Consider the following 68,083-nt stretch of genomic DNA (forward strand, 5'->3'; position numbering starts at 1 on the left):
GTTTGGTGTTGAACTCCCATATCCAAACTCTAAGTTTGGTGTTGGAGAGTCTCAACAAAGCTCTGCACATCTGTGAGGCTCCATGAGAGCCCACTGTCAAACTATTGACATTAAAGAAGCGCTTGTTGGGAGGCAACCCAATGTTTATTTATCTAACTATATTTTTCTTAGTTATATGTCTTTATAGGTTCATGATCATGTGGAGTCACAAAATAAATATAAAAATTGAAAATGGAATCAAAAAACAGCAGAAGAAAAATCACACCCTGGAGGAGCATCTGTCTGGCGTTCAGCGCCAGAACAAAGCATGGTGCTGGCGCTGAACGCCCAAAATGGGCAGCTTCTGGGCGCTGAACGCCAGAACAGGCATGGTTCTGGCGTTCAACGCCAGAAATGCCACACAGATGGGCGTTGAACGCCCAAAATGGCCACCAACCTGGCGTTGAACGCCCAGAGTTGGGTACAAAGGCATTTTTACATGCCTAATGGGTGCAGGGATGTAAATCCTTGAACACCTCAGGATCTGTGGACCCCACAGGATCCTCACCTACCTCCACTCACTTCTTCTCACCACTCTCTTTCACACAACCCCATAAACACTCTTCCCCAAAAACCCTTCACCAATCACCTCAAACTCTCTTCCCCATCACCTCTTCACCACTCACATCCATCCACTCTTCCCCATAAACCTACCTCATAAACTCCACCTACCTTCAAAATTCAAAACCAATTTCCCACCCAAACTCACCCATATGGCCGAACCTTAACCCCCCCTCCCTTCCCTATATAAAGACCCACATTCTTCATCAAATTCACACAACACACCCCTCTACACTCTTCTTGGCCGAAACCACATCTCCCTCTCCATATTTCTTCTTCTTCTTCTTCTATTATTTTGTTTATTGCTCGAGGGCGAGCAATATTCTAAGTTTGGTGTGGTAAAAGCATAAGCTTTTTGTTTTTCCATTACCATTGATGGCATCTAAGACCGGAGAATCCTCTAGAAAGGGGAAAGGGAAGACAAAAGCTTCCACATCCGAGTCATGGGAGATGGAAAGGTTCATCTCCAAAGCCCATCAAGACCACTTCTATGATGTTGTGGCCAAGAAGAAGGTGATCCCCGAGGTCCCTTTTAAACTCAAAAGAAATGAGTATCCGGAGATCCGACATGAAATTCAAAGAAGAGGTTGGGAAGTTCTAACAAATCCCATCCAACAAGTCGGCATCCTAATGGTTCAAGAGTTCTATGCCAATGCATGGATCACCAAGAACCATGATCAAAGTAAGAACCCGGATCCAAAGAACTATGTTACAATGGTTCGGGGGAAATACTTAGATTTTAGTCCGGAGAATGTGAGGTTGGCGTTTAACTTGCCCATGATGCAAGGAGATGAACGCCCCTACACTAGAAGGGTCAACTTTAATCAAAGGTTGGACCAAGTCCTTATGGACATATGTGTAGAAGGAGCTCAATGGAAGGTTGACTCCAAAGGCAAGCCGGTTCAACTAAGAAGATTGGACCTCAAGCCTGTAGCTAGAGGATGGTTGGAGTTCATTCAATGCTCAATCATTCCCACTAGCAACCGGTCTGAAGTTACTATAGACCGGGCCATCATGATCCATAGCATCATGATTGGAGAAGAGGTGGAAGTTCATGAGATTATACCTCAAGAACTCTACAAGGTGGCTGACAAGTCCTCCACTATGGCAAGGTTAGCCTTCCCTCACCTCATTTGCCATCTATGCAATTCAGCTGGGATTGACATAGAGGGAGATATCCTCATTAAAGAGGACAAGCCCATCACTAAGAAAAAGATGGAGCAAGCAAAAGAGCCCATTCATGGAGCTCAAGAGGCGTATGAAGCTCATCACCATGAAATCCCGGAGATGCCTCAAATGCACTTTCCTCTACAAAACTATTGGGAGCAAATCAACACCTCCCTAGGAGAATTGAGTTCCAATATGGGATAACTAAGGGTGGAACATCAAGAGCACTCCATCATGCTTCATGAAATCAGAGAAGATCTAAAAGCAATGAGGGAGGAGCAACAAAGACAAGGAAGAGACATAGAAGAGCTCAAGGACATCATTGGTTCCTCAAGAAGGAAACGCCACCATCACTAAGGTGGATTCATTCCTTGTTCTTATTTCTTCTGTTTTTCGTTTTCTATGTTATGTGCTTATCTGTGTTTGTGTCTTCATTACATGATCATTAGTAGTTAGTAACTTTGTCTTAAAGTTATAAATGTCCTATGAATCCATCACCTCTCTTAAATGAAAAATGTTTTAATTCAAAAGAACAAGAAGTACATGAGTTTCGAATTTATCCTTGAACTTAGTTTAATTATATTAATGTGGTGACAATGCTTCTTGTTTTCTGAATGTATGCTTGAACAGTGCATATGTCTTTTGAAGTTGTTGTTTAAGAATGTTAAATATGTTGGCTCTTGAAAGAATGATGACTAGGAGACATGTTATTTGATAATCTGAAAAATCATAAAAATGATTCTTGAAGCAAGAAAAAGCAGCAAAGAACAAAGCTTGCAGAAAAAAAAAGGGCGAAAAAAAATAGAAAGAAAAAAGAAAAAGCAAGCAGAAAAAGCCAATAACCCTTAAAACCAAAAGGCAAGGGCAAATAAAAAGGATCCCAAGGCTTTGAGCATCAGTGGATAGGAGGGCCTAAAGGAATAAAATCCTGGTCTAAGCAGCTAAACCAAGCTGTCCCTAACCATGTGCTTGTGGCGTGTAGGTGTCAAGTGAAAACTTGAGACTGAGCGGTTAAAGTCAAGGTCCAAAGCAAAAAAAAGAGTGTGCTTAAGAACCCTGGACACCTCTAATTGGGGACTTTAGCAAAGCTAAGTCACAATCTGAAAAGGTTCACCCAATTATGTGTCTGTGCCATTTATGTATCCGGTAGTAATACTGGAAAACAAAGTGCTTAGGGCCACGGCCAAGACTCATAAAATAGCTGTGTTCAAGAATCATCATACTGAACTAGGAGAATCAATAACACTATCTGAAATCTGAGTTCCTATAGATGCCAATCATTCTGAACCTCAATGGATAGAGTGAGATGACAAAACTATTCAAGAGGCAAAAAGCTATAAGTCCCGCTCATATGATTGAAGCTGTGTTTCATTGATAGTTTGGAATTTATAGTATATTCTCTTCTTTTTATCCTATTTGATTTTCAGTTGCTTGGGGACAAGCAACAATTTAAGTTTGGTGTTGTGATGAGCGGATAATTTATACGCTTTTTGACATTGCTTTTAGTATGTTTTTAGTAGAATCTAGTTACTTTTAGGGATGTTTTCATTAGTTTTTATGTTAAATTCACATTTCTGGACTCTACTATGAGTTTGTGTGTTTTTCTGTGATTTCAGGTATTTTCTGGCTGAAATTGAGGGACTTGAGCAGAAATCAGATTCAGAGGTTGAAGAAGGACTGCTGATGCTGTTGGATTCTGACCTCCCTGCACTCAAAGTAAATTTTCTGGAGCTACAAAACTCAACATGGCGCGCTTCCAATTGCGTTGGAAAGTAGACATCCAGGGCTTTCCAGCAATATATAATAGTCTATACTTTGGCCAAGAATAGACGACGTAAACTGGCGTTCAACGCCAGCTTTCTACCCAAATCTGGCGTACAGCGCCAGAAAAGGAGCCAAAACCAGAGTTGAACGCCCAAACTGGCACAAAAGCTGGCGTTCAACTCCAAGAAGGACCTCTACACGTGCAACACTCAGGCTCAGCCCAAACACACACCAAGTGGGCCCAGGAAGTGGATTTATACATCAATTATTTACTCATGTAAACCCTAGTAGCTAGTTTATTATAAATAGGACCTTTTACTATTGTATTAGACATCTTTGGATTACCTTATGATCCTTTGATCACGTTTTGGGGGCTGGCCATCTTGGCCATGCCTGGACCTTCACTTATGTATTTTCAACGGTAGAGTTTCTACACTCCATAGATTAAGGTGTGGAGCTCTGCTGTTCCTCAAAGATTAATGCAAGTACTACTGTTTTCTATTCAATTCATCTTATTTTGCTTCTAAGATATCCATTCGCACCCAAGAACGTGATGAAGGTGATGATTATGTGTGACGCTCATCACCATCTCCCCTATGAACACGTGCCTGACAAACACTTCCGTTCTACATGAAATAAGCTAGAATGAATATCTCTTAGATCTCCTAACCGGAATCTTCGTGGTGTAAGCTAGAATGATGGCGGCATTCAAGAGAATCCGGAAAGTCTAAACCTTGTCTGTGGTATTCCGAGTAGGATTCAATGATTGAATGACTGTGACGAGCTTCAAACTCGCGATTGTTGGGCGTTAGTGACAGACGCAAAAGGAGGGTGAATCCTATTCCAGCATGATCGAGAACCGACAGATGAATAGCCGTGCCGTGACAGGGTGCGTGAGCATATTATTCATTGAGAGGAGGGGATGTAGCCACTGACAACGGTGATGCCCTTGCATAAAGCCAGCCATGGAAAGGAGTAAGACTGATTGGATGAAGATAGCAGGAAAGCAGAGGTTCAGAGGAACGAAAGCATCTCCATTCGCTTATCTGAAATTCCTACCAATGAATTACATAAGTATTTCTATCCCTATTTTATTATATTAAATTCGAAAACACCATTATCCATTTATGTCTGCCTAACTGAGATTTGCAAGGTGACCATAGCTTGCTTCATACCAACAATCTCCGTGGGATTCGACCCTTACTCACGTAAGGTATTACTTGGACGACCCAGTGCACTTGCTGGTTAGTTGTATCGAAGTTGTGAACCATGGTATTGGCACCTTATTCTTGGCGCCATTGCCAGGGAAAGAAAGAGCCATGAATTTTACATAATTAAAGTGTAATCACGATTACGCATACCAAGTTGCTCACGTTGCCAGGGATTGTTCGAGCCTGGACATCACAATTTCGTGCACCACAGTTCAACTGTGAATTTGAATGGAATCAGTAAAAGAAATATGAGAGAAGGGTATAAGGTATTTTATAAAAGAAATCAAAGTTGTTGGCTTGTGCTTTCCAGTCACGTATTCACACGAACCCAAGTAGACGCGGGTGTTTGTCAGGCACGTTCGTCTTAATATGATAAACAGAGCTGATTATCTGATCATCCTATTCACCACGATGAAGATCGAGTATACATCTTAGAAACAAATCAAACACGGATCGAAGAAGAAATAGTAATATTTTTATTAATTCATAGGACTCAGCAGGGCTCCTCCCCTCAACCTAGGAGGTTTAGAAACTCATACTGATGTAAAATACAAAGTAAAACTCGAAAATAATGTGTAAATTCTAGATGTTGTTCTAATGATTATGTAAAATACACTTTAAATACTAAAAAGATGACTAGCAAGGGTAAAATAGTCTATTTGGTGCTAAAATCCACTTCTGGGGCCCACTTGGTGAGTGTTTGGGCTGAGCTTTGATGAGATCCACGTGCTATGAGGTCTTTGGGCATGGAACGCCAGCTAGGGGGTCCTCTCTGGGCGTTTGGACGCTGGACTCTGCTCTTTGGGTGCTGGACGCCTGGAAGGGGGTAGAAAGTTGGCGTTGGACGCCAGTTTTGGGCCTTCTCATCTGAAGCAAAGTATGGACTATTATATATTGTTGGAAATATCTGGAAGTCAGCTTTTCATAGCCGTTGAGAACGCTTCATTTGGACTTCTGTAGCTCCAAAAAAGCTCTTTCGAATGCAAGGAGGCCAGATCCGGACAACATCTGTAGTGCTTTCTCTATCTCTGAATCAGACTTCTGCTGCAACTCCTCAATTTCAGCCAGAAAATATCTGAAATTGTACAAAAATACAAAAACTCATAGTATAATCTAAAAATGTGATTTTAACACTAAAACCTATAAAAACTTAATAAAAACTAAGTAAAACATACTAAAAACTATATGAAAATGATGCCAAAAACGTATAAAATATCCGCTTATCATCCACGCTGGGCGGCTCCACCTCTAAGGATAGCCTTTTCCTCTTGTGTGTCCATACAGAATAATAGAGCCAACATGTGGCCTACATGTTAGGTTAGAAATGTCCCTACTAGCTGAAGTCTTAGTCAAATACGTCTAAGTTAACGTCATGACCGCTATTAACTATGATTTTCTAATACGAGCCTTCCAAACTAATTCAAAACAGATAATTTCAAATATAACAAATCTTTGATCTTTAAATATATATGACATCAAATCAAATCAAATAATACTTTCTCATCAGAAATCATCTTCTATGATATCATTTCAATCATAAAAAATGTCAAATATATTTTACAATTTCAGGGTATATAAGTGAGTATCAATAATACTTCAATGTTTCAAAAACACATGTTCAAATAAAATCAAATATTCTAAAATAATGCAAAACTCCATCAAACATGTATAAAGTCTCACGTGCATATTAATAATCTGAATTTCACAAGAATAAATATTTAGTTCTAATCAATCCATTATTAAGATCAAATTCAAATTCTTTGCTAGTAACTTTGTATGTATAGTCATAAATTCAAGCAGCATATATCAAAATAATTATAAATGCAAAGCCAAACAATTATAAATGTAAAGCTTACTCACAACTTCGTCCCAAGAGACCGAAGAAACCAAACCACTCAGAGACAAGAATTAAGGGAGTGTGGGGCTGAGCAAGACCAAAACAGCGACTGAGACAGTTCGTCAACAGCGACGCCGGTGATGCTCCCCCGATGGCAAGCTCTGTTGATGGCAACAGCAGCCGCGACGATGGTGAATGTATCCTCCATCGCGACTCTCTCTCTTCCTCCTTTCTCTGGCCAACTCAAACTCTCCCTATTCATTCAGCAACGACGGTGGCCCCCAACAAAGATGGCAGTAACCTCAACGGCGATGGAAGTAGCAGTGGCAGAGGAACAGTTCTTTCCCTGTCACGTTTCTCTCTCTGCGACCTCCTTCTCTCTCATTCGGCTCCTTAATCACGGTGGCAGCAACGGCGACAGAGGCTTCCGTCATTGTCTCTTTCCCTCTCCTCTGTTCATCGTGCCTCTCTCTTATGTAAATTCTCTTCTTTATTCTGTTTGGCGATGATGGTGGTCCTAGCAGGGATGGCAACAGTCAAAGCTTCAGCGGCGACCAAGGTTGCGAGAATCGGACCGGTCAATGAACCGGTAGAGTTACTGGTTTAATGGTTCAAAGGTTCAACTGGGGTTCAACCGGGGTTCAACCGGTTTAACTAAATATAAAATAAAATTATTAAAAATTTAATATATATTTTTAAAAATTTAAATTTAATACTTTTTAAATTGATAAAATTCAAAATTTTATAATTTTATATAATAATTTATCCATTAAAAATTCAGAAATAATTTTAAAAATCAACATTTATAACTAACAAAAATCAAAATGCATATAATCCCACAACAGTTGTTCTAATTTCATAAAATTAATAATAAAAATATAACAACAGCATAAACAATGCATTGAAACATTGCACCAAAACACCATCAACTTAAAATCAGAAAAATCAATAACCCAGAATCAACAATTCAAAAAAAAAAATCAATCTTACAATTTCAAAAAATCACTAAAAAAGATTAAATAAACAAAGACCAAATTGCTAAGCAATCAAAAGATTCAAAATTCAAAAGGGGCTAAGAAATCCAATTAACCAACTTGAAACAACAAAAACCTGAGAAAAGAATGTGAAATTCCAATATCCATAAAATTAATTCAGAATCCAATGTCCATTCAATCAACTCAATCCATATAATTAACTCAGAAATCATAATATATACAACAATCTAAAAAATTAACAAGAAAAAAAAACGCAAATCAAGGAGGAGTATATGAGTGCTTATCAGAGGTAATGGCCGAGCAGTGTAGAACGGAGGTGACTTGCGAAGAGAAGACAACTAAGTAGACACGCTCGCAACGGCGAGGAGAACAGGGCTGACAGCAGAGACAGGACGAGGAGAACAGGGCGACGCAATGGCGAACAATAACCTCAGCAACAAAATCATTAATAGAATAATAAATAAATTAATAACCTCAGCAAGCAATTACTAAACCAGCAGCAAAAAAATCATGAACAGAAAATTAGAAATAACAAATAAATCTGAAATAGTAGAAAATCAGCAAGCAGACGCCAACAGACGCAGAGGAGATGGCTGTGAAGTGCCAAACTACGAACAGAGTATTACTTATCGGCGGCGAGGAGAAAAGCGAGAAACGGCGGCAAGGAGGAAGGCGAGCAACAGCGAACACAAAGAAGGCGAGCTGCGGTGGGGGCTACAGTGGTCAAAATCGTCGTTGTGGTGGCTGTGGGATGCGGTGGCGGCAGGCTGCGGTGGCTGCGCGATTGGTGGCTGCGGTGGATTCTATGATTCAGTTTAAGAGAAGAGAGGAGAGGACATGAGTTTGTCACGAAGACGAACTGGGTTACAGGGATAGGGGAATAGGGGATTGATTTAGGGTTCAGTTAATCAGCTTTGCGCCTTTGCCTTTTGTCCTTTTTTTTTCCAGGACAAAACGACGCCGTTTTCAATTATTTAGGCAATTAGGCGTTTTCTTTTTTTTTTTTTTTAAAGAGCCAAAACGACGCCGTTTAACATTTCAACTTTCAAACCAAAAACCGCAAAAAAACCGGACGGTTCTCCCGGTTTACCGGTTAACTGCCGGTTCGACCGATTTTTTTCCTAGTTTTTTGCCAGGCGGTTTCTGACCTGATCCGGATCGGTTAGGTGACCGGTTCTCATTTTTTTCGGTTGAACCGGTCAGTTCGGTTCGATTTTCAGAACCATGGCGACGACGAAGCATGACGATGAAAAGACCTCCCTCCTCCCTCTCCTCTGTTCATCGCGTATTTCTCTCTCTCTCTCTCTCTCTCTCTCTCTCTCTCTCTCTCTTTCTCTCTCTCTAGCTCGACGGCGGTGATAGCTTGGCGGTCTTCCCTCCACTGGTTTGTCTTCCCCTCTCCTCCTCTTCTTCTCTCCTCTACTCCCTTCTCGATCCTCTATCTCTTTTGTCCTGTGTGGGTGTGTGTGAGAAAGAGTGTGGGTGGGTTAATTTGGGTATTAGGGTTAGGGTTTGATAAAAGGAAAAAGAGTAGTATAGAAAGTTTGATAAAGTTAAAGAGTAGAATAATAAATAAAAACCAAATATATTCTAATATAATTATTTTAAGAATATTATTTATTAACTTACTAAATAGTTTTAAATAACTACTCTAATTTCAGTTTAGAGATAATTCAATTAATTTTTCTTTTAATTCATAAAAATTAAACTAAAATTTTAAATTATTCAAATTAAATTATCAAATTTTTATTATTTTTCAACTCTTAAAATTTTAAATTTTTAAATAAAAAAATATCCAATTATTATAAAAATTATATATAAAAGTACTGATTAAATTTTTATTTTACTTGTTCTTACTGAAATATTTTTTAAAAATTCGAGACATTACAGACTACATTTGGAATTCTCCCTCCATACAGTGCCTGATGGTGTTCAAGGGAGTTGTTCTCCTTGTTCTCTTCTGGTGGGTTTTAAGCATGTGGTTGTTCTGAGGCCATCAGGCTCCTTGAAGCCTTTTTAGGCGATGCCCACATGATTTTTTTTGGTTTTTGGGCTCTAATGTATGAATGATAGAAGTGATCTGTAACGACACTCCAATAATCAAGTTAGGAGGTATCTAAAAAAATCACATAATTTCTATTATTATTATTATTATTATCATATTTTATTTTAATTTTCACTATATTATTATTATTATTATTATTATTATTATTATTATTATTATTATTATTATTATTATTATTATTATTATTATTATTATTATTATTATTATTATTATTATTATTATTATTATTATTATTGTTCCTGTCCGAGACTTGGCTCTGAGGTATAGGTTGGCGTCAGCTGAAAAAGTGCTGATGACGTCCTTCTCCGATATGCTGCACTAAAAACTCCTTCCTCGTCCAAGCAATGTGGAATACCTGCAAAAAGTACTCCGATGCTTAAGTCAGTTCCAAACTAAGAATCAACAATACTGTGACTTTTGTAGCTGTGTTTGTGTGTGTATTCCTTGTGTTTAGGCCTTCTGTACAGCACTATTTAAATCCGGGAGGTGTGGCCGTTCTCAGTCCAAGATCCCTGGTAAAATATCCGAGCTAAATATCGGATATTTCTCCTAGGGCCGTGTGATTTTATTTTGACCTAGTAGTAGGCGTGTCGTTTGTTAGTCGTGGTCTATCTGAGGTATGACGTCGGACCGGTTTTATAGGTACGGATCACAATCCCAAGCTCGACTTGCTACTGGTTGGAAGCAAGTTGAGGTTTTTCTTGTGCTATTCGATGTCATACCTTTTTGACCTATGTCCGAGCCCCCAAGCTCAACGTGGTGTCGACCTTACTATTAAGGAATTATTTTTTAGAAATGTAAATAATTATTAAAAGAAAACTTAGAGTTGTTTAAAAATAAAAGAGAAACAAAAAGTTGCATTTATTAGCACTTGAGTCCTGAAGGGATGTTTGGGGATGACTGTTAGTGGGTCCTTGAATCGAGGTAATCATGGATATTGATATGTTAGTCATGTGAACAGTTTTTCAATCTGACGGTTGGGGGTTAACTGTGAATCTGATTGTGTGATAGTGTTTATTGCATTGGGAACCTCTGTAGTATTTAGGAAGGTTTTTTCATTGTACTTCTTTAGAGAAAAATGGCGTCAAAAGGTTAGTGTGTTTTTCACTTTTATTCTTCTTTCCTTCTTAGTTCTAATGATGAAGAAACCAGAGGAAAAAGTAGTTGAGGTCAAAGATGACCTTTATGCATGGGTTCACGCAGACGTTAAGTGTCACGTGTCCCTTTTTCAGAACCCAAAAATGTTAGCTTCGCTTAATGCCGCTAACTAGGTTCCCAATGGTTCTGGTTGTGGTGTTGAACTGATGGCTTGTAATAAGGGAAAAGAGGGTTTGCGAAAAAATGGGTGATTAGGCATACTTTTATGTTTACACCTGTTTGTTTTCTAAGCTGAATATGAAACTTCCATTCACAAAATTTGAATGCATGGTTCTAACATAGTTGAACTGTTCTCCTTCTCAACTTTATCCAAATTCTTGGGCATTTCTTCTTGGTTTTGAAACTCTGATGACATTTCTGAATCATACGCCTTCTTTGAATTTGTTTTTCTCACTTTTTCAATCGAAAGGGGTCTGTAAGGGCCTCTGGATAAACTTGAGTAGTTATCCGGGGCGTTCTTTGTTTTCCTTGTTTAAATCTTCTTTCAAAAGCTTTAAAGAAATGTTTGTGAAAATTCAATCTTGTGAGACGGAATATCCCTTTTTTCTTGATGAAGAGTTGGGTGAGAAGTTTCCTCTCTATTGGTGTCCTAAACCCATGCAGGTTCTTGACACCCTGGAGAGGTCTGAGGAGGATGATTTCATTTTGGAGTACCTTATTGAGTGTTTTTCTTCTGGTAAATTGTTGTCTATTGCTGAGCTTCTGAAGCTCGAAAGTGACTTTGATGGGTTGAGTAATTATATTGGTGAGTGCTTTTATAGAATTCGCTGTGTCTTGTTTGTCTGCTTTTTGTACTGAGGAAGTTTCTGTGTTTCTTTTTTGTTCTAGGTGGAAGAGTTCTGAGCTTTTCTTTGGCTAAGATGAAATCATTCTTGGAGAATAAAAGGGAGGAAAAAGATGTTTCGACAAGTAAAGTTGTGAAGGAAACTAATGCTGATGTCGCCCAGTCAAGTGCGCATCCCCATGGGGAGAAGCGAAAAAGCCATGAGCCTGAGGGTTCGGTTGAGGTGCTTTTTGGTGTTGACTTGGTTTTCACCCCCGGGGTTAGGAGTAGGGTGAGAAAGCAGATGTGCCTGCACGAGTTTGCTTCTGGTGGCAACTTAGAATCTGTCTGGAGTGATTGTTTTCCTTTTGGTGCTTTGGCGGATAGGGTTGCATAGAATTCTCAGGATATTCAGCTGTTGAAAGATGTTGGCAAAGAGACCCTTGGTCAATACCTGTAGGTGAGTTCGGTCCTTGTTTGCTATTTATTTGCTGTATTGGTTTAGTAATTGTAGTCGTTGTTCTTTCCAGGTGATGGCTACTAGGTTGTTGTGCATTGGTCGTAGTACCGAGATGTTAGGAATTGAGGAAACAAGGGATGTGGATAAAGTGAGTAAGCTTGAGAAGTCGCTTGCAAAGAGGGACGGAGTTATTGTTGATTTGACCAAGAGGATGAAGGATATGGAGACTGAGGCTAGCACTTTGCAGGATCAGATTCGGTCACTTCAAGAGCAGCTGAGGGAATCTGATGTAGAGAAAGGGAAACTGATGAGTCGGGTTCAAGAGCTGGAGGATGAGGGATTGGAATTGTTTGCAGCGGGGTTCAACTGAGCTATGAGTCAGGTCTCTATTTTTGCTCCTGGTTTTGAGGTTAACCAGTTCGATGTCACAAAGATAGTTGTGGAGGGAAATTTAGTTGATGATGAACCTGGAGTAGAAGTCCAGGATGAGACTGCTATTGCAGCTGCCAAAGATAGTTAATGTTTTGTTTGTATAAGTTTGTTTTAATCGATTTTGGACTTTAGTTATGTGTATTAGAAAACTCTATGAATGGTATGTATGAATTTGTGTGCAACTCGTTTGTGTGCTTATTTTGAATGCATATTTGTTTTTGCTAATGAACGTGCACTTGAGTAGAATATATTGCTTTAATAAGCTTGAATGATATTTGATACTTTAATGAAATCTGATGTGCTTGAAGTGGTCGGCCTCGTTAAAACCTCCCCGAGTAAAACCCTATTTGGGATAAAACCTCGGTGGTAGGAAAAAGAGTACCTTCCGAGCTTCAAGCATTTACAAACAACTAAGTGTGATACAATCGGAGTAAGGAGATGTTCCAAGTATTTGGTAAATCAACTCCCTCCAGAGTTTGTAGAGAGTATGCACCTCGGCTGTGCATCTTTATAACTCGGAAAGGGCTTTCCTAGTTGGCTGCGAGCTTGCCTTGCCCCGGTGGTTCTCGGATGTCTTTGAGGCATCTGAGAACGAGGTCTCTTTGTTGTAGCAGCCGAGGTTTGACCTTCCTATTATACTTGCATTGAATCATGAGCTGCATTGCTTCGTTTCTTATCCTTGCCTCCTCTCGCACATCCTTCAGTGTGTCCAGTTCCGCGTTTCTTGTTTGGTCATTTGTGTCCTCGTCGAAATGGTTTGTTCTGATTGATCCTTGAGATATTTCCACTGGAATCATGGCGTCGGATCCGAACATTAGTTTGAAAGGTGTTTTCTTGGTTGAGCTTTGTGGGGTGGTATTGTATCCTCAAAGTATCTCGAGTATTAGTTCGGAACATTGTCCTTTTGCGAATGTTATTTTTTTCTTTAAAGGCTTCAAAAATGACCTTGTTAGCTACTTCGGCGAGCCCATTGGTTTGTAGGTACTCGACCGATGAAAAATGGTGTTTTATATTTAGATTTTGTAAAAAAGAAGCTATTTTCCTATCAATGAACTGCTTACCGTTATCAGTTACAATATTCATAGGTAATCCATATCAGCATATAATAAATTTCCAAATGAAACTTTTTACCTTGTCCAATATTATTTTTGCTAGTGGTTGGGCTTCTATCCACTTTGTAAAGTAGTCGATTGCCACTAGTAGGAATTTTACCTGACCCTTTGAAATTGGAAAATGATCGAGTATATCAAGCCCCCACCTGTGGAATGCCCATCCGATCTCTGAGGTATGTAACTTCTGGGCTGGGTTATGGATGATTGACGCGCATTTTTGGCAATTATCACATCTTTGGACCTTATCCAAGCAGTCTTTCTTTAGTGATGGCCAGTAGCATCCTGCTCTCAGTATCTTTGCTGCGAGACTTTGGCCTCCTATGTGTGTGCTACAAATTCCTTCATGTGCCTCCGCCATTGCTAGGATGGCGTCTTCGTCTCCCAGGCATTTGAGTAAGGGTCGGGAGAATCCTCTTCTGTAAATATCATCACTAATAATGGTGAAGAAACTTGCTCTCCTTTAGGGTTTCTTTCTGTCTGTGGTATTGTTCCATGTTTCAAAAAGTTAACATAATGGGTTCTCCAATCTTTCACCTGTGACAAACTCATAACAAGGTTGTTGCATGTACTGGGTTGTTCCAATGTTATTTGTGACAAATTAGATTGTATCCCTGCTTTTCTTGATGTAGCTAACCTAGTTAATACATCAGCTCTATGATTCTCACTTCTATTGATATGTGTTATTTGGAAGTTTTTGAATTTCTTAACTAAATGTTTCACCTGTGTATAGTATTATTCTAATGAAGCTTCGCGTAGCTGGAATACGTGATTTACATGTTGAAGTACTAGCAGGGAATCGCAATAAACCTTGATGTGTTGTATTCCACACTCTTTAGCTAGGCGTAGGCCAGCTAAGAGTGCTTTGTATTCGTATTGGTTGTCAAGTTTTATTCCACACTCTTTAGTGATTTGATCTTGCTGCCATCGTTGTTGATGCCTGTTTCATTTTTAGTCCTGCATTGTAACATTGCGTTGCTTCTTTCCTATTCAAATGTACTGTTGTTATGGCCCCCTCCTATGAATAAAACTTGACACACAAGTGAATAGTGGAGACTATGGCTCCAAAAGCATTTAGGGATGGTCTTCCTAAGATAATGTTATAAGGGCTAAAATAGTCGACAATTAAGTATTGTATGTCTAAGGTTTTTGAGTGAGGATACTCCCATAAGGTCATCCACACCCAAACATAACCTGTTACGGGACTCTTTCCCAAAGAATCTGACTAATTCGCCAGAAGATGGTTGTAGCACTTTTTCATTCAGTTGAATCTTTTTTAAGGTAGATAGGAACATCACGTCGGCACTGCTTCCTAGGTCTAAGAGGACCTTTCGGACTAGGAGGTCTCCTGTTGCTACCGAAATAACCACAGGATCGTCAAGGTTAGGAGTTTTGGACTCAAAATCCCTACTTGTGAACGTGATATCAGGAGCTCGAGATCTGGGTACTTCAGATGGTGTCTCCTCTTGTAGTGTTAACATAGTTCGGTAGCTCCTTTTTCTGGCCGAGCTCGTCTCTTCGCCGCATGCAAACTCGCCTGAGATATAATTGATGATTTTCTTGGGTGGTTGATTGTTCTGCCATTGGTTCTTTTCAATGCTCGCCTTTTGATGTTCTGCCTCTTCTGGGGGTGATGGGTCTTTTTGTGATCGACTGCCGACGTACTTATCCAACAGTCCTTGTCGTGCCAGTCTTTCTAGCAAATCGTTAGCCACCACACACTCATCCGTGGTGTGTCCGAACTTCTGATGAAACATGCAGTGCTTTGTTTTGTCCACATACCTTTGGTCTTGGTATGTCCCTACTTTGCTTGGTGGCTTTATGAGTTTATTGTGAAGGATCTCCTTAATTATGTCCTCTCTTTTGGTATTGAACTTGGTATAAGAGTTGAACTTGGGAGCGAGTTTGAAGGGCTTCTTAGGCTCCTTATTGGTGTGTGACCTGGGTCGTTCTCTTCATCTCGGAGGAATTGTGGTTTCTCCATCCGCCGAGCTTCGCAGAACTCTTCGATCTCCATCTGGCTTGCCACCTTTTCTCAAAATTCTTCCAACGTTTTCGGCTTGGTTACAGCAATGGTCTCTTGAAACTTTCCTGGGCAGAGCCGCTCTTTAATGCGTGTAGATGCACCTTGGGATCGAGGTCTGGGATCTCCATGGTTGCTTTGGTGAACCTTGTCATATAGTCCTTCAGGCTCTCCTGTGGACCTTGTTTGATAGTGCTAAGGTAATCGGATCCGTGCACGTATATTCTCGAGGCCGCGAAATAGTCTATGAAGGATCTTGCTAGCTCTTCAAAGCAAGAGATAGAACCTGCAGGGATTTTGGAAAACCAAAGTAAAGCAGTACCATTTAAATAAGTTGGAAAAGAATGACAGAGTATAGTGTCAGAGGCACCGTTAAAAAAATCATAGATTGAAATTTCTTAATGTGTACTCGAGAGTCTCCAAACCCTTCATATGCCTTCAGCGCTGTAGGCAAAACGAAATTCTTTGGCATCTGAAAGTTGACGATCTTCTCTGAGAAGGGGTTATCTATCGTCAGTCTTTCTTTAGATGGAGTGACCTCCTGGGAGCCCAAATCCAGAGGTCGCGCCCCATTTGAGGTTGCGTTCTTTGGGTCCTCTGCGTTGGACTTCCCGTTGTGAGATGCTTCTAGGAGGTCGGCCATCTTTCTAACCTCTGCCAAGAGGGTAGCATTCATAGCCACTAACTCCTCGTTAGTGGGAGGAGGAGTTGCAGGTATGACTTCTTCGGCCATAGTCCTGCAAAGAAAGATAAAGCGAGATATATGGGGGGTTGGCCCCAAGGTGGGCGCCAAATGTTCCTGTCCGGGACTTGGCTCCAAGGTATAGGTCAGCATCAGCTGGAAAAGTGCTGATGACGTCCTTCTCCGATATGCTGCACCGAAAACTCCTTCCTCGTCTGAGCAATGTGGAATACCTGCAAAAAAGGATTCCGATACTTAAGTCAGTTCTAAACTAAGAATCAACAATACTGTGACTTTTGTAGCTGTGTTTGTGTGTGTATTCGTTGTTTTTAGGCTTTCTGTACAGCGCTATTTAAATCCGAGAGGTGTGGTCGTTCTCAGTCCGAGATCCCTGATAAAATGTCCGAGCTAAATCTCAAATATTTCTTCTAGGGCCGTGTGATTTTATTTTGACCTAATAGTAGATGTGCCGTTTGTTAGTCGTGGTCTATCCGAAGTATGACGTCGGACCGGTTTTATAGGTACAGATCAATTATTATTATTACGTCAATAATTTAGTATATTTATTGCCAAATATCTATAAAAAAAAATTATCCAATAAAATACTTCAAATAACTAACCCATCCTTAAAGAAAAAAATTTATTTCTATTACAAATTCACCACTTGATCCGTTAAGTCTATTGGCCAAAAAATAGTTTAAAAACAAACACCCCTTCATTGAACATAATTGATTAGCAATGTAATTATCCTTACATGAAAAGCACTGCTTCTGATCACCTTCTGCGGTTCTGCTTGCATGAACTGAACTAATCACAGTATCTTTTCCTCCACGCGTCGCACAGTAGGACAAACACCTAATATCCATATGTGTGGATGTCTCAACCGAACCACACCATAGAATTTTCCGAGTATATTTCCTTTGTATTCCACATTCCACAATGTACTCAGACAGACTAGAGAAAAAAAAAAAAAAAAAAAAAAAAAAAAAAAAAAAAAAAAGAGAAATGAGTGGCCATCTTTTGTGATAGATAATTGTGACGAATAACTAACAAACGAGACTGCAGCAAACAGAGTGTCATCTACTACTTTCAGTAGTAACCATAACCATGTCCATAAGCATCCACAATCTTCCTCGCTCTTCTGGTACTCCTATCCTTCTTCTTTTTCATCCAATTGTTTAATTAATGTTCCACTTCCATCAACTTGCTAATTCAATCAATATTCTCATTTATGTATCTAATTCTGGTTTTCAAGCTGAAAACTAGTCATATATGCCTCTGATTTAGGTATTCTGAGAATCAGAGTTTCTGGAAATAGATTATTCCGCAAGAATGGAAATAAGTGTTCGGGAGCGGGATCTATATCGTGTTCGGCTGGCGCTAGGAATGATGATTTTCTTCCTTCCATTAATCAATTAAGCGATGCACGCCTCATTTATTCCGTTGCTTCATCCATGGGCCATAACCAGGTCCATTCTCCTTTTACTTTGAGTTACCACTTGGCACTTGCCACACTATCTTTGACTCTCCACATGTAATTGAAAATTCCCATTATTATTATACCACTTCTAATAACATACAGGAGTCTCATCCAGAATCACATTTTAGAGTTCCTGCAATTGTCGATGCCCTACAAGAAATGCACCTCACTTCAAAGGTACTCTACTCAAGACTATGTATATTTACTATTTATTCTGATAACGAATCTCACTTCGAAATTTGGTCAAAAGGACAAGGTTTTTGCCTAACTGAGAATTTGCAATGTTTTCCATTTGATTGAAGGACAAATCAACTTCTGATCCCCAGGCCATTGCATATTTTTGTGGCTATACATTTGTGAACATCAGTCATCAATATAGAGATGGTTTAAGGATAATATTGACTTGAATGGATGATATCATAGGACCGTATTATGATTAGCCATACTTGTGTAGTCTAATCAAATTATAAAGAATTTTAATTTCCACATTTATTTTATGTTATGATTGATTCAGTTTCGTGGCTCTGAGGTAATTGAACTTCAAAATTTCGAGCCAGCTTCAGTAGATGACATTGCAAGTGTGCATGCAAGAGCTTATGTTTCTGGCCTTGAAAAGGTAACCCCTTGTGTTGAAAGTTTTCCAGTGCTTCGATTATTCCATTGATGGATATTTACGTCTAATAGATGTCTCACTTGTGTCTTCTGACTACTCCATTCTCTCCTATTCTTGGTTATTACTTCAAAATTTCACCATGACTATACATCTATACCTTGGCCCTGATTCTCTGAACATTAAGCATTTCATACAGCAACAGTCTTTTCCCATTAGTCAGGGCATAGATTTTTTCTGTGATCCATAAGCAGTTCATATTTTGTTTTTAATCCAAATTTTCATGGCACAGAAAATTTCAGTTCTGAAGGTTGGCATTATTTTAAATTTACTTTCACAGGCTATGGATCAAGCATCCGAGAAGGGTCTAATTTTCATTGATAGTTCTGGACCAACCTATGCTACTGCTACTGTAAGATCTTCCTTTAATTCATTCGTACTTAATGGTGCTTGCTGAAAATCATTCTATGCTCGGTACTTGACATTTATACGGCAGAAAATCACGATGGTTGTCCTTTTAGTTAATTAATTTTTTGCTTTCTTATGATGATAATAATGATGCAGACCTACCGGGAGTCAATTGTTGCTGCTGGTGCTGGATTAGCCTTAGTTGACTCAGTGGTGATCTCTCAACTTGGCATGTCAATCTCTTGGTGATAATCTGTTTATGTTTTTTGGGGAGGGGTAAGTGGGTGGATATGGATACATGCATATCTGTTTCTTCTTTTGATGTACATAATCGAAATGACTTCATTCTTTGTTGGAAATTTCGGTTATGCTTTAGTAGAGCTAGATATTGACTGACAATTGCATGCATGTACCTTTATGATTTCCTTCAGTTTTTGCATGGGTGGGGAGTCACAAATATAACGAGTTTGGGAACTTAGTTCTTGGTGTTCCTGATTGTTTCTTTTTTCCTTCCAGGGTTCAGTACATTCTGAGTTGTAGGAGATATAAAATACACTCTTGGCTTCTGCCTAATATAGCTGATCTTTATAGAAAATGTTTCAAGAATTGTAGGGAGCTAGCTATTGTATGTATTATGATGGATGTGAATTTCTATTATTCACTTTATATTCAGGTTGCAGCTTCAAAGATAAGTAGAGATCCACCTACTGGTTTTGCTTTGATAAGACCACCGGGACACCATGCTGTTCCACAAGGACCAATGGGCTTCTGTGTTTTTGGAAATGTGGCCATTGCAGCTCGTTATGCCCAGCGTGTTCATGGACTAAAGCGCGTCTTCATAATTGACTTTGATGTTCACCATGGAAATGGAACAAATGATGCTTTCTATGATGATCCAGATATATTTTTCCTTTCAATTCATCAAGTAAGCTCAGTCTGGTCTATGGCTCTGATTATATTTTATTTTTCTCTCCATTAATTCTACAATGCCATTGGTTATCTGTGGACTCTCTTAGTCTCTTCTCTTGCTACAATGTTAGTTTATTGTGAGTCCCACGTTAGTGGGAATCATATTTGGTTTGAATTTGTTAAGATTCTTGAAATTTTGTGCAATATATCAAATTAACAATCCTAGTTATTGCAGTTGTATTTCTCTATATATAAGCTAAGATTAAATTTCTGTATTTCTGCAACTCCCCACTTCTTTTGTTACTCAAATCTCCGTTAGATTTCATGGATTTTCTCAAACCAAGATTTCATGGCAATTTCAATAGCTTTTGTGCCTTAGAATTTCAATATGTACTTAATTAAAATCTTATTGCTATAGTTCATAACATTCTGTGGCTCAGGATGGAAGCTACCCAGGTACTGGTAAATTTGACGAAGTTGGCAGCGGAGCTGGTGAAGGAACCACTCTAAATTTGCCTCTTCCTGGAGGATCAGGTGATACTACTATGAGAACAGTGTTTGATGAAGTCATTGTACCTTGTGCTCAAAGATTTAAGCCAGATATAATCCTTGTTTCTGCTGGGTGAGTCTTTCTTACCAATCATTCTACCAAATTAAAGCAGAGATTGAGACAGGACAAACACTTGACGAAATTCTCTAATAAGTTGCAATTTGCAATCTAGCATGGCTAGTGAACTATTCAGTTTTTGGCTGCTTTCTAAATCTCAATGCGATGGAAAAAGCAAGGTTGTGAAAGTCGGACAAGTCATTTAACAGACAAAACTAGATGTTCAAAGGTCTAAAAATTTAATCAAGATCCTCAAAGTTAAATTGGATATAATAAAATAATATATTTTTATATTATATTATATATAATGATTTCATTAAATTAATTTTTTTTACCGATTTTTTCAATAAAAACCCAAACTAATTTATCGGTTTGATGGTTTTTAGTTAATCCAGTTGAATTGACCAATTTGATGAACCATGGGAGAAAGGTTCCTTCACCAACTTGTTGCAATTCTTGTTTTCACACTTAAAATTTTACGTGATTTTCATTTGTCAGATATGACGGGCACGTATTGGATCCACTAGCCAACCTTCAATACACAACTGGAACATATTACACGCTTGCTTCCAACATTAAACAACTATCAAAAGAGTTATGTGGAGGCAGATGCGTGTTCTTCTTAGAAGGAGGATACAACTTAAAGTCTCTTTCATACTCAGTGGCAGACACATTCCGTGCTCTTCTCGGTGACCCAAGCTTGGCATCGGAGTTTGATGACCCCAATATTTTATATGAAGAGCCATCAACAAAGGTTAAGCAAGCTATTCAGAGGATTAAATCCATTCATTCCCTGTGACCGTGAATGAATGATGTTGAAAATTTGGAACCTGACATGACATCTTGTTTGTATTTAATTCTTCATTTTCTGTGGGCTCCATACATAAAAACTTTATGTCTAAACAACATTATACTTATCACATTACGTGGAGCTAAGCCACTGTATCAGATTATTGCCCCTTTTGGTGAAACAACGGCATTGGTTTATGAGCTGCTATGCATCCCTTTTAATATAACAGTTCTAACTAGGTATCCTTTTAAAGTATTCCTTTACTCAGCTATTTCAACAAAAATCATATTTACTGCTACTAAGAAAGACTTACTACGATATTTTCGCATTCTGCTTTTTATTCGCACTGTACTAAGGTCCCAGACTCCCAGTCTTTGCTATGAGCTGGCGCTCCTTTCTGACGCCAAACGATAAAATGTTCCATCGGTGCTAAATTCTACCAAATAATACGCATTCTCATGTTAATTTGTTAAGACAAGAATGAATTGAAGGAAACAAAAGCTTGCAAGAAATGTGTTGTCTGCCTGCCTCGTCATGAAATTAGGAATCACTATCCCCTTAAATTTTTTTTTTTTTGTGTTGTCCACAATATCCTTCAGTTCGAGTTCGACAGATCAAAGACTAATATATTGCAGGTTGGAGCTCCATTTAAATATTTGTCATTGCTAATGGGTTGCTACATGTATAAGGCAAGTTTTTAACTTTTGATATTTATTTAAGTGGATTAGTGAACTAACCACTAGATCAACACAAGTTGTTTCCTTATAAATATAGTTAGAATCGGATGTTCTATAACTTTGTGATATGAATTTACAGTAGTCTTACTTATCACATGTTGTAACTTTTCGTAGTTGGTTAACACATGTTACCCTGTAATCCGAAGCTATGACCTAAGCTTGACCTATACCTTACATATGCATGGGTCTGGCAATACCTAACGCTTTAATAAAGTTTGGGTTTCTAAAATGAGTTATGTTATATGATTGTCGATATGATATGTGTATGAATCTGTTAGATGCGTTGGAGACACACGTACAGACAGAAGGAAAAAAGGCGAGATCAAGAGGGGGGAATAAACTAAACTAAAAAGAAAAACAAGAGATTATGAGTGGTACAGATGATATCTTTTCGATATATTTACACTATCCACGGTCAAAAATCACCTTAACAAAACAAATAGCATTACGATAAAATACATTAAAAACAATTGACCAATATGGAAAACTACAATATCGTAACCAATGAGAAAATCTAATGATTAATAGCGATGAATTTTTAATCTCAAGATTTTTAACTAAATAATAATCAAACACACTGTAGACGTAGTCAGATTCCCAAATGACAGGGTTGTGGGATGATTAAAAGGGAAGGGGTTGGTGATAACAAACTCAGAAAAGAATGTGAGCTTGAAATCTTTCTTTGGAATAAAGTTTGGTTACGTTGTGCTATTTCAATACCTCGAAGGTCCAAATTATTAGTAGTAATTTTTATTACGACTATAGAAAATTAATTTCTAATTAATTAATATTAGATATTTTTATTTATTTTAAAATTATTTTTTAATTTAAGATTTACGATTTAAAAATTAAAATTTAAGATAAAAAATAATTTTAAAATAATTAATTGATATTAATTGAAAAAAGTTATCTCTTTATATTTGTCTTTTTTATTTTTCATAATGTTCTCCAATTCAATAAATTAATGACTAATTTTTTATAAATTTAAATTTTATTTAAAAATTTATTATTGATTAATAAATTGCTGTATTCTTTTATTATTTGTATTTTTTAAGTTTTATCTTTTTTTTGGCTAATCACTTGAAAAATTTCGATAACTGAGATTGAAAAACAAAGAGTAAAAGACAAAAATTAAATTAAATTACTGTATTTAATGTAAAGTGTACACGAATTATGTTTTATTATCTTGATTGGTTTAAGATAAAAATAGAAATTAAAATAAATAAAATTACAAAAATATCTTTACTAACACAGTACTGAGTTCGATAGTCTTTCAATTTTAATTTTAGTACCTCGAAACAAAGCTACTTTAAAAAACTTTCATCTTTCTTTTACTTTTTAAAACATGACACCATTTTAAAACTACATTATATATTATTTATACAAATTATCAAATTAAAATGGTCTGGTCGGTGTGAACAATTTTATTATAGTCGTAGAAATATCAAATATGGTTTCTCCTTTAAAAAGTAATAGAGCTCTTTCATGTTAGAAAACGACACGGTGGAAGAAGATTATTAATGATAGCTACATATCCATTTTCACATTGATGAAGAGGTATTTTGAAAAGAAATAAGAATATTATTTGAATATAATTTTTAAACACTTTTAAGCTAAGTTTGCATACATTTTATTCATTTGTTATTAGAAAAAGTATAGTTTTGTAAAAAAGGAATTTAACAAATAAATATTTAGATATTTAAAAAAATGAAGTATGGAAAATTAATTTTAATTAGTTAATGTAAAATTAATTTTTAATCCTAACTTTTTGGAGAGTTTAAAATTTATGGTAGTCAAGATTTAGAATTTAGAATTTTTAAGTTTAGAATTTCGGATAAAAAAGTAATTTAAAAAAAAACTTGACTGATATTGTATTAATTAAAAGGAATGAAGTTGGTTTTCTTAGTTGAACTCATTTTTAAAAAAATAGGTTTAAAATAATATAAATATGAAGCAACAAAGTTACTGTTTGGCCATGATTCATGTTTGTCCTTTGGTGGACTTTGAAGTTAAAGGGACCATGGCTAGGAGGGAGATAAGGTTTTCAAAGGTGCCATAATGATAAAAAGCACACATAAGCTATAACACTTGTCCATGGATTAACTTGTGTTGCATAAAGGGGTGACCTACCAACAACTACATGAAGAAGAAGCACATACATAAAGCTCTTTTATCCCTTAGTGAAGCGTAATCATTGCTTATGAAACAGGTATACTAAGTCATGACATAAAGTCATGCCCACTATAATTGGTTAATTGTTTTACGTAATGCAAAGCCATATAGTCCTCGGATCCCACTTCGGATGCTATCTTGTGTTTTCTCTATTTGGCCGATTCGGACTAGGAATAACGTTAATTCCAAAATATCATCACTTCTATAAATAGACGAATTAAGATAATAGGCATGAAGTTGGTGGAAGAATAGGACTCATAATTTAATTGGTGTGCATAGCTAGCTGGCACATTCTTATATACCAGAAGTGCTTCTTTAATCTTCAAGTAATTATTAAGAAGCTGAAAATAAGAGGGGATATTATTATTATTATTACACCTTCTTAATTTAAAATATATTTAAGAGACAATACATATTAGTCTCAGATAATTCAATTTTTTATTTTTTAATTATTATAAATATTAAATTAAATAAGATAATTTTGTGTTGAGATTTCCTAACATTACTCCTTAATTTGAAGTGTGTTAGTTTTTCCAACCCTAGAAGAGAGATTCCACGTGAGCCCTGGCCTATTTGTTGATGTGAGAAAGCACATATATACATTTCTTTAATTTGATTTTGGAAATAATAAATAAATTTTAATGTTAATTTGTTTGGAAAAAAAAGTCAGGCTAATTTAGGGGCACTATCAACATTCAACACCCTCGTAGGTTGTACACCTTGCCGATAAGGTGCGGTTAAAATGATTAATGGATGGAAACATATGGCGAAGACAAACAGGAACACTTGTAAATCATTTTATTCCAAAAGGTGAAAGATCAAACCTTTTGTCATGCTTGAGGCCCATCATTAAGATTCATCCAGAAACTTGCACATTTTTTTAAAAGAATTTTTTTTTTGGGACCAACTCACAGCAGGCAGATTATAACAAATCAAACAATGGTCAATTCATGTTGGTGATACATCCAAATAGTAAAATGAACAATAAAAAGAATGCTCAAACAATAATTAAGATCTTGTATATACAGCAAGGAACAATATCCTCTTTTGCGGGGTGTAGATAATAATTTTGGAAGAATGTTATATGTCCGTATATTTTTTATTCTTAGTATTAAAAATAATTAATAAAAAGTAAGATAAAATTAAAAAAATTGTCTTTTATATATATATATATATATATCATAAAAAAATACACAAAATTATAAACAAAAAATAATATAAATATAATTTTCCATCGTGTTAACTGTTAAAATTTAAGAATTATGCTTTTCACTGCATGGCGTAATTGTTTTTTACCCCTAAATGTGATAACGAAATAGATATATTTCACATTACTATTAATGTTAAGTTCGGAATTCATACATATTGAATATATGTAAACAAAATGTGAAATTAAAGGTTGTGATAGAGTCATAGAGATCTCATTAATTCGTCATCAGGCCTTTAATTTATATATAATTAATTTCCATATTATAATAAGTATTATTTTCCTAAATTTAATTACTATGTTTCAAAAAGTTGTTTTATCAGTTTAATCTCTAACTTTTTTCATTATATTTTATTTTATAAAAAATATATTGGTGGAAATTATATAAGAAACAAACATAAACGACGTTTCCATGCAGATGAGATTATCAATTTGGATATGATGCATTAATTCATGCCAGGCAGAGTAAATAAGAATTAAGAACTTAAAAAGGTATGAAAGCAAGACATGAGTATATACATATATATAGTATAACCTTATCCTAATAAATTAAACGTTATCCAAGGCATGAAGGTAGTTATAGCCAGGTTACTTAAACAGTAGTGAAGCAACGCACAATAATTTGACCTTAGCTTAAATGATCAATTACATTACATATATAGCAGCTAACTTGTATTGTTAGCTTCAATGGCCGTCTATCTTTGTTGTTTGGCCCTACTTAGTTCCTTATGATGGAATTCCACGTACAGCCGTCTTTCTTCAAACAGCTCAACGCTTTTTTTGAATCCTAATCAATCCAACCATAAATCTCTCTCTCTCTGTATGTGTATATATATATATATATATATAGCATGACAAACTTGACCCAAATTAATAAAGTGCCAAAGTCCAAAAAGGAAGAAAGAAGAAATTAATACAATGACGAACCTTCCTCCTGGGTTTTGCTTCTCTCCAACAGATGAAGAACTCATCCTTCACTTTCTTTATTCCAGAATTTCTCTACCATTCCATCCCAGCATCATACCGGACCTTGATCCCTCTCAACTTCATCCATGTCAATTAAATGGTACATACATACATAATAATCTATGCATGCATGCATCCAATTCCACATACACATATATTTGAAATTTAATTAAATATATTTTTTATATAGTTTCTTACATATATGTACTTATATATATATATATACACACAAACACAGGTAAGGCGTTTTCAAGTGGGAATCAACACTATTTCTTCACCAATAAAGTGAAGGAAAACAGAAGCACAGAAAATGGGTATTGGAAGGAAATAGGTTTGAGCGAACCTATAATCTCAGCTGATGCAAACAAGAAATTGGGAATCAAGAAGTATTTTGTCTTCAATCTTAACGAAGGCACAGAAACCAATTGGGTCATGCAGGAATACCATATTTCCTCATCTATGTTCCACAACCCTATTTCGTGTTATGCAAATGGAACTGCTCATCGAAGATTATTAAAACCTGTAAGCTGTTGGTTTTAATTTCCCTACCATATAGCCCTAGATATTATTTCAATAATAACCTCTCTATTAATTTGTTTGTTATTGTGTAATTGTGCAATTTATTAATGATTATAATATTACAGGATCAAAATCAGAACAATAAATGGGTTTTGTGCAGAGTGTATGAGAAGAACAAGTCACAATCACAACAAGGTGCAACTGCAAACTCCTACTATAGCGACGAGGATGATTGTGGATCAGAACTTTCATATCTAGATGAGGTTTATCTGTCACTTGATGATGATCTTGAAGTCATAAGCCCCCCTAATTAATTAGAGTGATGCAATTTAATAATAGTGTATATTATTATAAGATATATATAAGATAATGTTACATGATCTAGCGTGCTAGAATTCCTGATAATGTTACACATGTATCTTGAGTATAGCAGATCTATTAGCTAGGGACATAACACTACTATATTAGTTACATATACACATGCAGGACCCCAAAGTTGAGTAATTAATTAGGTTCAAAGTTTTATTGTCCTTATACATACACCATATACATATATATATATATAGAGAGAGAGAGAGAGAATATGTATATTTTTGCTTCCATAGATTATATATATATATATATTGATGCAGCTCATGTATGTAGACAGTGGTTGTGTCTTTTCCTAGTGAAATTAAAGTTTGTTCACCACTTTAATTCGTCTCTACTTTTTGATATAAAATAGAATGCTTTCTTGTCAGTGAGTTGCACCAAAATTAAATTCCTTGAAGTTATGGTGATAATCTAGCTATATCTATGCATATATTTAAAAAAGCTCCAATGGAATCCGTTGCTTTGAGCCAACGGAGAGAAGATCTGACAGAGAGTGGGTCTCACCACTACCACTCCCTATTGTTCTTCTATCTTCCAATTTTCAAGGAGAAAAAAAAAAAAGTGTCATATCACGGGTGCATGTTCCATTGTTCCATTGTCATATCACCTACCGTTAGATTTTCCTTGCATGTCATGAGGTAAAATGTTAATCCATTGAAATATATAGAATACATATATAAGAATTTTGATGGATATACAAAGAGAAGGTGGAATTTCATTTATGAAACTTTATTAATGGAGAATGAGGGCTATGATTAATTTGCCATCACCTAGACATACATTATACAGGTGTCTTGAATCCTTGGCTTAACTTATTAGATTCAGCATATATAGGCTATATCAGGGAGTGCCGGAGTGCCATTGGAACCTTTTTCTTTTATAAATCTGCAACCAGCTGTCTATTTCCGATGATCAAATTAATTAATGGGAATATATGAAGGCACATGTCAACGCATAATTATGCATATCTATCTATATATGAACTATAGGGTTGACTATCTCATCTTAGGTTTAGGTTAGGGCTAATCCTTCATATTATAGTAGTGGTGCAGGTTTAGGTTTTGAATTAATCCTCACACTTTATCACTTCACATATACAGTTCGCAGTGCTTCTAATTAAAACATGAACTTAATTAATTAGCATTCTAAAATAAAAACATCACACATATTACAAAGTACTTCATAAAGCTAATCCTCAGCTCAAAGTTGGAGTTTCAGAGTTTGATCTCCATTTCCTGACACGTACTGATGAGGTCCCCCTACAAAAATATAGGAGACAGAATCAGCCATCTTAATACAACACGTTATCTGCATCTTTTTCATTTTCTGCCACTACATTTTATAGATAGCTTTAGTACCACACTACCATTTTTTACAAGGACAAAACTTGAAAAATAATAAAAATGAAAACGTGCGACTGAAACTCGTTGACTAAATTTTTAATATTAGTATTGTTATTTGGCTGCGTTACTATAAAGTTTTATTATTACCATGATATCATCCTCTTTACATATGAAAAATATTCAACTCAATTTGAGTAAATAATTTAATTAAATTTTTTTTAAAAAAAATAGTTTAATAGACATATTTATATTAAAAATAATTTATAAATAAATTATTTTATATTTAAATTTTTATTTTTAAAAATATTTATTTTAAAAAAACTGTGATATTTATTTTTTATTATAAGAAAAGTCATTTTTTTAATTTTTCTATAAACTCTTAAATAACTTCTTAAAAAATTATAATTTAATTTTAAAAATTACACCAAATATTAATATTACTACTTTTCATAAGTCAAAAAGCTCAAAAAAATTACTTTTAAAATTTTTGAAACGGACCCTCATACTAAAATATTTCTCTGTAATAAATAGCTATATATAAAATTTAGTTTTGCTAGCCAATAATTAGTACATGGTGGAAAGTTCATATTATATATATAGGAAAATTAAATTTTAAGTTTTCTCATTAGAAGTTTTAATGACCAATTAGGGGTGGTAACGGGGCGGGTAGGGGGCGAGTTTTTGCTCTACCCGACCCCACCCTCCGCACAACAATTCGCATAAAATCCGTCCCGTTTCTACCCGTGGATAGTAAAACATTGAACCTTAACCCGCCTCTTCGGGTATATTCAATAAATAAAATAAAATTTCAAAATTTATATAACCATCATCACATACATAACATAAATTAAAATAAAAATTTAAATATGATACAATATTATTAATTATTTACTAATTATTTTACATATATTATACATATTATATATTAAAATTATATATATTATATATATATAGCGGGGTGAGTAGGAGCGGATATTACCTAAATCCGACCATGTTGCGCCCCGCTAAAAATCCGCCCCGGTGCGAGAGCGGAATGGGTATCCACGAGTTCAGGTGGTATTACTATCCCTATAACCAATGTCCAAAAAACCAAAATTCTAAATTCATTGCAAATTTGCCTACTCCATTTTAAAAAATAAAACATAAAACATAACCGACAATGAGAGAGTAGGTGGTTCGGACCACATGTGGGAAAGAGATGCACTTCATGTGTGAGCCCCCCACCAGGGTTCGTAGCATTTAATCATTAATCATTGTTCCTAAAATAGAGAGCCCCCTGTGCACAACATAGGCCATTAAATTGACTAGTACTCCCCACTTAGAGTGGACAACCGCACAACAAAACAAAAACAAAAACGTCACTTCTTTAGCTCTTCAATTCCCCGTCATCATATTTCTAACATTAGCTTTCTTTCCTTTCCTTTTCATCTATCTATCTATATCTTCTCCGTTATTCACTTTGAATTCTCATACATTATTCTCTTCCGGATTCAATTTTCGCTCATATATTGATGATGTTGCAAGCATGCATGCTAAACACATACATAATATAAAAGCATGGTAATGCATAGGGCTAAAATTTTTATATATGGATAATTTTAATGTGAAATACAAAAATATTTGATGATTTTGGTGTTCTACAGGGTTGTGGTAGTAGCACAAAACGTTACTAACGTTTTGTAATAAAAAATTTTTTTTAATCATCAAAGAACAAAACGTCACTGACGTTTTGTAATAAAAAAAATATTATTTTAATTATTAAAACACAAAACGTCGCTGACGTTTTGTTAGAAAAATATTATTTTAATTGAAGAAACACAAAACGTCATTGACGTTTTGTAAATGGCCATAGTTGTGTTCAACACACAATTTGGTTCATGATAAAGGATTTCACCTCTAGTAATACAATATTAAAAAGAAAAAGTTCTAATGCATAGATATATATATATTGACACATGAATGATGAAAAAGGCCTCCACACACATGAATTAAAGAGAGGAGGATTATTAATATTTTAATAAAGGTCAATGGAGGATCCATTAAAGAAAAGGGAAGACATAGTGTGCTATGCACCACAGATGATAACAACAAATGGGATATGGCAAGGAGATAACCCATTGAACTATGCGTTGCCTCTCTTCATATTGCAAGTTATGTTAGTTGTCATTGCCACCCGCATCTTTGTCTTCATCCTCAAGCCCATTCGCCAGCCTCGCGTTATTGCTGAAATCTTGGTTAGTTTATTATTAATTTCCCTACCACCACAACAATGTGGTTAATAATTAAAAATATCTAAGAATGAAATTAAAAGTTAAAAGTAATTTGTGCTAACTGTGTAATATGTTATATTACATGTAAAGGGAGGTGTAATATTGGGTCCTTCGGTGCTTGGACAAAGCAAAACATTTGCAGAGGCAGTTTTTCCTCTGAGAAGTGTTATGGTGATTGAAACAATGGCAAACCTTGGTCTGCTGTACTTCCTGTTCTTGGTTGGAGTGGGAATGGATGTTTCATCGCTGAGGCGCATTGGTAGAAAAGCAGTTTTCATAGCAGCTGGAGGGATGGTGTTGCCCTTTGTCATTGGAGCAATCTTCTCCTTTGTTATCACCAGTGGTGACAGGCCGGTTAACAAAGGTGCTTACATCTTGTTGCTCGGCGTTGTTCTCTCTGTAACTGCATTCCCTGTTCTTGCTAGAATCCTTGCTGAGCTCAAACTCATCAACACTGAGATGGGAAGGGTTGCACTCTCCTCTGCACTCATCAATGATGCCTTTTCTTGGATACTTTTGGCCGTGGCCATCACTATGGCACAGAGTGAAAGGCTTGTATTGTCTTCCTTCATGATTCTGATTTCTAGTGTGGCCTTTGTGCTCTTTTATGTCTTCGCAGTGCGGCCGATCATCGGGTGGATTATAAGGAAGACGCCGGAAGGTGAATCGTTCAGCGATTTCTATGTTTGTCTAATACTAGCCGGTGTCATGGTTTCAGGTTTCATAACTGATGCTATGGGGACACATTCTGTTTTTGGAGCATTTGTTTTTGGATTGACAATCCCAACTGGACCACTTAGTTTAACTCTTGTGGAGAAAATTGAGGACTTCGTCTCAGGGCTTTTGCTTCCCTTATTCTTTGCAATTAGTGGGTTGAAGACTAATTTGGGTCTCATCAAAGGTGTATTCCCATGGTTAACTATAGTCACCCTTGTTTTGCTATCTTGCATTGGCAAAATTGCTGGAACCATATTTGTTGCAGTTTCTTATCAAATGACACTTGATGAAGGAGCAGCTCTAGGCTTGCTCATGAACTCAAAAGGCCTTGTTGAGATGATTGTGCTTAATGTTGGCAGGGATCAAAAGGTACTTATTTATTGGCCAATTTTGTTTATTTGATAGTCATTATTGACTAGTGCTACTACTATAATGGTTGATCACAATTGGTTGCAGGTTTTGGATGAGAGATCATTTGCAATAATGGTCACCATAACTGTGCTAATGACTGGAATAATTGTACCTGGATTATCAGCTATCTACAACCCAACAAAGAGGGTGATATCATACAAAAGAAGAACAATTCAGATGTCAAGAAAAGATGAAGAGCTGAAGGTCCTAGTTTGTATCCATACACCTCGGAACGTGCCATCCATAATAAACCTTCTTGATGCCTCAAATCCAACAAAGAAGTCACCAATATGCATCTATGTGCTCCATTTGGTAGAACTCACGGGCCGTACATCTGCATTGCTCATTGTCCACAACTCTAGAAAATCGGATCAGCCTGCACTTAACGCAACTCAAGCTCAATCTGATCACATAATCAATGCCTTTGCCAACTACGAGCAACAGGCTTCTTGTGTCACTGTACAGCCCTTGACAGCAATGTCCCCTTACTCCACAATGCATGAAGACGTATGCAATTTGGCCGAGGACAAGCGCGTCGCCTTAATAATCCTCCCATTCCACAAACTACATACAATTGATGGTGGAATGGAACCAATAAACGCGCCATTTCGCACTGTAAACCGGAATGTGCTTGCAAATGCGCCTTGTTCGGTTGGAATTTTAGTAGACAGAGGCTTGAATTGCTCGAACCACTTGGTTGATGATGTAGTAGTGTCTCATTACGTGGCAGTCTTGTTCTTTGGAGGTCCAGATGACAGAGAAGGATTGAGCTACGGATGGAGGATGTCGGAACATGAAGGTGTATGCCTTACTCTAATGCGCTTCGTTCCTGGAACACAAGTTGGAAGCACAACGGACACAAAGCAGCCTCCCAGCCACAACAACAATACAAACAATATCCAAGAGGAACCTAGGATACTAACGGTAGATACTGAGAAGGACACAGAAAAACAATTGGATGAGAGGCTTATACAATTGTTCAGGATGAACCGTGTGAACAATGAATCCATTGTGTACATTGAAAAAGTGGTGAACAATGGCGAAGAGACCGTGGCCGCTATAAGATCAATGGAGGACATCCATGATCTTATCATAGTTGGGAGAGGACAAGGAATGATATCGCCACTCACAGCAGGACTCACTGACTGGAGTGAGTGCCCCGAGTTAGGAGCTATTGGGGATTTGTTAGCATCACCAGATTTTGCAACATCTGCTTCAGTCTTGGTAGTTCAACAATATATTGGCCAAGGTTCAGAGGTAGATAATTCGTTGGTAACAACAGATAATGTAGTTAACACAAATGAAGAATATATTAATCAGAGAACACATCATTCAGTAGCACCACCAACTGGACATACCGTTCATATGTTCAATGACACAGAACGACAACTGAGATGATAACTAGTATTATAGTATTATCCATATCTGTATTATGTTTACTGATCTAGTTTTTTTTTCCTTTAATTTTAATTTGTACATACAGAAAAGCACAATTTTGTATATTTTTCATACAAGCAAAATTTTACATCTTTCAACATGAGAGAGAATTTGACAGGGTCTGTTTCATTTATATTTTCATTTTTTATTTTTTATTTTAAAAAATTTGTGAAAAAGAGCCAATAGCATTCCATTTCAGTATATAAGTGAAATCGATCTACCAACAAACACTAATATAAAAGTTTTTTCTTTAATTTTAAAGCATTGATGATTAATTGTTAGGATTTTAAATTTTGTAAAAAAGGAAATTGAGGAGAAGAAGTGTTATAAGAAGGTTTTGATTATGTTCTTCTAACCCATGAAAAAAGATATGATTTAACTAGTAAGTGAGGAGGATGCTCCCATAAATACGCGTAAAACGTTTTTCTATAAAGACACTTATGTATCGGACTATTTGTACAATGTGTACAATGGGATATTGAGTTACAAAATGAACATCCTCATACTATCTAGAATAACCATCCAAGTACTAGGGATAACGACCTTTTGGATCTAGAGTTCTAATACAATGTTATGATACCATTCATCCCAAAAACTTTAGCTGATGGGAAAAGGTAACACTAATGGTTATATCTCTCATACTCCCTAAACCTCCATTGTACACATTGTACAAATATTCCATTGGCTCCTCATACTTTTCCTTTTTGAATTTCTTAACAAACTAGAATAAAACCGATTTTTTTATAGCAATAACAATAAACCCAATTGTTATCAGATTCGGTCCAATCGGCAATTTACGTAACACACTAGATCATGTTTTTTTTTTTTTATAAAAAAATCAGGGATATATTTGTCTTTCTATCAAAAAATTTAAACATGATTCGATTTAGATTGTGTAAATCGATCGGATCAAATCGGGTCTAATAATTATAATGCGAATAATTGGGTTTATTATTGTTGCTATAATAAACCGATTTTGTTCTAATTTATTAAAAAATAAATTATTAACCGATTTAATAAAAATGTCCAATAATATCATAACACATGTAAACATCTTAAAGAAAAAAATATATATTTAGTGTTTTTATCGAAGTGATCTCCAGTGAATTATTAACTTCCACGTTACTCGTTTCATTAATTATTATCTAAGAAGCACGGACACACCAAATTACTGCCGTGTCCACGTGTCGGACACGCGGTGAACACGGACACGCGGTGGACACGTGTCCGACACACCTGAGCACGTGTCGCAAAAAAAAAATTTTTTTTTTTACTCGGACACGCCATGACACGGCACTGGACACACGAGGACACGGCACTGGACACACGAGGACCCGGCATTGGACACGCCAGGACACGATTGGCATGTAAAAATTGCAGAAATTTTTTAAAAAAAAAATTACCTTTAACCCAAAAAAATCTTGGACCCCATAAGCACAAGGAGTCTCTCACACATTTTAAATAACTCATAAAAAAACAACCCTCATTTTTTACACGACCCTTCACCTTCAGAGCATAGCAAAAGTCACCCTCCTCCACGCACCGTCCTCTGCACGCAAGTCCTCTGCGCGCCGGTCCTCTGCACGCAAGTCCTCTGCAGGCCGGTCCTCTGTGCATTGCTCCTCCGGCGATGCTCCTCTGCGAGTCGCTCCACTGCACGCCGCTCCTTCTACGTCTGTGCGCTCATCTCCCTATGTTCTCATCTTCTTTGCTTCGTGCTTTTCTCCTCTCTGCTTTGCTCCTCTTCACCGGTGGCACTCTTTTGCCACAATAGTTGTTGCAAATCGTTGCTTGCAGCAACTTAGCAACTTAGGGGTTGAGGTAATTTCTTTTGAACTTTTATTTTATCGTTAGAATGTTAGCTCACTAAGTCTATACTCCATAGTTACTAGTTACTACAAATAGTTACTTGTTATCTGCATTATTGATTTTTTTTATTAAATTATTTAGGAATGATGAGTTCTCTTGGGGTTACTGGAACTGAAAAAAATGAGGACTCTGCGGATAAGCCTTTATGGAAATTTGTTGTGAAAAAAAATAAGGTTGAAGGGGGAGGTAATTTTGAGTTTGAATGCAAGTATTGTGAAGTTGTATTTAGAGGCTCTTACACTAGGGTGAGAGCACATCTCTTGAAAATTCCAGGAAAGGGAATAAGGGTCTGTCAAAAAATTTAATATATATATGCCGTGTCCGTGTCCGGTAAAATTTTAATTTTGGTGTGTCTCCGTGTCCGTGTCCGTGTCGTGTCCCGTGTCCGTGTCCGTGTCTGTGCTTCTTAGATTATTATGGTCAAATTTAACTGTAGGACCACATTGAACCTATTTAAATTTTTTGGGATAAGAATAAGGAACGTTAGAAACTAAATTAAAATTTAGTCCAAATGTTGATGACCAAAATAATTCTTTATCCTACAATATTTTTTCAAAAATATTAGCAACTATAATGTCAAATCTTCTGTTCCTTAATACCATTTCTATAGATTCAATATTCTTACTTAAGATTGATACCGGTGAAGTGACAAGTTTTATCTAGAAATCAAATTAAACTATATGCAAAGATATATATGAGAAAATTTTGGAACACTTACTCACATCTTCAAGTTCCTTGATATATGCTTCAGCCTTTCCAATATTGCTGTTATCTTACATGAACATGAGCATAGAATCAGTTTCTTCCATTTGATTCACCTTTAATCACTAATGAACTTTTAAGTCCAGAGGCTCGGCGATGGGAGATTAAATTGTTGGGCTTACTCTGGTACCTGATATTCATGGAACTGATGGAAGTACATTTGAGTTATATGATAAACAAATTAATACCAGTAACTGGTATTGACAATTACTTAGGTATTATCATTCATCCTCAAATATATTTCGAAACAAACTGTACAAAATAATCCCCAAAATGTACCTGCTCAATAACCTCTGAATATTCCTTGAAGCCAAGCGCGTTTTGCAACGGCCATGTGGGAGCCCCGTTTGCGCTCGGAAGGTGGGAATCGTACAGGGGAAACGCGCTAGGGCTCCTTTTCAGAGGCTGCTGCGCTCCGGCTGTCGGCAGTTTCCACAGCGACCTTGGTGGTAACAGTGTGGGTTGCCGTACATTGGCGGGAAATTAACGACGAAATCATAAGAAAAGTTCACAAGAATGGAAGAAAAAAAAAGGGGATTTTTTTTGTATCTCAGGTACAGTGTCAAAAATTACATTAAAAATACATCTTGGATACTGAATACCCGAATTGAAATAAAAAAATTTAAACAACATCCCAGTTGTACCTGAGATAAAAACAAAAACAAGAAATGGGTACTGAGTATTCGAAAAAAAAAATTAAATAAAATAAATATTTTATTTACTAAAATACATAATTTGTAGCATTTTTACTAAAATATACCATATTTCTTATCTCATTTACATTATAAGATTATACGTATGGTAAATGAGATAAGGCAAGAAACGAGAGACGTGTATATTTCGTTTATACTATAAACAAAATACGTAACGACAAATTTTCAACAGTTATAAAAGGATGTGCAACTCTTTGTATTCTTCACAAATATTTCACTTCTTATCTACCCTTGATGGTAATCAGTGGCTAAGAGAACGAGGGGTTGAATCTTAGCCCTTTTTTGCTGAATATTAATTTCTGTTTTTTTTCAAAGAAACTTCAGGAGATATTTCTGTTTTTGTCTCATAACAAGTCAAGAGACATTTTCTTTTTGTCTCGTAACAGGTTAGGAGGTATTTTCATTTTTGTCTCCAACGCAACAGAAACAGAATAGGAGTAGAAGAGAAAGAGAGAATCACACCCAGATGTATCCTGGTTCAGCTGCTAAGTGCAATGCAGCCGACATCCAGTCTCCATCACAACAGTGACAGAATTTCACTATAATCATCAGATTACAAACACCAATTCTTTCCTAGGATTTACCCAATCCTATCTGGAACAAATCCAGATTCTATCCCCAAATCTGAACTTGACTTGGACTCCTACCAAGCTTTTAACCACAAAGTGCTAACCCAACTTGCAAGGGAATCCCCACAAGATTATGAACCACAACATACAGATGTACAAAGAAATTCTGAGACATCTATGACTTTTTCTCTAATATTGATCACTGCCTTTTTCCTCTCACTGGCTTTTTCTTACAAACCTCACCATGTTTGCCTTTTACAATGAGACCCAGACAGACAATACTAAGAAAAAGAAAACAAAATGAACAACATTGAAGGAAAAGAACTCAGGAAGCTTGGGTAGCTATGAGAACTCTGTACTTTACACTTTCTCTCCTTGATATCAACCCTTGGCCGTTCACCCTTAATATAGAAGGGGAAGCTTCCAAGGTTGAAACCGGTTCAACCAAGCAACTTCTTCTCCAACCAAAAAATAGCTTCGGTTCGGACAGAGAGAAGAGAGAGGAAAAACCGAAAATCAACATGCATGTACCTCTCTCAACCATTTTCATTAAGTTCCTTCACTCTGAGCCTTTGATCTTGACTTTGGCTCCAAGAAAGGATTCGGACCCTTGATGACAAACATTATTAACCTTGAAAGGATTTGGATTAGAACACTCCATTTGATGATTTGACCGAATCCTTCCCCTTTCAATTGATCAAACTGCTCCCCCTTAATGTGTGCATATTTCCAATAGAAGCAGTACCTGTGTGCATGTTCTAAAAGTTCCAAACAGATACAAATTTTAAAACATGGAACTTTAAAAGAAAAACAGAGCCATATTTTGTAAACAATGCTTGTTCTTGAACAAACACTTTTATCACAAATGATCAAGGCTCAAGTTTATAAATCCACATAACAAGCTACTCAAAATAGTGGATTTAAAACAAGAAAAGTAGAACAGTGCAACCAGCCACCATAACAGAGCACAAACTAATGCATCCAACAGCCTAAATAGAGCATAAAATCAGATTTCAAACACAGAGCACAAGAATTAGAGCAACTGCAGCCCCTAATTTCATATTCAATTCAGCCCTATCTTTTCCTCCCCCTTTTGTCATCAAGGAGAGATCCTGCAAACAAAACAGTGAGAAACAATGCAGTCCATGATATTAAAACATAAACAAAGTATCAAAGTGATTAAGTAAATCATCCCAAAATGAAACAGTTCAAATGAAACTAAGTCCAAGAGTAACAAAATAAATTTTGTCCAGGGGCATAAGCAACAGAGATCAAATTTCTAGGCATCAGAGAGATTGACATCAGAATCAAGAGGATCTTTTTCTCCTTCAGATTGAGTTGTGTCTTTGTTAGTAGTCTCCAAACTCTTAATAATCAAATTTACCCTTTCTCGGCATTTGGTCCAGGCTTTTTCATTCTCATAGACTTGCTTTCAAGCCTCTTTATAGGACCTGACCATCATGCTTGACATATTGGAGAACTCTGTGAGGACATCTTTTATAGTTTCTGAGAACCGAGACTTGTCAGAAGAATCAAGAGGAAGACTTTCATCTTCACTTTTAGAGAATACTGATGCCTTTGAGCTCTTAGCCTTTTTCCCTTTTGTAGATTCGGGAACTCCTCCACCTTCGATTGTAGAGACCTTATTCTCAACTGGCTCATTACTGAGATCCACATTAAAATGCTCAAAAATGCATGTCTGGAACATACCATAGGGCAAATTGGATTTCTTGTCACTGCGGACACAGTCCCACATGTGTCTAATCATAAGATAGGCAAAGAAAATAGAAGCAGAGTTTAAAATTGTAAACAGCACAAAAGTATCACAAACAGTAACCCTCTGGTAAGAACCACTTTGTGGCATCAAAACATGAGTGATGATTTAGTGCAACAAGGCTCGCACAGGACCAAGAGCCTTGTGGGTTAAATTTGTACTATCAAGAGAGGAAAAATTTTCACAAACCCGAGCCTGAGCCTCTTGAAGAGAAATACCAACATGTGCATCCCATTTTCCAGACATATAAGCCATGGCCCCTTCATCTTTATATCCCAGAGCAGTGCTTATGGTTTCATGATTCAAAGTCAGATGAACCTTTTTAACATAGGAGTGTAGTTCACCGTCATGAAGGATCAAGTTGGCATAAAATTCACGTACCAAGTTTGAGTAAACTGGTTTTTGGATTTTGAAAATAGGAGTCCATTTCAGATCATGAAAATATGTTGTGAAATCAATGCCTTTTTCAGAAAGATTTTTCAGATTAACCACATAAGAGACACAGAGATGACGGTTTACCAACACTTGGGAGTGAAACTCATAAGCCGCACAAGATATAAAGCGGTAAGGGTCAAGGTGAGAGTGGCTTTTACCGTATTTGTTCTTGAAATCCAATGAGTCAAGATTGGGCAGCTCTCGGGTGTCATGAAGGTTCGGCTTCTTTGGACGTTAAGTGCGGGCCGAGCGACCCGAAGGATGAGGGGTAGAATGCCGTGGTGGTGGAGACGGACGTGGAGATGGAGGTGGTGAGTCTTCTTCTTCTTCGGGTACAGGCTCCTTTCCCTTTGAACTTTTCTTTGATGATCCTACTTCCTGCCTTGTTGGAGCCCTTGGATGGATGACCTTCCTTTCCATGGAATCAGTGGAGTGAGAAGAGGGTGAAGAGGACGAATGGGAATGAATGTGTATGTGAGTATGAGATTGTGGACCTTTGGTGATGGAGGATTTTTGGGTATAGGGGTTCGAGCGCTTCTTCAGGTAGGAAGTTTCTTCCTCATGATGAAGAGAGTGAAATGGAGAGGGAGAAGTTAAAGAGAGTGCCAAAGAGAGTGGAAGGTGGAAAGAGGTTACACCATCATAAATGCTTAGTGGAGGATATCTCATTTAAAGCAATCAGCATTAATGAAAATGATTTTTGATAAGGAATTTAAAAATAAAAAAGAATAACCGAAAAGACTTTTCCTTGAAAAGTGGGAGAAGATATAGGAAAAAAATTTGATTAGACAAAAACTCCCTTTTAAAAGATATGATGTGAAAACCTTCCTTTTTAAAAAAATTTATTTAAAAAAAATTATGATACCAAAAATAATGAACCAATATCATAGAATGGGCCCCAAGGTGGTTGCACAGGCTTGAGTTCAAGGTACCAAAGTTCAGTCTCCCCCTATTTAATAACTTGTTCATCATGTTCCCAGATTTGTCTCCCTGTTGCCTACAAGACAAAAACACACAGAGACATGAAATTCACATTTTTTCAACAGAACTTAAAAACATCATCCCTAAACTGTTCCTTAATGAACAAAATATGTCTTCACACACAGGTTTAGTGAAAATGTCAGCAAGTTGCTCTTCAGATTTTACAAATTGGATATCAATAGTACCCTTTTGCACATGTTCCCTAATAAAGTGATATCGAACCTCAATGTGCTTAGTTCTAGAGTGCAGTACAGGATTTTTTGAAATATTTATCGCACTCATATTATCACAAAATAAAGGTATACTATTGATTTTCAATTTGTAATCTTTCAATTGAGTTTTAAGCCGTAAAAGTTGAGAGCAACATGCAGCCGTGGATATGTATTCAGCTTCAGCCGTGGATAAAGCAACAGTGGCTTGCTTTTTGCTTGACCACATATTTAGTAAGCTTCCAAGGAAGCAACACATTCCGGACGTGCTTCTTCCATCCACTCAGTCTGCCGCGTAATCTGCATCACAAAACCCTACTGCACAAAACTCATTAGACTTAGGATACCATAAGCCAAGATCACATGTGCCCTTAATGTATCTAATGATTCTTTTGACGGCCGAAAGATGAGATTCTTTTGGGTGAGATTGAAATCTAGAACACACACCCACACTTTGAACAATATCCGGCCTAGAGGATATAAGATACATAAGTGACCCTATCATTCCTCTATACTTTGTTTCATCCACATCTTTGCCTTTTTTATCTATGTCAAGTTTAGTGTTTGGATGCATAGGAGTTCCCATTGGTTTGGAGTTTTCTAGACTAAATTTCATGATTAACTCTTTGGCATATGTTTCTTGGTGAATAAAGATACCATTAGGAGTTTTTTGGTTTGAAGACCAAGAAAGAAAGTTAATTCTCCCATCAAACTCATTTCAAACTCACTAGTCAATTAATTTTCCAAACTCTTCACACAAGGATTCATTTGCCGATCCAAACACAATGTCATCCACATAAACTTGAACAAGCAAGATATCATCATTAGACTCTTTTATAAACAAAGTAGTATCGACGGTACCTTTTGAAAATTGGTTTCTAATAAGAAGGCACTAAGCCTTTCATACCAAGTTCTTGGAGCTTGCCTAAGGCCATAAAGACCCTTAGAGAGTTTAAAAATATGATTTGGAAGCTCTTTGCTTTTAAAACCGAGGGATTGAGCCACAAATACTTTCCTATCTATAAAACCATTAAGAAAAGCATATTTGACATCCATTTGAAATATTTTAAAACCCCTGTGGGCAGCATAGGCAAGAAGCAACCAAATTGTTTCCATTCTTGCTACCGGGGAAAATGACTCATCAAAATCTATACCTTCCTCTTGATTGTAACCTTGGGCCACTAGTCTAGCCTTGTTACGAACAACACTACCATCCTCATCCAATTTATTTTTGAAAATTCATTTTGTACTGGTTACCTTTTTACCATTTGAATTTGGTACAAGAGTCCAAACCTCATTCTTTTCAAATTGTGCTAGCTCTTCCTCCATGGCATTAACCCATGAGGGGTCTTCAAGAGCTCGCTTCACATTGAGAGGTTCAAATTGGGACAAGGAAGCAACATTACTTGGTTCTATTTGCTTCTTGCTTGAGGATCTAGTGGTTATGCCTTGTGAAGGATCACCAATGATGAATTCATGAGAGTAACCCTTCAAAAATTTCCATTCACGTGGCCTTTGAGGAAACTTTCTGCCTTGACGAGTTTCAGTAGATAGCTCTGTTTTGGATTCTCTGGCTTGTTCAAGAGACAAAACAGAAATGTCTCCTTCATTCTAACAAGACGTTTCTAGACAGACATATTCAACAGCTGGGACAGATTTGGGATTTTCTTGACTGGCTTGTTGGTTCACATCAGTTTCACTACCTGCATTATCATCTAACATAGTACTTGGAATAGAGTTAGAATCAAAAAAAGACACATGTATGGATTTCTCAATTGTTCTATGTTCTTTGAGGTAAACTCTAAATGTTTTGCTAGTGGTGGAGTATCCAACAAACTTTCCTTCATAAGATTTTGGATCAAACTTTCTAATATTTTCTTTGTTGTTAAGTACAAAACATTTGCATCCAAAAATATAAAAATACTTAAGATTAGGTGGGGCTCCTTTCCAAAGCTCATATAGAGTTTTCTTTAAACCTTTTCTAATGATGGTTCAATTTAAAATATAACAAGCTGTATTTACAGCTTCAGCCCACAAAAACTTTGAAATATCATTTTCACAAAGCATAACCCTAGTCATTTCTTGAAGGCTTCTATTCCTTCTTTCAACAACCCCATTTTGTTGAGGTGTTCTTGGGCATGACAAGTTATGTACTATTCCAAATCCATCACAAAAATTTTCAAAATATTGATTTCCAAACTCCTTTCCATTATCACTTCTTAAGTGCACAATTTTTAAATCTTTTTCATTTTGGATCTTTTTGCAAAGAGAAGAAAAAGCATAGAATGCATCATTTTTGTGAGCCAAGAAAAGAACCCAACCAAATATAGAGTAATCATCCACCACTACCAAACCATAATATTTTCCTCCCAAACTTTGTGTTCTAGTATGACTAAAAATATCAATATGTAACATTTTCAAAGGCCTTTTAGTGGAAATTCCATCTTTGGGTTTAAAAGATGATCTTACTTGTTTGCCTAGTTGACAAGCATCACAAGTAATATCTTTATCAAATTTAATATTTGGAATTCCTCTAGCTAAATTTTTTTTAACAAGCTTAGAAATTTGGTACATGCTTGCATGTCCTAATTTCTTATGCCAAAGCCATTTTTTCAGATTCAAGAGAGGTAAAACATGTTACTTTTTTATCTTTTAAATTCTCTAGAGTTAATCCATACACATTATTGCATCTTTTTTCTTCAAACAAAATATCGCTGGATTTTTCACAAATAACCAAGCAATCCAATTTTCTAAAAATAACCAAATATCCAAGATCACATAATTGGCTAACGCTTAGTAGATTGTGCTTTAATCGTCAACAAGCAAAACATCATTAATGAATGAAGAGAAGTTCTTATCCACTTTACCTATGGCCACTATCTTTCCCTTTCCATTGTCACTGAAAGTAACAAAACCTCCATCATACTCATCAAGCTTGATGAAGAATGTTGACTTCCCGGTCATATGCCTAGAGCACCCACTATCCATATACCACATGTTGTCCTTTCTTTCGGATGCTAGGAAAACCTACAAAAACACTTAAGTGACCTTAGGTATCCAAATCTTTTTAGATCCTTTAATGTCAAACCATCTTCTTTGAACTAAACAATTATAATCACAAACAATCTTGTAAACTTTATCTCCAATCATCCTTTCACTCATGAAACATTGAATAGGAAAATGTCTATTATGATTGCACAATCTACAAAATTTTTGAGTTGCTATTTTTCTAAAGCTTGTTGGGTTTTGAAACCTTATGTCATCCGAAGAGGATGCCATGTTGGTAAAAGAAGATTTTTCAATAAATTTTTCATATTTGTGAAAACCCAAACTAGCTTTATCATAAAGAGGTTTTTGACTAGCCAATAGTTGATTTAAATTTTCAGAACTTTGAACAAAGCTGGCTAAGTCCTCTTTAAGTCTTTTTACCTCTTTATGCAGCCACTCATTTTTCTCAAAATAGTTTAAATTTGCAGTCACAGAATGATGATGTTCACATCTCTTAAGTTCATCTTTTAACCGCTTGTTTTTCTTCAACAAGATCAACAGCAGTTTCGGCTTCCCTTAATTTAACTTTTAGAAAACCATTTTCAGCTTTTAGTATTTCTATTTGAGACTCAAAATATTGGTTTTTACTTAAGAAGCATTTAATCTTTTCAGAAAGATGATCAATCATAAGATGAAGGTCTTCAGTAGAAGGATCAAGAAATACTACCTGCTCTATGTGATCGACCATGAGACAATTTTGGGATTTGGTTTCTGATTCTTCATCTTCATCAGTGTCATTTTCCAAGTCTTCCCATGAAGCCATGAGTCTTTTCCTCTTTTTTCTTTTCGGTTTGTCCTCCTTTAGTTCTGGACAATAAAACTTAAAGTGTCCAGTTTTCTTACAGTTGTAGCAAATCACCTTGCTTAGGTCCCTCTTTGGTTTCCTTGAACTACCTCTTTTGTTCTGTTATTTCAGCTTTATCATTTTCCTAAATTTCTTAGCAAACAAAACAAAATCATAATCAAATAAATTATCTCTGGATTTATCATCCAGAGATTCAGTAACTGATTTGAGAGCAACTCCTTTCTTTTTTGTATCTCTCTTTAAATAAGTGTTTTCAAAAGCAAGTAAGTTTTCTCTCAGATCATCATAGGTCATTTCATCAATACCACTACTCTCAGCTATTATTATAGCCTTGGTTTCCCACTCTTTAGTGAAACATCTCAATATTCTCCTCACAAGCACAGATTCTAGATGTCTGATTCCCATAGCATCCAAGCCAGTGATGATAATGTTGAATCTTTCAAACATTTCATCAGTTGTTTCTCCTTCCTTCATTGAGAACATTTTGTAGTCTCTATTCAGCATGTCTATTCTAGATCTTTTGACTTGGGTTGTGCCTTCATGAGTAACTTAAAGCTTGTCCCAGAGTTCCTTTGCTGTTGTGCATCTTGATACCCGTCGGTATTCCTCGAAGCTGACAGCACAGTTGAGCAAGTTGATAGCTTTAGCGTTGAGCTCTATTTTCTTTCTGTCATCTTCATTCTAGTCGGCCTCCGCCTTGGGAACAACCACTCCATCAGCTCCAGTGGTGGTTAGAAATTGTGGACCTTCCAAGATTATCATCCAAAGCCTGTAATCTGCAGACTGAACAAAGATCTTCATTCTTTCTTTTTAGTAGCTGTAGCTCTTTCCATTGAAGAATGGGAGGTCTGTTGCTTGACTGTCCTTCTGTCAGAGTATAGGCCACCAGATTTGAGCCACTGTTAACTGCCATCAGGATCTTTTCTCCAAGCTACAAAGCTTGATCTCTTTGAGACCAAGCTCTGATACCAATTGATGGTAATCAGTGGCTAAGAGAAAGGGGTTGAATCTTAGCCCTTTTTTGCTGAATATTAATTTCTGTTTATTTTCAAAAAAATTTCAGGAGATATTTCGGCTTTTGTCTCATAACAAGTCAAGAGACATTTTCTTTTTATCTCATAATAGGTTAGGAGATATTTTTTATCTTTGTCTCCAACACAATAGAAACAGAATAGCAGTAGAAGAGAAAGAGAGAATCACACCTAGATGTATCCTGGTTTAGCTACTAAGTACAATGCAGCCTACATCCAGTCTCCCTCACAATAGTGACAGAATTTCACTATAATCATCAGATTACAAACACCAATTCTTCCCTAGTATCTACCCAATCCTATATGGGACAAATCCAGATTCTATCCCCAAATCTTAACTTGACATGGACTCCTACTAAGCTTTCAATCGCAAAGTGCTAACCCAACTTGTAAGGGAATCCCCACAGGATCATGAACCACAACATACAGATGTACAAAGAAATTCTGAGGCATCTATGTGTATGTAATGCAAAAGTGGGAATTTTGGGTAGCTAAGCATGAATTTAGAAGTATATAGAGTGTGTGTATAGGTGAGAGCTTAGGTTAGTCAAAGATTCATATTATAGCTCACTTGGCCATACATATATCCTCACCCTTACCTTAGCCCCATTACAACTTTGAAAAGACCTCATGATGTTTGCATCGGTACACTAAATTTTTGTTGATTGGGTAGATGAAGAACAAAGTTTAGAAAGCATGACTAGAGAAGAGTAGAGTGATTAACCCTAGACACTTGAGAGATTAGAGTGATATACACTACCAGTGAGGGTTCAATGCTTGATTCTATATTCCCTGCTTTCATGAGCTATCTTCTTACAAGTTTACTTGTCTTTTATTGTATAATTTGAATTAGTGAAATCTGATTTATGTTTGTCTTGAAGAGCTTATTTACTTTTAACCAAGTAGATAGAAACATCTTAGCATGTAGTTGCATTCATATAGATAGGTTGCATTTCATATATTCTAACATTCCTCTTCACTCCCTTATAGCTTCTCTTGAGCTTAGCATGAGGACATGCTATTGTTTAAGTGTGGGGAGGTTGATAAACCACTATTTTATGGTTTATCTTGTGCTCAATTGAGTGGATTTTATCAATCTTTCATACACTTGTTCATAGAAATCGCATGTTTTACATTTTCCTTCCTGATTTTGTGCTATGATTGAAAACATGTTTCTTTGACCTTAATTTTATTAATTTTAATCCTCCCTTTATACCATTCGATACCGTGATATGTGTGTTAAGTGATTTCAGAGATTACAGGGCAGGAATGACTTGGAGGATGGAAAGAAAGCATGCAAAAGTGGAAGGAATACAAGAAATTGAAGGAACTGCAAAGCTGTCAGCCTGACCCTCTTGCACTAAATCGATCATAACTTGAGCTACAGAGGTCCAAATCTTGCGGTTCCAGTTGCGTTGGAAAGCTAACGTCCGAGGATTCGATTTGATATATAATTTGCCATAGTGTCCGTACATATAGGCGACGCGAACGCGTGATCCACGCGGACGCGTCGCAGTGACGAAAATCAGCGTGGCAGATTTCGCTCCCAGCGATTTCTGGGCTGTTTCTGGCTCATTTTTTGGCCCAAAAAACACAGATTAGAGGCTATAAAGTGGGGAAATCCATTCATTCATCATCATACTTTAAAATACATAATTTTAGGATTTAGATGTAGTTTTAGAGAGAGAGAGAGGCTCTCTCATCTCTCTTAGGATTTAGGATTTAGATTTTTTAGAATTAGGATTCCTTTCAGTTTATGGTTATTTCTTTAATCACAGGTTCAATGTTCCTTAATTTATGTTTCTCTTCTACTTTCAGATACTCTAATGCTTTTACTTGTTAATTACTTATGTTGCCAAATTGGCTTATGAACTTTTCCATGTTAAGATTTGAATGTTCTATTTAATATAATTTGAGGTATTTCAGAATTAAGGTTGCTTTGATTTATTTATATTATAGATATTTTCAATTTAATTTAAGATTTATTTCCCTTTTGCTTTGGTTAATTAATTGGAGACACTTGAATTATCAAACTCCTTGTTGATTGAAAATTGGAATTCTTTGCTGATTGATTTGAATTCCAATAACTCTAGTCTTTTTTTAGGAATTGACTAGGACCTGAGGAATCAAATTGATTCATCCACTTAACTTACATTCATAGTTAGAGGTTAACTAAAGTGGGAGCAGAATCCAATTCTCTTCACACCTGATAAGGATAACTAGGATAGGACTTTAATTTCTTATACCTTGCAAGAGATTTTTATTATTATTAATTTATTTTTTTGTCATTTAAATTACTTGTTCCTTATTTAAAAAACCCAAAAACATATCTTTTTACATAACCAATAATAAATCATACCTCCCTGCAATTCCTTGAGAGACGACCCCAGGTTTCAATACTTCGGTTATCAATTTATTGGGTTTGCTTAAGTGACAAACAAAACTTTTGTAAGAAACGAATTCTTGTCGGTCTAGAAGCTATACTTACAACGTGAATTTATTTGTGAAAATTCTAGATCGCACGAGAGTTTCATTCTTCAATCTTCTGACCCAGGACAGGTCCTTGCTTTCCATTTTTTATTCTTCCTACATGTAGCTCGGCGGCTACCTTCTTTCTTTGATGAACAAAAATGGAAGTGAGCTTTTGCAACTGAGATCTTCTTCTCTGACAGAGGTGGATTTCTTCTATTTTTGGCTTCGAAAATCTTGAAGCCCTTCTTCAAATCTTGTCTTCAATGGCAAAAATCTTGTCATGCCTTTCTTCAGATCTTCCTTCATCATAGCCATTCTTCCATAGGCTTCTCTATTACTTTATTTTTTCTTTTGATAACTTCTTCTTTCTTCCATCTTCTTTTTTGACTGAAGTAACCGAATGGAAAGAGAGAGAGGAGAGAGAAGAGACAAAGCTTTCAATGCACAATTAAATGATATTGAATTGTGAGTTTTGATTACCTATGTGTGCATTCAATTTAATTGAAATTTGAATTCCACTATCAAAAGAAAGTGGATAACCGTGGCTTGCTTGGAGTCCTTCTCTTTTCTTCCAATTTGACCAAGGATTTGTTGGTCTAAGAAGAAAATTATTTTGGGCTGTGCCCATGTTTCTTGGCCCTATTAGCTTTTCTATCCCTTTAAGTAATTCAGCCATAAAGTATGAAGTAATTTAGCACAAATGCTGAAACAAAATTGGGCTTATGTGATTTTGACCCAATACAAAATTTATTTTATTTTCCTGCACACTAACACACACATTAGTCAAACCATTGGAAGCAAATAACATAATAATTTTCTAAATTAATGTTTTAATAATATTTGATCATCATAATTATTAAAGTTTTCCAAACTCAACAACCCTTTTTCTTCCGAAAAGTCAGCCAAAATATCTAGTAGTAGTGGATATTTAGTTGTAAGTGTGTATCCCAATTGCCATATGATAAATAGTGATACTGGGGTGATATTTGAGTGTCAGGCTCCCTTTCTGTCGTGTATCCGGCGAGTAAGTTCTTTGTCAGAGCTGAAGAGTCTGATATTGAGTAGCGTCGGTAGTAGCGGGAGAAAAGAGATAAAAAGGGTGGGGTATAAGTTACTAACACAGATGAAAAACTGAGTTTTCAGTTTCGTCTGATTAAGCTCCATGGCGACGAGCATGTGCGCCTGATGTTTGACATCCATAAAAGAATCATAGCAGAACAAATGATGGAGCTTTCGAAGGTTGATGATGTCAGTGGCGGTGGATCTAGTCAGTCGGAATTTGTGCAGGATAACCCACCTCTCACACCACCGCCATTACACATTGCTAGTCTAGTGGAAGACATGATGTTGACGGTGAAGACTCCAACGAAGAGTATGTTGCGGATAGCAACAAGAGCGGTTCTTCTAAAGATGATGAGGAGGATGAGTTTGTACCAGAGACTCTGGTCGAGCCATCACGTCAGTATCTTCTGCCTGCCCCACACCCAATTCTGATGTTGTCATCTATACCAGTCCCTATCATACATTGGATCTGGACACCATGCAAGAGAAAAATCTATTTTTCAACACGGTTGAAGACGATTACAACTTAGATGGTGGTGTGAAGTTTCGGGTTGGCCACAAATTCAAAAGCAGAGATACAGTAATGCAGGGTTTGAAGAATTATAATATTCACAGAAGTGCTTAGTACCAAGTCATGGAGTCGGATCGATTAAAGTACCATGTGCATTGCCGACAATATGAAGCAGGCTGCCCTTGAAGTCTCCATGTTGCTCTCTGACAGAATCTCATATATTGATAAGTTCAAGTTTAACTATGTTCTATATTCTCATTTATCATTGTTATGCTTGCTGTACATATCAACCACGGTTGTTCTATTTCGTTAGGGAGGTGTGTAGGGTGGGAGGAGTGCACACGTGTTTAGCACCGATCATGTCTCAAGACCACTGACAGTTGGACAGCAATCTCATCTGCCGTGTCATCCTACCGTTGATACAATCTAGCCCATCTATCAGCATCTCTGTCCTACAAGGTGCAGTTAGGAAAAGTTATCACTTCAAACCCTCATATAGAAAGGTCTGGATGGTGAAGTAAAAGACAATTGCCCAGATATATGGTGATTAGGAGGAGTCATACAATAAGATGCCGAAGTTGCTGGAAGCGCTGCAGAGTTGTTGTCCCAGAATGATATATGAGATTAGTGTTGTACCATACTATGATGAGTACCTTATGGTGCGTGATCGTAGTATGTTGGATAAGGTATTTTGGGCCTTCCCTGCCTATATGGAGGCTTTCAAGCATTGCAAGTCGTTCGTCTCCATTAATGGCACACATCTTTATGGCAGTTATGGTGGTGTTTTGCTTATTGCAATGACACAAGATGGTAACAGCAATATCATTCCTGTAGTCTTTGTAATTGTTGAGTCTGAGACTACGAAGTCTTGTTCTTTCTTCCTTACCAATCTGAGGCGATACGTGACCCTACAGGAAGGCCTGTTGATTATTTCTGATAGATCCCAAGCGATCAAGGTTGCACTGAGAGCTGATGATAGTGGTTGGCAGACTTCTAGAGCGTTTCATGCTTATTGTGTCTGATACATGGTGGCGAACTTTATGTCTCGTTTCAAGTATGCAAAGGAAAAGCGATATCTCATAAATGCTGCTTACAATCTAAGCCAGGCTAGGTACGAGTGGTACATGGGCATTGAGGGGTTTGTCGCTGGAGATGGCATACTGGGATGGTAGGTTCAACAAAGAGATTTAGCTACACCACTGGGACGTCAGTCGCTACTTTGGGCACATGCCGACGAACCTCTCCAAGTGCATGAATATTGTGCTTAAGGGTACACGCTATTTACCGAGTAGTTGCTCCACCAACGCTCAAGTTTCGTTCTCGTACCATGTATGAAAATTACGGAAGCACCCACCCACTGGCTCTCCATTAGCGCTTAGCCCAGGTGGTACGCGATGTCCTGTAGGGTGATGGTACACACCCCACGGCAAGTAGAAAGTGTGGGTCTCAGGATGCCAGCGCTCTACAAATGCCGTGATTAGAGAGTTGTTGAACACGAAATTCCTGAGTGGCACCGCGTCGCCGAAGCCAGCCTCCCTCAGGTAGGGAACAATGGCATCTGGTGGTGGGAATGTGTGACTCACTCTCTTGGAAAGAAGTAGACGAGGCCTCTGATAAACAATAAACTACCCAAATCAAGAATGTGTAAACCTATAAAACTATAAAAAATTTCACAGTAAAAAAATCTCCCAAAAACACGTTTACATAACAAATTAATTTGAAATATAAATAAACTATTTTAACAAATAACTACAATTACCTTATAAATTAATTTAAATAAAAACATTTATATAAATAATTAATAACTAAATTAATAAACATCTATATAATTTAATTTAAATAAAAATTTAGTTGAATAATTAATAACAACATTCATTTTTTATCTCCTTCGTAACTTACATCAAGTAAAAACATTTACTTAAATAACTAATAACAAGTAAACCATTAACTTAATAGCTTACTATAAGTAATAACAAAATAAAAAAATATTTACTTAAATATTTAATAACTAAAAACATAAAAATCTTGTTACTTAATTAAGTAAACTAAAAATATTTAGTTAAATAATTAATAACTAAATTAATAAACATATGCTTAATAACTTAGTTTAAAGAAAAACAAATCTAAATAACATTTAACTAAGAAATCCATTTTAAAATATGCTTAAAATCATATCATATCATTAACCATTGCTCACAATATATTCATTCACCTAATATATACTGTATACTACTTCGATAAAAGTAACCTAAGTATAACTACACATGTATGCTTTAACATAAACATAAAATAAAAAACAATACCAACCTCAAAGTCGACTGCTCAGCGATGTGCTATGTCGCGTCCAGTCGGTTAATGTTTGCATCGTGTGCACCGAAGTGTGCCATAATCTCGTAGTAATTTAAAAATTTGATTAGAAAAGGATAAAAGTGGGGAAAAGGTGAAGAAATAGATGTCGTAAGGAATAAATAGGCACTGTAGACGAAATACATATATATAGACCTCTGTATCTCTTATTTTATTTACAGTGTAAATGAAATAAGATTACACGTATACAAATATTGTACTTTTTTAATTATCAAATATTCATTTAATGTTTGTAGTTATATTTAAAAAATTTTTAAATTAATTTGGCAGTACTCATAAATAACCATACAAACACAACAATACGAGTACATTTATTTTTATTAGAGTAAATTAAATTATTAATTTAAATTATAATCATCTAGATTTTAAATTTTAAAATTTAAAATTATTTGAATAAAATAGGATGAAATGAAAAAATAAAAATCAAACCAACTTAACACTATCCAAAATATTTTTGCAACTAATAGAATGCAAATAATTGTGCCCTAGTAGGGTTTGAAGTGCTCTGCTAGGATTTCCGTCAGAGTAATCCGTATTTTCAAAGTCAACGTGATTAAACGATCTGAATGTGTGACCGTGGTCAATTCCATGGCATCTAATACAACACAAACTAGGTCTGATCCAAAGAAAGGTTTGGATGAGGAGGAACAAGTGATTTCTGTCAACATAGAAATGATCAATGAGGGAATGGAGAGGTGTGACGTAGTTTAATTGGGAGATTATTGGCTGATCAAGCCTTTTTCTGCTAGGAATATAGAGTTAGCTTTAACCTCTATATGGAGATAGCCAGTTGGCTTTAAGGTGCTAGATCTTGGAGGCAATATGTTCCAATTTTTCTTTAAGGATGAAAAGGAGGTTATCAAAATTGAAAGAGGGCTCCCTGGCTCTTCAAGAACTTTATTCTTAATTTGAAACAATGGAAGAAGGAGGAACCAATTAAAGAGGTAATGTTCTCACATGTCCCATTGTGTATACAATTTTGGGGATTGTCAGAGCACTATAAAATGAAAAGAATTGGGGAGAAATTTAGGAGGTACACTTAAAGATGTCTTAGATGTTGATATTTTCATATGAGAGGAAAGAAAAATAGAATTGTCAAAGTCCAGGTCTCCCTAGATATTACAAAGCAACTGGGAAGGATTTTGAAGATTGCTAGCCATAATGGTAAAGTGATGGAGGTGCAACTCTGATATGAGAAAATTGGGGGGTTTTGCAAATATTATGGGCAGATTGGTCATGAGGTCAGGGGATGCAATACTCATCTAGAAGATTCGCAGAAAGGGGAGGTTACAGAGGAGGGCTGGGGTGATTGGTTGCAGGCAGAATCAGTGGACAGAAGAGAGGACAACCAAATAGAAAACATAATTTCAAACAGCACACTTAGAGAAGGCGCAGGGCTGAGGATCACAAAAAAATAAACACCGGTCAGTCTTTTAAAAAGCTTTTCTAATTTATCAGTTGATGATTCAATAGTTAGAAGACTGGAGGCTTTGGAGGAAAAAGGGTGTCAAACCGGGGGGTTAGAAAAAACTCCATTGAATACATTAGAAAATAAAACTTCTAGCCAAGACAATGAAAAAGTTTCAGATTCTGTTGTTCTCAAACAAATTGAACAATTTGAATTTGGTCCTTTTTCGATTAGGGATGGAGGCAGCACATCAAAGTAGTCTAGAGGTAGAAAGATGAAGCTGATAAATTTAGCTAGAAGAGGAGGTAATCAGGTTGCTGGGGTGAAAAGAACTGCAATGGTGAAAGGTGGTGATTTGATGCAGAAGAAACAATGCCAGACACAGTTGGAACCTGCTGAGACGGAGAAGGTGCCAACCCAAAAATAGCACCCAAAGATCCATGAAGATGGTGACGTGGAACTGTGGGTTTGAAAAATCTCCTGACAATTCATAACATGTAAAGGATTAGTAAATCTCATTCCCCCGAAGTAATATTTTTATCTGAAACTAAAAACATTACCTCGATGGTGCGGGCTCAGGGTGGTAAGGCAGGTTTTATCAAATTTCATTGTGTTGATCTTAATGGTCTAGCTGGTGCTTTGGCGTTGATGTGGAGAGATAATGTAGATATTTAGATTCAGAACAAAGAAGAGTATTTTATTCATTTTAAATGAAGAGATCAGTAGATGTAAAGGGAGTTAGAAGCAGTGGCAATGCATTTACATAGTGAGAAAAATCAGAGGTTGATGCAATACGACAAAGTCCTTGAACTGCTAAACTAAGCCACAAGTTGTTGCAGTAATTGGTGATTTTAATTCAATAGCGGCTTATCATGAAAAAGAAGGAGGGAGAATGAAGTCTGCAACGTCCATAGCAGCCTTTAATGAATTCATCAATGCCAATAGTTTGGTTGATCTAGGCTACTCAGGAATGAAATTCACTTGGTGTAACAAATAATATGGGGACAATTTTGTTCAGAAAAAATTGGACAGATGTCAGGTTTCTCAACAACTCAGAGATGATTATCCAAGAGTTTCTATTGTGCATCTAAAAGATATGGGTTCAGACCACTGTCCAATTCTTTTTAACTCATACAAGGAAGGAAGGAAGACTAAGAGGATATTCTGCTTTCAAGAAAACAACGCAGGTACTATTTTGTTTATTGGCAAAAGACCAGCCCCAATAACTCAAAAAATATTGTTGATCTTAAGGTGAAGCTGGTGATGGAGAAAGCTAAAGGCAGCAATGCAGATAGAGAAGTAAGTCATACTCTAGAGGAGGATTTAGCGGATGCATATGAGATGGAAGAGAGGTACTAAAAAGAAAAATCAAGAATTCAGTGGCTGAAGTGGGGAGATCAGAATACTAAATTTTTCCACTCTAGATTTCAGCATAGAATCAAAAAAACAAGATCGATAGACTACAAGACAGCTTTGGTTCATTCAAAATGGATCCAAAGGGCATATCTCAAGTTGCTTAAGACTACTTTGAGGAGCTTTTTTCATCCTCTAACCTTCGGTCATCAAGGAAGGACATTCGCTCCATTCGAAGGAAGGTGGATGATAGAACTAATCGGATGTTCACAAGAAGAGTAACAGAAAGTGAAATCAAGGCTACTATTTTTTCTATTAATCCTTTCTCGGCCTCGGCGAATATGGATTTACGGCAAAATTCTTTCAATTTTACTGGAAAACTATTAAAAAGAAGGTAGTGGAAGCAGTTGGTAGTTTTTTTACGGGTGGTAAAATGCTGAGAGTCCTAAATGATACTCAAATTTGTCTTATTCCAAAAGTTCCTACGGCAGGGACGATAACCCAGATAAGGCCAATAAGCCTTAATAGTGTCTTCTATAAGGTAATCTCTAAAGTCTTAGTACATCGCATGCAAAATGTTATGAATAAGATAATTAATGATAATTGTAGTGTATTTATCAAGGGAAGGTTAATCAGTGATAATATCCTTATTGCCTATGAATACATGCATTTCCTAAAGAATAAGAGATTTGGTGATTATGATTTATCCCTCAAGCTTCATATGAGCAAGGCATATGATAAAGTGAAATGGAGTTTTGTGTGGGAGGTTATGGAACAACTGGGTTTCTGTAAAAAATGGGTTGATTAGATGAAAGAATGTGTGACTACTGTATCCTATTCTGTTACTATGGAAGAACAACCTCATAGTTTCTTTAAACCATGTAGGAGATTACGACATGTTGGTCCCCTCTCTCCCTATCTTTTTATAGTACAGAGGGACTATCTCGTTTGCTCTATAGAGGAGAATAGAGACAAGAGATTTCAGATCTAAAGCTTAACAGTAAATTCCCTTCTCTAAGCCACTTATTTCTTATAGATGACTCTATTATATTCTATAAAGTAACAAATACAGCATGCCAACACCTTATGCATACCTTACACACGTATGGTGACTTGAGAAGTCAGGTTGTTAATTTGTCTAAGTCAACAGTATTTTTCAGTCGGAACACCCCAGAACAGACCCAGAATTATCTAGCTCACATCCTACAAGTTCCTCATGTGGGCAGGCAGGACAAATACTCAGGGCTACCGTCTGTGATTCAGAGGTTTAAGAAGGCGTCTTTTAACTACATTCGAGACAAGGTTGTGAAGAAACTGTAGGTTTGGAAAAGGAATTTATTATCAATGAGCATAAGAGATGTCTTCATTAAGGCAGTAGCTACTACTATTCCAATTTATACGCTGATTTGCTTTAAACTTCTAGATTTTCTAATAAAAGACACTCAGAAAAAAGTCATGCAATTTTGATGGGGCCAAAAAAATGATGAAAGGAGACAGTACTGGGTTAGATGGGATATTGTTTGTCGACAGAAAGAACAAGAAGGAATGGGATTTAAAGATTTAAAGGCGTTTAATTTGGCGATGCTTGCAAAACAGGGTTGGAGATTAATGACAAAGACACACTTTTTAGCGTACAAAATTTATAAGGGCGAGTATTTCAGGTACTCGTCTTTTCTAACGGCAGACATCGGTCAGAATCCTTCCTAGGCTTGGAGGAGTCTATTAGAAGGGTGGAAGGTTTTCGAGAAAGGAGTGTTTTTGGTCTTTGGGAAGGGGAAGTTCAATGAGAATATTTGAAGACACGTGGTTGGAGAATTTTAATCATATTGCAGTGCACTACCAGCCTAACACATACTCAAATCTAATCTGGGTTAATCAATTATATGTTAGCAATAAATAGTGGAATGAGAAATTAATTAGAGACAAATTCCCACAAGCAATTGCAAGTGCTATTCTACAGATAGAGATAAATGATAATGAAGATAAAATTACCTGGAAGTTGGAGAACAATGCTCACTATTCTGTTTCTTTGGGGTACCAAGTTGCATTTCACTTTTACCATCTCCCATTAGATCAACTCCAAGAAATTTGCAGCAAAAAAGAAATATGGGAAGCAACATGGAAGATACCATGTCCGGCGAAGGTTAAAACACTCCTCTGAAAAGCACTCCACGGTGGTCTACCTCAGAAGCAAGCTTAAGCAACGATTCCCATCCATTGAAGACTACCGCCCTAACTATCAACAACCAGGAATATCTATCTTTCATTGTCTTTTATCATGCTCTGTAGCTCAACTTTCTTGGTCTGAAATTAGTCTCAAGAACTGGGTTTCACCAATTCTCCCAAATTAATTTTGAAAATGGTGGTCTTGGCTCTTGAATGAATTGAAGAAGGAAGTGAGTTGGAAGGAGAAGGCTGCACTTGTATCGATACTACTATGGAAGATTTGGAGCGCAAAAAATGCTAGGGTCTTAGAGAACATCATCATCTCACCATATCAAGTAGCGATGGAAGCTAAGGCCATGACAAAGGAGTTTTAATGACATCTCACCGTGTAGTTCATTTCTTCTTTCTCTTAATGTTGTGTTTAAGACATTTGGGTTTATCCCCTTCTTTTACTGTGCTTAGTCCATCTTGGACATGTATTCCATTTATTGAAATAAATGAATTACCACTTTCTTTGAATAAAAAAACACTGTCCAAAATATTATATCGACGTATGAAGATGTTTTGCACATATTTTATATAATTTTAAAATTTTATATTGTTAATTTTTAATTAACCATACGAGTATAATAATACAAGTACATAATATTATAGTTAATTCGTTATAATAATACACATATCTCTGAATACTGAGACTATACATATATTCTGAGTACTGAACCTAAAAATTATTTGAGAGTGTATCTCGAATACTCAGTACCCATCTTTTGTTTTTATTTTTATCCCGGATGCAACCGGGATGTTGTTTAAATTTTTTTGTTAGAGCACAGGTACTCAGTAGTCAAGATATTCTTTTAATGTGATTTTCGGAACTATATTCAGAATATAACATATTATGTATATCGATAAATACTCTACTGGTAATGTATTTTTGTAAATATTATATTTATTTAATTTAAAAATAAAAAAATCCAAAAAAAGGAGTATGGATCAATGGTTTATGACTAAAAGAAAGATCTGAGTTGACAAAAAATAACAAGAAACAATGGACCTTTGTGTTCTTTAGAGTCAACTGTAAGCCCATATATGTGCTGTAGTTAGCGTAAATATGAAGCCCACTATAAAGAAAGTATAGGAAGACAATGAGTTTAGTGTACAATGTATACAACAGGAATAAAAAGAAAAATTAAGATCAGATGATTAATTAATTATTTAATTCAAATTTTAAAATTTGAAAAATTAGGATTAACATTTAAATGCATTCACACTATTATTCCTAATCTCACCATAACCTCCAATTCACATCCTCGCCATCATCGTGACCACGTTCTTCCGCCGCCACTCCTGTTCACAACCACAGTACTACCGCCGATGCTGTTCAGGAGTCCAGTGCCGCTGCAGCTGTTTCTATTTCGCGACCACGTTCTCCCGACTGCCGCTGCTGTTCATGATCCCAAACTGCTGCTGTTGTCAATCTGTTAGGGGGGAGGGTGCCATTGCTGAAGGCTAGTGAATAGGGAATTGATTGAGCCAAGGAAATTGGTGGGAAGCCGATATGAAATGTTCATATGGGGAAGGAGAATCTTTTGCACCATCTTCATGTGTCACTCATGAAACATATGGTACGACGTCAACATTGTTACCCGCCGCCGCCCAGCCTCTCCGCGAACGTCCGATCGCGCCGCACCGGTCCTGGACAGTCAGTTTGATCATGGTTGCTTCTTTTGTTCATTTATCTTCTTTTTTTTCTACTTTAATGGTCAGTTTAGGATTATCATTTTAGTAAATATGCGGATGATTATTTTAATTCGTTGATTGGATTGAGTTTAGTTATATATAATTAAAATATGTTGGATGTTCAATTCATTAGGTATGCAGATGATTATTTTTATCCTTAAGTGGATAGTTATTTTACTAAGAGTGAAGTGGGATGATTATTGATGAAGTTAGGGGTGACAGCTGGTTGAGAAAAAAGAAGGTATTTAAGTGAAATGCTTTGGTAAATTAGGATTTGGGATGATTATTTTTTTAAAATAACTAATGGATTTCTTGAAAATTTAAAATTTGAAATTGAAAGATTTAAAATTTAAAATTTGATGTGAAATAACTGAATAGGAATATTTTAATTTAGGGTAGTTTTTATTATTTATCCTTATTGGACTAAATACACATTGTCAATATTTTTTATTGTCTCTCTAGCAAAATTCGCCCACTATATCACCGTAGTAGTGTTAAGTTTAAGCCCATTATAAATAATAATAAGAGGTATGCTACACATAGAAGCTTTTTTGGCTTACAAATCTTACAAGTTGGCATAAGCCCAACAAAACACGCGCGCATTACACTCCCACATTCAAGAGTAAATACACGCACGTTACTCAACCACTTTTTGTTTCCAAAGCGCGCTACTCACCATTATGAACAACTCTTCTTATTCTTCTTCGATGAAAATCACAACTGTCATTTTTCTTCGTGTTTCTCCTCCTCCTCCTCTTCTTCCTTCTTCTTCTCCTCCTTCTTTGTGTTTCTCCTCCTTTTTCTTCGCGTATTTCATCTTCATCGTCGTGTTTCTCCTCCTTTTTCTTTTGATTTTGCAACATTATATATTTTTTTCTTTTTTGTTTGATTTTTTTCTCCCAAAAAGAATTATGAGAATATGAAATAAGATGATGAAGAAGAAGAAGCAGTAGAAGATGAGGAGGAGGTAGAGGAAGAGTTCTGAATTATGCAGAACTCATCAGAATAAAAATATACCCAAATATCTTCATTTTACACCCAAATATCTTCGTATTACACCCAAATATCTTCGTTTTTACACCCAAATTTGTTGCAGATACAGAAATGAGTTATGTTACGTGTACACTAAAATCAACCACCAAAGTCAACAAGAGCTACAAAATACACGCAAAATACACCACAGAAGGGCTACAAAATACACCCAAAATACATCATATTAAAAAACAAGCATAAACTATAGAATGCAAATACAACTATAAAATCATCATAAAAAATAACAAAAACCAGATTCATAAATCATAACTAAACAGAAACTAAAACAATTCAACTAAAAGAATAAGACAATTCACCCTCCGTCAGATGAAAAGTCATAAACTGTAAATACACCCAAACTTTTAAGTCAAAAGATTAGCGTCAAATTAACTTAAGCCCATTAACTGTTGTCTACCGTGAAAAATAAGCTGAATTCGATCCAGGAATTTGGATTTTTTCAAAAAGACCTTCAAACTATCATATCACTGGATACTGATTCAACTACTAGTTACTGTCATGACCAAAAAAAGAAAATACTAGTTCCTGTTAAACTGACTGACCGGTTGTATTACCAAAAAAAAAGAACTGATTGACCGATTATATTACCAAAAAACTAAAAAATTGACCGATTTATAATTAAATAATTATATAAAAATTTATTTTTTTTCCTTTTCATTATAAGTTTTCCTTTTATATTTTGTATCAAGTCAACCATTTGAATTTCAAGTATTTATTGAAGATAAATTTAAATAACATGATAATAGATGGAAAAAATATGTTGAGATTCATTAAAAAAGATTAAATATAAACATCGGGGCTAATTAAGTAAGTTCGGGACTAGCATCATACAGACATACACTAACTACAGCACGTACTAGGATAACATATTTATTTATTATTAGGATTAATCTCTACATACATGTAATTTTGTTATACACCCAAACTTTTTATATGTATTTGTTTTTATTTTTAATTTTATATATACTTTCTCAAATTAATAATTTTATTAATTGTACATAATTATTAAATAAATATTAAATTTTATTAAATAATATAAATTTAAAAATAAAAAATATTTTATTAATCCTAATATATTTTTTCTGTCCATAATTATATCATATTTATTAATATTTTTTAAATAAATACTTAAAAATATAACATATATATATATATATATATATATATATATATATATTAATTATTGAGTTATTGAAATATAAAATAAATAGTAAATTTAATATACAAATAAAATTAAAAAAGTATACATATATATATTGTCACTCAATAATAATAATAATAATAATAATAATAATCAATAAAATTATTAGAAATTATTCTTAAAAAAATTCAAAATTAAAATTATTTTATATTTTTGTATTTAATATAACTTAAATTGGTGTGATAGTTATTATTCTTCTATTTTCAATTAAATCTCAACTTGATCACCAAATTATCAATTAACTCAAAAAACTAACTAAATTTCTACTTCATAATTAAACTAACTTAATGTACACATCTATGTGGTACATACATATTATTTTTCTTTAATTTATAATATGCGCAAAACCATATTAATAAAAAAAAAGTGTGTCAAATTTGCATTCTCCGTTAGTGAATTAGTCGAAAAATGGATCGAAAACTGTTATATATGATAGAAAAAAGTTGGAGATTGATCTGTGTATTAATCTTTTATAAGGATTAAAATATTTTCTTTTAAAATCTTTGGGACTGATTTGGATAATTTTTTTATATTTATGTTTGCTTATTATTTAATTTCTTTTGCCTTTTCTTTTTCTGTGTTTCCTACTATGAGAAGGAGCTAGAGGGAATAAAGAACATGACAAGGCAAAGACTTTCTAGCGTTTTGTTGTAAAATTATTGGCACTATAGCTTTTTATTTATGACAACCTAATTTTCTTTTTCCCTGTATATTATAGGAAGAGCTGTGGTTTTTCTGGTGCGTAGAGAATTAATAGGTTATATGTTAAAAGGAAAATGCTGCAAGTTATTATGATTCAAATACGTTTCCATGTCCATAAAAACAATCTACCATGTTTTTTTTGCTGTGTAGAGAAATGTTTTTGTGCATTGCTTTCTATGATTTGAAAATGGCAATACGTAGGTGATGGTTCTAGTTGAACTTGAGGAGGGGGGAGGGTTGAATCAAGTTGGCTTAAAACTTAAAGTTTCAAACTCTGTTTCAGCTGTTGCTCGAGTTGCAGGAGATTATTTTATTTTATCTCATGTCCAGAATGAATAAAGAGTAGGGATGAGAAGATGAAGACAAGCATATATCCTGGTTCGGATTCAACGTGCAATGAATCCTACGTCCAGTCTCCACCACTAACCATGGTGGAATTTTCACTAAAATTCTCAGATTACATACACCAATACTATTGAATTACTCCCTAATTCAACTAGTATCTACCCCTAAGCTTTCTACACCGAAGCTTAGCTTCCCATAGTATTGACCCAACTAGGAAGGAGAATCTAAACAGATTCAGACTCACCAAGTGCTCACCCAACTTAGCAAAAGGGAACTAATCCTAGTCATCAACTCAATACATCAGAAATTAGTGGCTATTCTGCATCACTCATGCCTTTTCTCTCTTGGATTTTTCAACCTCTCAATATTTGCCTTCTAAAACAGAAAATGACACAAGACAGCCATAACACAAAGATCAGAAATTAAGCTCGAGTAGAAGAAAAAGATTCCAGCTCAATGTTTGAGATGGTGCTCTGAATGTGTGCTCTCTTTTTCTTACTTTGAAATGATGGAATAAAGCTTCTTATATATCTTCAGCTTGCCTTGATTTTTGCTTCTTCATTTTCCTTGTCCTTGCTACCCGTTGTAGCTGTCACAGCTAGCAAGTAGTCCTTCTTCCTCATGCTCCACTACCTCTGCTGGATGAGGAGCTCGTCCACTACCTCTGTGATCCTTGGCTTGGCTTTCTTCCGTGGCATGCTCTCCTTTTTTATTTTGCTCCATTTCCCTGCTGCTGCTGCTCTATGCAAGTTTGTGTTTTGCTCAACCACGATCCGAGGTGGTGCTCTGCTGATGTCCTTGGGTTAGTGGGGTGTACCAGCTATCCTTCTTGCTTTATTAGAGTAACACTTGTCCTTTCTCTTTTTTCCAGCTGTCCTCTTATTGCTTTTAGCAAATACATAACTATATAATTGCTGAACGGTGACACAAGGAGGAGTTTTGGCTCTTTTACATTGCTGAAACATAAGCTAGTCTTAGGCTTGTTTATATGCTTGAATAATCACATGGATGGACCAGCTTTATTGTTTGTTTGGTAATGAAATGAGTTATGGGCCTAAAACAATAAAGCACACATTAAACAATATTGGGCTTTCAATCCAAGGAATGTTTGTCATCATTTATACAACCCAAAATTAACTTAAACTTAACAATCTCCCCTTGATGACAAACATGATAAAAGAGGATTGTAGAAAATTAAAATCAATTGGAATGGGTTGAGAGCACTTCCCTTTGATGATATTTGAATTGTGAGTTGCTCCCCCTCAATGCCAGCATTACTCCCCCTTAATCATGGCTTACTCTGTGAACAGAAATTACACAAAAACAGCCAAAACACCAATGCACTATAACATGGAAATAATGACTACCAGTAATTAACTTAAAAACATCACTAGAAACAAGTGTCACAAAGGTCACAGAGTCATCATTTTTAATTAGTTATGTCTATGCCAATCCTAATATTCATTTTCTTTTTTTCCCCCTTTTGTCATCAAGGAGGGAAAGAAATACCTGCACAAAATTTGTTAGTGGCAAAGCAGACAGAGTAAGTAGCAGAGTAGTTAAGGTCTTTACAGTCATCCAAAAAATAAACAAGTCCAAAAAGAAACTAAATCATAATCAAGATGAGATAACAAAGAGCTAGGCATTAGAGTTGGATTCATCAGAGGTTCCATCGTCCTCCCCCTCATTGTCAGTAGTTGTGAGGCTAACTTCGACATCCTCCACAAAGTCTCTCAGAATCTGAATTCTCCCCTTGGTCTTCTTGAGAGCATTTTCCTCCATAACTTGGTTCCTTTTGCACTCTACACCATGAGTGAGAAGGAGGTCTGTCAGATTGATGAACTCCTCAAGCACATTCTTCAGAATGCGTGTCATGACCTTGATTGTGGTGGAGGTTGAAGCGGGAATCAGAGGATCCTCATCAACCGAGGAAACATCAGTGCTGTCATCAGTTTGGCGATGTCTGGGTGCTATTTTCTTTACTGCACCACCCCCTTTTATGTATGAGTTACAGTCTCTAGAAATCTCAGCCCCAAAATCAACATTATAATATTGAAAAATTTTTGTAAGAAGCATGGCATATGGTAAAGCATTTTTGGTACTGACACAAGCATGCATATGTCTTACAAGCAAGTAAGCAAAAGAAATAGGAGTTTTAGAAAGAAGAGCAAACAGAAGTGTAAAGTTTAGACCTTTCCTACGGAGTTTGTCAAGATTGACAAGCTTAGGAGGACAAAGAGTGCGATAACGGATGTCTTTGCAGAAAAACAGGTAATTCATGAGGGATTGAAAACAACGATGATCAAAAGACTCATGGGAAAAATCAGCATAGAAAGACTTGTAAGCAATGGGGTTCGACAGCTTAGGTTCAGAAACAAAACAAAGAGGAAAATCAATGACTGTACCGCGGGTATGGCGATTCTGAGTGGGTGGAATCTCTTCGTCTTCATGAAGAGGTCTCTTGCCTCTGGAAGAACTGGGTTTGGATGAACTTGGCTGAGAAGTATTTGGTGGAGGAGGAGTAGGGTGAGGAGCGACACCAGGGCGACGAGCAGTGGTCTTAGTGTGAGCCATGTCAGGAGTATGGTTGGGTGGTGAAGGAGGGGAAGAGTGAGTAGGAGAATGTGATGGAGAGGAGTGTGTGTGATCAGAACGATGGGTGCCACTATGGGAGCCTCTGCGGATAGCTCTTTTCTTCCGTGCCATATTTATAGAGCATTGGTTGAGGAAGATGAAGGAGTGGAGAGTGTAGTGTGAATGGATGCATGTAGTGGGGAGTTAATATAAGCCTGGAGAAGTGGAAAGGTTGAGTCTTTGATAGATGATAAAAATGCAACATTTGAAAAAGTATTGAAAGTTACAGTTGTAACCTTCGTACGTTTAAAATAAAAGATAAAAAGGAAAACAAAAAATTGGATTTAAAAAGGATTTTAAATGAGGCCCAAAAAGAGTGTAAAAGTTATTGCTAAAAAAATGAGAAAGCAACAACGAAATGGGCCCAATGGATTTAGTAAAGAAAGCCCATATGTTGTGAACTGCTCCAGTACATGAGGTCCATCATTCATTATGGTCAGGTTTGAATCCAGTAGCTTCATAGCGACTTAATGAACTTTACTCATCATCTGCCAAAAAATCTCACTGCAATTTATGAGACAAAACACAAAAGATCTCATTATCAGAGTCATTAAGAAAACAAAGATGAAGTAAGAATGCCCAGTTTAGTCTGTAACTTGCAGAACCTCTCCTCTATCAATGGTTTGGTAAAAATATCAGCTAGCTGACCTTCAGAGTTAACAAACTGAATATCTAAATTTTCATTTTGCACATGTTCTCTTATAGAATGAAATCGAACTTCAATGTGCTTTGTTCTTGAGTGAAAAACAGGGTTTTTGGAAATATTAATAGCACTCATGTTGTCACAAAATAATGGAATGTTAGAGACATTCAGTTTATAGTCAGCTAATTGAGTTTTCAGCCATAATAATTGGGAACAACAAGAGGAGGCAACAATATACTCAGCTTCGGCTATTGAAAGTGCCACTGTAGCTTGCTTCTTGCTTGACCAAACAATGAGTGATTTCCCAAGAAAGCAGCACATGCCACTTGTGCTTCTTCTATCAATTCTATCCCCAGCAAAATCTGCATCACAGAAACCCACTAATTGAAATAAGTCAATCTTAGGAAACCATAAATCATAATCAGTGGTACCAAGCACATATCGGATGATCCTCTTGACAGCTGAGAGATGGGACTCCTTAGGCTTTGATTGAAACCTTGAGCACACTCCAACATTTTAGATGATATCAGGCCTTGAGGAGGTTAGATACATCAAAGATCCAATCATCCCTCTATAGTGTGTCTCATCAACATCTCTAGCATGTTCATCCTTATCAAGCTTGATATTAGGATGCATGTTGGCTTGGCACATTCCAGCCCAAACTTCTTGACAAGTTCCTTTGCATATTTTTCTTGATGAATGAATATGTGATGAGCGGATATTTTATACGCTTTTTGGGGTTAATTTCATATAGTTTTGAGTATGTTTTAGTGAGTTTTTAGTCTATTTTCATTAGTTTTTAGGAAAAATTCATATTTCTGGACTTTACTATGAGTTGTGTGTTTTTCTGTAATTTCAGGTATCTTTCTGGCTGAAATTGAGGGAGCTGAGCAAAAATCTGATTCAGGCTGAAAAACGACTGCTGATGCTGTTGGATTCTGACCTCCCTGCACTCAAAGTGGATTTTCTGGAGCTACAGAACTCGAAATGGCATGCTTCTAATTGCGTTGGAAAGTAGACATCCAGGGCTTTCCAGCAATATATAATAGTCCATACTTTGCACAAGGATAGATGATGTAAACTGGCGTTCAACGCCAGTTCTCTGCCCAATTCTGGCGTCCAGCGCCAGAAAAGGATCAAAAGCTGGAGTTGAATGCCCAAACTGGCACAAAAACTGGCGTTCAACTCCACAAATGGCCTCTGCACGTGACTCACTTAAATCCCAGCCCCAGCACACACCAAGTGGGCCCCAGAAGTGGATCTCTGCATCATCCATCACAGTCTACTCATTTTTTGTAAACCTAGGCTACTAGTTTAGTATTTAAACAACTTTTAGAGACTTATTTGGGACCTCATGACATTTTAGATCTAAACTTTGTATTCTCTGACGGCATGAGTCTCTAAACCCCATTGTTGGGGGTGAGGATCTCTGCTGTGTCTCGATGAATTAATGCAAGTATTTCTGTTTTCCATTCAAACACGCTTGTTCCTATCTAAGATGTTCATTCGTGCTTAACTGTGATGGAGGTGATGATCTGTGACACTCATCACCTTGCTCAAATCATGAACGTGTGCCTGACAACCACCTCCGTTCTATATACGATTGAATGAGAATCTCTTAGATTCCTTAATCAGAATCTCCGTGGTATAAGCTAGAACTGAGGGCGGCATTCATGAGAATCCGGAAAGTCTAAACCTTGTCTGTGGTATTCCGAGTAGGATTCAAGGATTGAATGACTGTGACGAGCTTCAAACTCCTGAGGGCTGGGCGTTAGTGACAGACGCAAAAGGATAGTAAATCTTATTCCAACAGGATCGAGAACTAACCGGTGATTAGCCGTGCTGTGACAGAGCGCGTGAGCGTAGTTTTCACTGGAAGGATGGAAGGTGGCCATTGACAACGGTGATCCACCAACACACAGCTTGCCATAGGAGGACGTGCGTGCGTGAACAAGAAGACAGAGGAAAGCAGAGATTCAGAAGACAAAGCATCTCCAAAACTCCAACATATTCTCCATTACTGCATAACAAGTAACCTTTAATTTATGCTCTCTTGGTTATTCGCAATTCAACTGATAAACATAATTGACTTCCTGACTAAGATTTACAAGATAACCATAGATTGCTTCAAACCAACAATCTCCGTGGGATTCGACCCTTACTCACATAAGGTATTACTTGGACGACCCAGTGCACTTGCTGGTTAGTGGTACGAGTTGTGAAAAGTGTGATTCATAATTCGTGCACCAAGTTTTTGGCGCCGTTGCCGGGGATTGTTCGTGTTTGAACAACTGACGGATTATTTTGTTGCTTAGATTAGGAAAAATTTCTTTTTTTTTGTTTAGAGCCTCTTATTATTGTCGTGTAAAATTTTAGAATCCTTATTTTCTTTTTAAAAATAGTTTTCAAAAATAATTTCTCTATTAGATCCTGTGCCAAACTTTAAGTTTGGTGTTCTTTCTTCGTGTTCTTGAGTTTTCCTTGTGACTTGATCTTAAAAATTTTAAGTTTGGTGTTTCTTGGTGTTTTCCCTCCAAAATTTTCGAAAATAGGGAGCATTAGATCTAAAAATTTTAAATCTTGTGCTATCTTATTGTTTTTCTCTTTCCTCTTAAAAATCAAAAATATCTTTTCTCTCTTTTTTTTAAAAACAAATTTTCGAAATATATTTCTAAAATTCAGATTTTTTATTTCAAAATTTAAAACTTTTTTTTCAAAATCATCATATCCTTTTCAAAACTTCCTAACCACTTTCTCTCTCCTCAGTTTTTCGAAAATCTTCACTCAATTTTTATTTATTCTATTTTAATTTATTTCATTTTCAAAATAAATATATAAATAAATAAATAAAAATATTTTTCCTATTTTACATCATCTCCCTTTCTCCATCATGGATCTAAGTGGAAATGAACAGTCCAGGAGGACTCTGGGGTCATATTCAAACCCCTCTACTGCTTCATATGGGAGTAGTATCTGCATACCCTCCATTGGAGTCAGTAGCTTTGAGTTGAATCC

At 36.2% G+C, this 68,083-nt stretch overlaps 4 protein-coding genes across 6 annotated transcripts; all 4 read left to right on the top strand.

Annotated features, from left to right (window-relative positions):
- Positions 1-16,996: 16,996 nt before the first annotated feature.
- Positions 16,997-21,267, top strand: LOC112733072 (histone deacetylase 14, chloroplastic). 3 transcript variants are annotated; one of them, XM_025781937.3, is made up of 9 exons: positions 16,997-17,410; positions 17,522-17,735; positions 17,849-17,923; positions 18,261-18,362; positions 18,697-18,768; positions 18,921-18,977; positions 19,438-19,689; positions 20,114-20,295; positions 20,779-21,267. In XM_025781937.3, the coding sequence occupies exons 2-9, from the start codon at positions 17,721-17,723 to the stop codon at positions 21,077-21,079; spliced, it is 1,056 nt and encodes a 351-aa protein (XP_025637722.1). In that variant the 5' UTR covers positions 16,997-17,410; positions 17,522-17,720; the 3' UTR covers positions 21,080-21,267. The 3 variants fall into 3 exon arrangements, with proteins under 3 accessions (XP_025637722.1, XP_025637720.1, XP_025637721.1); XM_025781935.3 differs by having other exon boundaries at positions 17,533-17,735; XM_025781936.3 differs by having other exon boundaries at positions 17,071-17,410; positions 17,554-17,735.
- Positions 21,268-25,810: 4,543 nt separating this feature from the next.
- Positions 25,811-27,367, top strand: LOC112733075 (NAC domain-containing protein 104-like). The gene is made up of 3 exons (XM_025781941.3): positions 25,811-26,252; positions 26,391-26,674; positions 26,797-27,367. Exons 1-3 carry the CDS (start codon positions 26,105-26,107, stop codon positions 26,983-26,985), a joined length of 621 nt encoding a protein of 206 aa, XP_025637726.1. The 5' UTR covers positions 25,811-26,104; the 3' UTR covers positions 26,986-27,367.
- A 3,073-nt stretch (positions 27,368-30,440) lies between these two features.
- Positions 30,441-33,338, top strand: LOC112733074 (cation/H(+) antiporter 15). Its single transcript, XM_025781939.2, has 3 exons — positions 30,441-30,620; positions 30,747-31,742; positions 31,830-33,338. The coding sequence occupies exons 1-3, from the start codon at positions 30,465-30,467 to the stop codon at positions 33,180-33,182; spliced, it is 2,505 nt and encodes an 834-aa protein (XP_025637724.2). The 5' UTR covers positions 30,441-30,464; the 3' UTR covers positions 33,183-33,338.
- A 16,693-nt stretch (positions 33,339-50,031) lies between these two features.
- On the top strand, positions 50,032-50,484 carry LOC112735342 (uncharacterized). Its single transcript, XM_025784890.1, has one exon. The coding sequence runs from the start codon at positions 50,032-50,034 to the stop codon at positions 50,482-50,484; it is 453 nt and encodes a 150-aa protein (XP_025640675.1).
- Positions 50,485-68,083: the final 17,599 nt, after the last annotated feature.

This window comes from Arachis hypogaea, chromosome 13, assembly GCF_003086295.3.
Source record: "Arachis hypogaea cultivar Tifrunner chromosome 13, arahy.Tifrunner.gnm2.J5K5, whole genome shotgun sequence".
Classification (NCBI taxonomy): Eukaryota; Viridiplantae; Streptophyta; class Magnoliopsida; order Fabales; family Fabaceae; genus Arachis; species Arachis hypogaea.

What these genes read in the sequence shown, in the direction of transcription:
- LOC112733075 (XM_025781941.3), top strand. Translation starts at nt 26,105, where the DNA reads ATGACGAACCTTCCTCCTGGGTTTTGCTTCTCTCCAACAGATGAAGAA. An exon ending in TCATCCATGTCAATTAAATG is followed by an intron (nt 26,253 to 26,390) that starts GTACATACATAC and finishes ACACAAACACAG; the next exon opens with GTAAGGCGTTTTCAAGTGGG. An exon ending in ATCGAAGATTATTAAAACCT is followed by an intron (nt 26,675 to 26,796) that starts GTAAGCTGTTGG and finishes ATAATATTACAG; the next exon opens with GATCAAAATCAGAACAATAA.
- LOC112733072 (XM_025781935.3), top strand. Translation starts at nt 17,374, where the DNA reads ATGTCCATAAGCATCCACAATCTTCCTCGCTCTTCTG. An exon ending in CAATCTTCCTCGCTCTTCTG is followed by an intron (nt 17,411 to 17,532) that starts GTACTCCTATCC and finishes GCTGAAAACTAG; the next exon opens with TCATATATGCCTCTGATTTA. An exon ending in AAATGCACCTCACTTCAAAG is followed by an intron (nt 17,924 to 18,260) that starts GTACTCTACTCA and finishes TGATTGATTCAG; the next exon opens with TTTCGTGGCTCTGAGGTAAT.
- LOC112735342 (XM_025784890.1), top strand. Translation starts at nt 50,032, where the DNA reads ATGCCGAAGTTGCTGGAAGCGCTGCAGAGTTGTTGTCCCAGAATGATA.
- LOC112733074 (XM_025781939.2), top strand. Translation starts at nt 30,465, where the DNA reads ATGATAACAACAAATGGGATATGGCAAGGAGATAACCCATTGAACTAT. An exon ending in GCGTTATTGCTGAAATCTTG is followed by an intron (nt 30,621 to 30,746) that starts GTTAGTTTATTA and finishes TTACATGTAAAG; the next exon opens with GGAGGTGTAATATTGGGTCC. An exon ending in ATGTTGGCAGGGATCAAAAG is followed by an intron (nt 31,743 to 31,829) that starts GTACTTATTTAT and finishes AATTGGTTGCAG; the next exon opens with GTTTTGGATGAGAGATCATT.